The following is a 70,324-nucleotide window of genomic DNA, read 5'->3' as shown; positions in this document are numbered from 1 at the left end:
TCCCCATCCTACATTTAAGTGGCTAACTTTTATCTTAGTGTCATGTATTTCTCTTTATTGAAATACATCCACTGTTTTTTTCATTCCTTTATTACACCCATCTGTCAAAATCACTTAGAACTCTATTTACAGCATGTTTTCAGCTACTTTGTCTTCAGGACCATCTGAAAATGTGATGTGCATCCTCTATCCCATCCCTACTGTCACTAGTCATGATAATATACAGACCTGAGCCTGCGGCAAATCTTTGGAGAACCTTATGAGTTGCATTGGTCTAACTGTTTGGTCTAACAACCATTGTGAATCACCTCGTAAGTGTGTTTTTATGTCTGGCTTTGCACCCATTCTATTGCATTTTCACTAGCTTGTGTTTCCTGGGCTTGCTCATAACAACGTCATTCAAAATTGTGCCGAAAATGTTGGTAAAATCTTATTGTGTCTCCTCTATCCTTGAAATGAAGATTCAACTTTTCTAGTGATGAACAAAGCAAAAAAGCTACCCAATGTTATGTCCCTCTCAGCACTAACAGTTTATAACTTTTCCCTTCCATTCCCTTTATTAGGAAATTCTCATTTAATGGACTCTCTGACCTAACTGCCCTTCAGCTTTCTTGCTGCCAACTGCTTATCGGGCAAAATGTCACTCACAGGCACGTGACCTCAAGTTGTTTTCTGCCCTTTCCATACTGACAGACCATCCTCAGACTTAGTAGGAACTTAGCAAGCATTCTACGCTGTGTTTGCTTCCCTTTCCAAAAAGTCTGTGTTTTTAAAGTATCCCATCCCCTCTCCTACACACAAAACCACAGGCTTTGCTTGGGGTGGTTTTGCAAGCTCAGAACCCAACTACCACCACAAAACCTATAAATCAATTAATCTGCCTGGCTAGGGAGTGCTCTGTATACACTTTGATGTGGTTTCTCATTGAGACTGTGTTTTTGCTCTTCTTCCTTTTTATCATTACTTTCCAGAGGCTTTCCAGGTATTTACCTACCACCTTCTGGATTTGAGGGCAAGTGGTTAATTCTTGACAGACAAGACAGCTCATCACTGCCTGCCCTTCTTTCCAGTCATCTTCTATATCTGTGTTGCAGATGTATGAATTATCCCACAAAATCTGTGTTTACCAGTTAAACCATACTTTTGGTTAAGACTTCCCATTTATTCTCTGTCTCACGGTAGTATGCAGAAGAGTTCGACAGAGCATCTTACTACCATCGCCAGGCTTCCTAGGACTGAGGTTAGGCCAGTTCAGTTGGTGCAGTTCAACCACAAGAAAGGATACGTGACAGTAGTCTCTTAGACAGTTCAAAGAGAAGTAGGACACTGGACATTGTCCATCTCCTCAAAAACACCCCAGGCATGCTCAGGCTCTCTCTGGCAAGCCCTGTCTAGGCTTGGTCAAGAGAAGCGACTGAGCAGTAATTGGCAATTCACGCGGCAGAGCTGTTAGGACAGAGAAGCTATTGCTCAGCAATAATCTCCACCATAAAAGACCTCAAATCCTTGAATTCCACTCACATCTACTGCTGCCAGAGATTGCAAACAGATCAATAACACTTTGCAGTCTGAGACGTATGAGACAGAGAGGGATTTAACACTGCTGCCACGGGTCAAGGGATAAAGAAAATCACTGGTCATTCACACACAAGCATTCGTCAGGCTGTAACTAGGAAAATGGAGATATCAGGATTGTAGGTATTGTGGTTCCTAAACCATGTAATATGCTTTTTCTTTTTTCTTTTTTTTTTTTTGTTTCCCTAGCTTACCCATTTATGTGCTACGTGTGCCAAGAACAAGAGTCCAACAAGAACTGTTTGACCATTTCCATGTGTGCAAACGAAGACAAATACTGCGTGACTGTTCGTAACAACATTGGAACAAGTACGTTTCTGAACAACACCTTGTTTCTGCTGTAGAAGAGTAGTCCTGGAAACAGGCTTTCATCCTGGTCATGGTCACATATGGAAACAATAGCCCCCAGACACTGTTAGGAAATACTGACCTTGTTTCTTGCTATTGCATTCACTGTGATGTCGATCACAGTCACTGAGGTGTCAATACATACTTGACATTGGTACTAGGAGCTGGGCAAATGCTGAAAATACATCTACCAAACCAGAAAGCGAACTCAAGCCTGGGGCTGTATGCACTGCTTCACGGTTAGGTCCTTCCAGCTTTCTGCTGACCACTCCAGCCAGCTTCTGCTACAGCAATATTCACTCCCAGGGTTGTTTTCAAAAATGTTAGGGGAAAACTGGACCAGGGCTGAGTCCCTTTGCCGTGCCTGAAGCCCAGAGCTTCAGGTCTGTCCTTGGGGCTCTGCACCCTCAAACACCTCCATGTGCCCTCAGACCAAATCTCAGGTCATTTAACACATTCCACCTGCTCTTATACTGTAGGAAAACCACCCTGGTGGGCAGCGACCCAGCCTGAGCATCGCTTGAACTGAAAGGCACCTAAAAACTAATTCTACTTTAGAGACAGATGAGAGTCCAGAGAAGACCAGCATCATGTTGCAGCACTGCAGACACGTCCAGACTGTTGCTAGTCCTGAGCAGAGGACAAATTTGCCTTGAGGACTAGCAGCTGGCCTTCTTTTATTCACCAATGCAGATTTAGCCAAGGAAACACATTAACAATAATTCTTACTTTTTCTTTTTTTTCCCCTCTTTCTCTTCTGCATTAGAGCCTGACAAGCCTAAATATGTCATCTCTAAGATGTGCTCTCCAACGTGCCCAGCAACAAGCCAGCAACAAAACCAAACCTATCAGAGGGTTTCTTGCTGTGAGAAACCATTATGCAATGTGAATGGAGTCAGCAGCAAGCAAAGCAGCTCTGGAGTGATGTCCCTGGGTGTCCTGGCCAGTATCACTTACATCTTTGCCTGTGGACTGTGATGGGTTAGGAAAAGCTCCCCATGATGGTATTGTTGGCTGAAATAAAAAGTGCGTTACTCTGGGATAATTACTGCTGTCAAAGAGTCGTGCTTTGCGGCTGAGCTTCCCCTGGGATTTTTGAGAGCGTCTAAACAAGTTAGGTGCTGAACTCCCATTGATTTCCTAAGCCTGCTTGAATCCTGAGTATCCACAGACATTCAAGTCACCTACGAAAACACACAAAAGACAGCCTTTTTGACATGTTTGGGCTTCAAATCATTACAGCTCTGAAGAGATCCTTGAAGACATATTTTTATCTCCTTGAGTTTCAAAGCACTGTGAGGAATAACAAGCCACCCTGCCTGAAAACACAGGTAAATAGCTCAATAGTTATGTCAGCACAGAGGGGATGTTCAGTACCTTCTGTTCACAGCAAGTTGGTTATCACACATCAGTCAAGCAGTTCACAAACGAGTAAGTAGAGGTAAAGTTCATTTCTGGCAGTATTTTGAACATTCCTCCAGCCTCAGCGAGCAACAATTTTTGGTTCTTCTGTCTTGTTGCTCTCCTAGGGGTGTCACATTTTGAAAAGAGCATCTTTTATTGCCCAGCTCCGATGTGTTGGCTGAGTTCGGGGAAAAGGCAAATGTGGCTGAGAAAGGCAGCAGCAGAGAACCAGTGGGGAGATGGGAGGGAGAAGGGAAGGGTGAGGAGCAGCATCATGAGCACTGAGCTTGGAATTGCCCGCACGCTGCCTCCTCATGGACCTGGTCCAGCTGGAAAAGGCGATGTCCCCATATCCATTTCCTTCTTTTTATGCCGTGCCAAACCAACCTGACAGCTGTTGCCAACCCCGGTCATTTAGAGATTGTGAGATGGTTTCTACAAAACCATATTCCTGGCAGAGAAACGACTGATTGTGCTGGGCTTTGTTTGGTTTTGCACTCCAGGCTCTCTGCTCCCTCCTCTCCCTGTGAGAGCTGCAGTGGAGAGGAGACAGAAAAGCTCTTTAGGAGGCCTGGGAGTGCCTACAGAGAAGAAGGGCAGGCAGCCAGAGACTAACACAAACAGCCCAGAGCTTCTTGGTCATAGCCCCTGCTGCAAGATCATTTTTCTGGAAAAAAAAATGAAAATAAAAAAGGAAAATTTGGCAGCATCACTTGCCCAGCTGTGTTCTGGGGGAAACCAGAGCTTGTCCAAGCAATTAAAGTGTTTGGGCTTGTTTTTGGATGAGACGTTGTATTTGATGGCTAAATGAGATCTCTGGTTTATCTGAAGGATTGCCTTGGAAACCCGCTGTATTTTGGTTGCACATGTGGAAGGATGTGCATTTTTAAGATGTTTCATACTACTTGGATTACAAAGCAACCGGTTTCCCAAGAGGACAATCAGCCAAAGATGCCCCATCAACTTCATGCTTTGTATCAAGAACTTTGAAGCCTGGGGCCTGGTTTTAAACATTTTGTTTAATGGACAGGAGGGAAACAAAGCAAGTGAATGAGGCGACAACACAGTGCTGGGCAGAGACAAGAAGATCCTGATGTCCATTGGTCTGTGAGCCATGCCAGGGATGACAGATGTCAATGCTGCCAGTTCAGAGGCTCCTTCCCAGACACAGATCATGTTTTCTGCCTGGACCAGGTTTCCCACAGAAGTGGTGGATGCCCCATCCCTGGAAACATCCCAGGCCACGCTGGATGAGGCTCTGAGCAATCTGATCCAGTTGAAGATGTCCCTGCTTATTTCAGGGGAGTTGGACTAGATGATCTTTGAAGGTCCCTTCCAACCCAAATCATTCCATGATTCTACAGTTCCATGATTCCACGTCAAAAAGGCCAAAAGCGAACTTGCCAGCAGAACGCGCTGTGAATTTTCTCTCACCAAATACAACCACAAGAGGGAAGGAAAGCTATGATGGTGAAGGGGAAGAGAAAGACTTTTCAAATTAAAAGGAAGGAAGAGATGTTCAGCTGCTAAGGGCAGGGGCTGGCAGCCGTGGTATCAGCTGTAGTGTCCGTGCTGCATCCTGATGCCATGAGCACTTGCTCCACAAATACCCTGCACAGAAGGAAGACACTTCTTCCATGAAATACATCAGGTGTTTTCAAAAAACTCCAGGAAAGTTGGGCTCCGGGCCAAAACTGTCCCCTACTGTCTTCACCACCAGGCAAGCTGGTGCAGGAAAGCAGAAGGAGCAATTTATATCTCAACCACTTTCATTGGATGTGAGAAGGTGAACACCTGGTCATCGTGACCAGCTGGTGGGGAGGGAACGAGTCAAGGGTTGAGACAAGTCCACGAAGACTGGTGGCATGTGGGGTGCTGAGATAGGCAGAGTGAGGAGAAAGAGCAAACGTCATTCAGATATTTCCTATAAAGCAGCAGCGTGGGAGTTGCTGTAGGGTCTGGAGGGAGAGCTGGTCTGTTCAGAGCACAGATGAGCCCAGAAACCACTACCGAGGGCTCCCTTTTGTGGGCTTTCACTTCTGCACTGGGAACCCCAGCTATTGGACACTCTTTAAAAAAGCTTCTTGGTTCTGCTTACAGGGACTTTCTCCTGCTGGCAGATTTCTGCATGCATTGTTCCCCCGTACAGGCCCTATTTGCCCTCCTAACTCTTCCCGTTATCTTCACCACAACAGTTTAAGTGCTGCCTGCTGATAGCACCCAAACAGACATTGCCTTCAACAAGATAAAATGTACAGAGGGGTTCCTAATTCTTCTACAAATTTAGAGGAACTCTTTCCTTTCTCGAAATTTCCAGAAGCCATAGCACCTAACCACACCAGGATTATGCTGACTGATCCTTTGCAGATGAAGTGCCTTAGGGTTTTCACTGTGTTTAAAAGGATTATAGCAGGGCCTGTTGTGATGGGACAAGGGGTGATGGTTTTAAACTAAAGGACAGGAGATTCAGGCTGGACATGAGGAAGAAATTTTTTACACTGAGGGTGGTGAGAGCCTGGCCCAGGTTGGCCAGAGAGGTGGTGGATGAACCATCCCTGGAGACAACCCAGGCCAGGCTGGATGGGGCTCTGAGCAACCTGAGCTGGTGACGATGTCCCTGCTCTTGGCAGGGGGGGCACTGGATGAGCTTGGAAGGTCCCTTCCAGCCCAAACTATTCTATGATTCTATGATTTACTGGTTGCATTGCCAGTCATACCATCACCCACCTGGTTCCTGGACTGAAAGCCCAGAGTCATGAATGAGGAGCTAAAGGTCTCCGAAAAGTGAGTGTGTGAGTAGGATTTATGAATGGACTTTGACAGAGCTGATGCTCTGAGTGGGAAATCACTGAAACTCTTTCAAATATATAAAGAAGGAAGTGGGACAGTTGAAATCTGTCTGAAATCTTCTTGGTTGGGGGTAAGAAGTGGGATACATGGTGGTCTGGTTAATGACAAGGTCACAGCTCCCTTTCCACACTGGCACCTGCCTTCCCTGGGCTGAAGGAAGGTGCAGGGGCTGGATGAAGATGAGGGTTCCTGTGGCTCAGGAGTCTAAATACAGACAAGTCTCCTCTTCCTCCTCACATCATCTTCATCGATCACATTTGCCTTCTCAAATGAAGCTGCAGTATGACATTTTGTTGATGGTGCTCTCCAGGCTTAGCTGAGCTTGCTGGGAGAAGACATCCAGGTGACGGCTGGAGGTGCCACTTCGGTGTAGAACTTGTTTTGCAATCTCACAACAACTTTGAATTGCAAACCCAGAATCAGGAGATGTGTTCTTGCTTCCAGCCTGCAGTACGTGCAGAGTAGAAGGGAAGGCAGGTGTGGAAACACTGACCACATCTAACACAAGAGTAACAGAGCCATTTTGCTGCCGTAGACGTTCAGGGGATTAACATGTATTAGCCAACTAGCACATCAAAAGAACATTAAAACGAAGCGAGGCACAGGTCTAAGCAAATAAAATGTGGTGTTTTCAATATGAATATGCACATCAGCAAGGGATATCAGCCAAATTAAGTGACGTCTAGGCACACTGGGAAAAGAAATCTCTGGCATCCATCGCAGCTACCAAACCCATCCTGTTTCACATGCTCCTGTTTCCTCACAATAGGGGAATCTGGGTATTTCAGAAGACTGGATACCACCAAATGCAGTATCCACCATTATAAAGAGGATGGGGAAGACTCTGGAGACATATAGAACGTCAACCCAGACACAGTCTTGGAAAAAAACTCTGAAATAAATCATCAGACAATTTGCAGTGGTGTAAGGGCTATCAAGGAAATAGGGATGAGCAGTAAGAGCTTTGTGACAGATGGACGTTATTCCCACCTGTGACAAGATGGCAAAACGTGTAGTTAGGGTAAAAGTGGTACCTGTCACATAGCCCAGTGTTCATAAATCTTTTGGCACCGTATCACACGACAGCCTCATAAGCTAAACTAAGAAAACACAGTCCAGCTAAAATCATGAGCAAATAACTGTCAACAGTTTGCTGTCAAACAGGAATGATCTATCAAACAGGGTTCTTTGTGGGTTGCCTTGGCTCTGGTATGATGCAATGTTTTAATTACTAGTTTTAATGACGGATTAGAGAATAAATTGATTGAGCTTGCAGGTGACAAACTGAGAGAATCTGCAAATTGGGGAATTCTGGGTGACTTGGATAAATCTAAGCAATAGTCTGAGAAAGAGGATGTAATTTAGGAAGGACAAGAACAAAGCTGCACAGTTAGTGTGGACCCATCATCTGCATAAATACACAATGAGGAAATCTCCCTTGCAGAAAAATAAGTTGCAGTGGGTGTTGTATCAGATCACAAGTTTAACATGCATCAAACGTAGGGAAAAAATTATGACAAAGAAGGCCTTGTTGGAACTCTGCAATTCATTGAAAAGTCTTACCCATTGTGCTGGGAAGTATAAACTGGTGTGTTATGGGATGAGATCTTCCCAGTCTCTTCTCCAAAGGGAAGGTCTGGGCTGCTCCATTCTCCCCACCTTTTGCTTTAGGGTTCACACAGCAGCAAAGGAGCTTTTAGATAGGATCAGAAAGGTTTCCTGGCATCTAATGTATAGTGAAGGGCAAGAGAACCGCCTCTAGCATCAGCAGCTTGAGCACCATTACCAAGATGCATCAAAGCATGATAGAAAAATACCATCTTCAGTATCTTGTTGGTGTCTCCACTGGGGCTGGAGAATGAACTCTGTTGCCTCTCTTGATTCTCTCTGTCCCCTTTCTGTCATTCTTGGACATCCATTCTTGCTCCCTTCACTAAAGCAGAATTGTGGTGTTCAGGCTTGACTTCGCTTTATCATAGAATCAAGGAATGATCTGGGTTGGAAGAGACCTTAAAGATCATCCAGTTCCAACCCTCCTGCCATGGGCACGGTCACCTTCCACTAGATCAGGTTGCTCAAAGCCAAATATATAGCACTGTCTAGCAGCAAAGGTAAGCCAAAGATGCTCTTCCACTGACATCATTTAGGAACTTTACTCCAAAGTATGTCCAACTCTCAGAACACCTCCAGGTTTCCCAGGATCTCAGTCAACAGTAAAAGCAAAAGAGGTGCTGAGGTAGTGAGTGGAGGGAAAGCTCTGCATGATATGAATGACATATGGTTTTTTTTCTTCTTTCATCTGGTTTCTCACCTACGTAAATCCCTAAGCACCACACAAAGTGTTGTCATCATGCATGGGGGTGATGGGAGTTCAATCTTCCTTGGTCCAGGAGGGCCAGGACACAGTCACTGGCTCCTTGCCTGGTTCTCACAAAAGCTCATCTGGGACCTGCATCCAGCTCCAGGGCCTGCTCCAGCATTAGATGTTAATCAGCAATTAGATAAAGTGCAGACACTGCTCCTGGGAACAAGAAACTCCCTTCTGCAGTGTACAGGAAATGAATGTAATAAAACTTACTGCAAGATCTTCCAGGAGGGGAGAAGAAAGCAATTTTTATCATACAAAAATCTCTAACAAAGTTGATTTTGCCGTCTCACACTCATCCTTACAGATTTCATTTGATCAGTGTCTCACAAGCACCAACACGTGTGTGCCCAGTTCATCTGGCCAGCGTCACTTCTCCGCCACAGGCAGCCAAGAGATGACAGCTATGCCATTGTCATCATGCCTCTGAGGTTCTTGGCAGAGCACTACATAACCGACTTTGGACTTGCCTTCTACAGCTTTTAAAAAGATGTTTTGGTTCGCTTTCCCCTTTATTTTGCCCCTTTTAGGTGACATTCCTGTGTTTCCCAGTTCTTTTGTTTCCTCTGTCTGGCTGCTTTATGCCTCCCACCCTGTTCTTTGACATCTGGACACTCTTATCTAAGGTCAGTTTGTTCCTCCTCTTTGTTTGAATGAAGTCAGACACAGGGCGCTCCAGAGCAGTTAACACATGCCTTTCCTTTCAACCCTTGCTCTGGTGTTTCTCCCGGGTGCTTTCACACACTTGCACATTCCCACTCCTCTGTCTTTCATACCAAACTTTACATTTCTACTACAAATCTCCACAAGCCCAGCACCTTGCCTACAGCTTCATCACGGTTTGTGCAGCTTCCCTGGAGCCTGGTAAATGTCTTTTTTACAGAGAAGCATATTTTTGGTGGAAGGGATGGGGAAGGGCTTGAAATGCTTCTTCTCTCCCCAAAACAACCAGGTGATGAGGTTCTTGCTGTGAGAGAGGAGGTGCCCCCAGGCAGAGGAACCTTTGCAGGTCACTGCAGAACCTCAGTGATGGTTCAGAAGAGGCCAGGGCTGGAAACAAGGCTACAACGTGGGTCCAAAGTTCACCCAGGAGATGGAGATAGGACTAGAGACAGGTATAGCTGCTACATATGTCAAGGGCCATCCAGCAGACAGGGTTGGAGACAAGGTCACAACCTGAGTCCGGTGGCCATCATGAGGCCAGAAGCAGAGCTGGAGACAAACTACCCACAGCACAGGTCCATCCAGGAGATGGCTGGAGATAGGCACGCTTACAGCGTAACCCTGGCAAGGTCAAAAGGCTCAGGATGGAGCCTAAATTGGGCTCCTGGATCCATGCGCACAGTCTGAAGAGAGGTCCTTGGCGAGACTGTCCAGGACGATTAAGGCCTGTGCATGCACTCAGGGCATGACAACATGAGCCCATGTGTAGAGGAGTCAGTTTATAATGCTGGAGCACCCTACAGCAACCTTTCTTCAAAGGCAGTCTGGTTGCTCCAGACATGGACGTATCTTCCAGCATACTTCCAGCAGCCTGGAGACACCACAGCAGCAATTAGAGTTTAACTTTTTGCCTGAGTGATGACCCCTGCTTAAAGATTCACAATTGTTTTCCTGTCAAAAGCCCAGAATAAACAAGACAGAGGGTGAGTCATGCAGACTCGGAAAGGAGGAGGGGTGAAAATACTGATTTCTCCCGTATGGACTGAGCATGCACCTGCCAGCGAACCACCTTCACCTTAACCGCTCTGGGAGAGAAGGAAGACGGAAACATTGACGTCTACGGCCAGAAATGAAAGTTCGTAAATCTGACAGCCTGATTACATCTGCAGGCTGTGGTTTAAGTGGGCAGATGAAGGTCCTATTCCGGTAGGCACTGCAGCCCAAAGATGTACCTGGTTATGCATCCATGTTTTCAGGAACCTCAGTAGCCAACTGAGAGCTACCTCTGGTCTGTCCCCACAGCCTGTCAGGGTGATGGAGGACAGTGAGATGTTTGGCACTGCAGACAGACAGAAGTCTCAAAGAAGCACCTACAGCTGTGTCTGGAGCATCCTTGGATGATCCAAGAATGTTCCTGAAGGTTTTCTGGGCAACTACGAAACAGAGCAACCAGAGGAGCTTCAGGAGGAGAAACACCCAGGGGTGATGGGGATGATGGGGAAGGTCTAGCAGACCTCTTTTTCATCCACGTGGAGCAGGACAGTGTGAGCAGGACTCCTGGGCATGGTTCATCATGGCTCTGGTGTTCTTTGCAGAGCCTATGGAAGCCCCTGGGGCAGTGAGGACCTTTATACCATGACCACATTGCAGCAGACTGGTCTGGGCAAACAGACTTGTCTGTCTGAGAGGAAACATACCTTGCAGCAAGGATGGAGATCCTGGGCTCCTGCTCTTTCAGGCTACAGAATAGATCACGTCCTCCCAGTTCTCTGCTCTGCTGAACTGATACTCCACGTTTTACTATGAAATAGGTTGGACAGGACTTTTCTAAAAAGCAATACCTATCCTGTCTGGCAGAAGAGAACTCTGAACGCCTCTCATTTCCAGAGAATGATGTATTTGTCGAAAGCAAAGGACTTTGTCCCTTTCCTGTGGCATCTATGCAGGGCAGTTTCAGCAGGTTTGCTCCACAAACCAACTCTGCTCCACTATCTGGGGAAACACCTCATTTGCAAACTTGACTGGGGGTTTAGGTTCCTCACAGAGACCCACGTGCACAACCCTGGCCAGGCTCAGGAAGTCTCATCCAAGCCTTGAAACAGAAACGTGGTGGTGAAGGAAACTCTGCATGCCACCTGGGTCCACGGAAGCTTAGTTAAGCTTTTAGCAGGCCCGCATTTCAAGCTCAAATTCCTAAAGTGCCAGTTCAGCACCAAAACCTATCACACCTGGTAATTCCAGTTTTAATTGCTGCATCCACCTCCACTACCCTGCTCCCTTGACTCATGAAGGGAGCAGCCATACTCTTCATTTCCTGATTTTAAAACCAGCCATTCCCCCTCATCGTGCGAGCAAACCTTGAGGTATTTAGTTCAGCTGCTTTATGATCCAGCTGCTTCCTTATCTGCTTTTCTCTTAAGCATGTGTTTGTACCTATCTCCACCTTTCCCCAGCACAGCTCACATTCCTGTTGCTGGACTCTACCCCTGCTGCCTTTCTTACCACCTCCCCCTTCTTGCAAAGAGACATTTTCTTGCCTTGCATTCACAATACAAAGCAAATGGTTCAATGAAGCCCTCCAACAACCTACAAACTTGCAAGAAGAGCATTCAGTGCACTGTTTTGCTGCGTGTTGGTCTGGAACAGAAAGCCCCGACATCAGAGTCACTGTGTTGAACTTTGCAGTCTGTTGTCCCCCAGCACATCCTTGGCAAGGAGGTGGCAGAGATAGGCTTAGACTAACAAGCTTTCAGAAGAGCTTCCTTACCTGGCGCATCTTCCACCATAGCGAATCGGTTCCTGGTTTCTTTGCCTACCTCTTCCATTTGCAGCATCCTGTAATTAATTCTGTCCCCACCCAAACGTTTCAGTAGTATTGGGATGACTCCAGATCCCGTGGTGAGTTGTGCCCCGTGTGACTCTTAGGTCCTCTTTCTTCCTTTCTACCAGCAGGCAGGTCCTCTCCAGGAAACAGCAGAACTGATAATGATAAATTTGTGTGTGGGGGAGAAAACCAGAAAGCTGTAGGCCCTTGTACACTTCTTACGGGGAAGACATCTAAGGAAAATGAGAGCTGAGGGGACATGCTATGCCTTCCTGATACCCAGAAATTAAATCTCAGGTGCTGCACCTCAAAGCTGAAATAAATGCTATGATTGCTCATATGTAGGCTACAAAAAGCCAGACTGACTCTTATGGACACAACCTGAACTTGTTCTGTACGAGACAGAGGTCTTCTGAGTGTAGCGCAATTAAGGTTGCTCAGGCTACTGCAAAGCTAAAACTTCCCATTTTTTTTAGTATGCAGTTGTAAACCAGAGAATGAAACAGTCCCAGCAGCCCATTCCAGTGCAAGATATTAGACCACAGAAACACATTGCTCGCAGTCAGTTCCTGCTAGAATAACTGGCAATGACAACTAAAAATGAGCTGTACAAGAGAAAAGGGAAATGAGGGTTTGCAGGCATGGATTTGTTTTTCAAGTAGAGTACTCTTAATGCATCCTGACAAGACAGGAGCTGGAATTTCTTCTGGCAGATGCATTTGTCAGGAAACGCTGGTTCTGCAGAATTAAACCCATCTGTGCCATACAGAGTTTGTCAAACCCGCCTGTTTCTTGAACTCCTCCATTCCCAGGCTTCCTTGACAGCCAGCTTCACAGGGTCCCTCCCCCAGTGCCCTCCCTGCAGCTCATTTCCTAGAGGATTTAGCTCTTTCCGTGGGACCTACTGAACACGGGCCACTCCAATAAATCTTCCTGGTGGTCTATCCTGTGCTCTGACGACCCATCCTGCCAAGCAGCACAGACTGTCCTGTGCCATCCCAACTGCTGGGCCTTTGTACCTTAAAGTTTCCCAGCCCTGTATTGTCTAATTCCATTTAGGCTTTGGTAAGTTGGTTCTCTATGTACTTGGGTTTTGCATCAGGGCTGTGTATGCAGAGAGGTTATACATGAAGAGGGGATGTCCTGCATGCAGGGGGCTTGCCTTGCATGCAGGAGATCCATGAGTGAAGGGAATCCTGCCCACAGGAGGTTTGCATGTGCATGGCATGTGTGCATACAGGGTGGTTCTGAATGTACAGGGGGTGTGTGTGACCAGGGGATCTGTGAATGAAGATGCTCAGGAGAGGAAGGCATGAATGCAGCCGGTCCTTGTGGGTGAGGGAAGTCATGGATGCAGGCAGTTGCACTTGAAAAGGGCTGTGCACGAGTGGGGTCTGGCGTGCAGGGAGCCACCCTACTCCTTTCTCTTCCTTCAGGGAAATGGAGGGGAACTGAAAGGGCGATGGAAAAAGCCTTTGGGGCAGGGCCAGGGAAGAGGTGGCTTTGCTCCCGCGAGGCTCCCAGCCCACTCGGCGGGTCTGGCCCTGGCAAGCCGAGGCGCTATGTGGACTATCGCTTTCCCCGAAGTCGGCTCTGCGGAGCGGGTAAACGAAACCAGGCGGACCCGGGGAGGGGGTGGGGGAAGGCGGCGCGGGGCGCGGGCCGGCCCGGGGGGCGGGGCCGCTGGCCTTTCCCCACCCCCGGCGCCCGGCCCTATCGCCAGCCCTGCGCGCAACCACCCGTCCTGCGCATCTCGCTGGCCCCACAGCCGCACCATGAAGGCGCTTCTGCTCGCCGTGCTGGCTGCGGTGCTGTGCGTGGAGAGAGGTAAGGGCGGGGGGGGGGGGGGTTTCCCCATCACCCAACCATCACCCAACCATCACCCAACCATCACCCAACCATCACCACCCAGCCACCACCATCTCTTCCCGAGGTTCCCCAGTCCCTCCCCAGCCCCGGGTTTGGGAGCAAACTGGGGAGGGGGGAGGTGTGCTCTGCGTCTTGCAGGGTGAGCCCTGGAAGTTGGACGTTTGCAAAGGGGCATGAGGTTTGCGAAGGGGAGGGGGGCAGACAGAGCTGAGCCCTGCCGAGGTTTGCTGGGGGGGGTGAGGGGGTGTCTTTCCAAGCCCTGCCTCGCAGCAGTGTCCCTCTTAAAGCGGGAACTTCGGGGCTTCCGTGCCTCTGTGTGTAGGTGTGCATCTCCAGCTGTGCGTGCAGATATTTCGGAGCTTTTTCCCAGTTGCAGCTCAAACAAAGACCAGGGCTGACTCCGCTCCCCCCTTTGCGGTGCAGCCAGCCGGGATAACGGCACCGAAATGGGCTGAGATGCAGCCCCAGGGGAGGGAGGGTGGAGGGGAGATGGAGCCCGGCAATGGCTGCTGGAGCAAAGTCTGGGGCAGAGCCACTCGCGATCCTGACTCCAGCATCCTTGGGGCCAGGCTGCGGTGGCCAACGCGTGGGGTGGTGGCCCCCAAGGGACCGTGCCCTGCGAAGCACATCTTGGGGCTGCCACCAAAGCCTGGGGAGAACGTGCTTCCTGTTGCTGGGGCACTGAGCTTCAAGTTGTCCAAGTCGCAGGGTCTGCAATCCCTGCCTTCCCGTCGACTCCCATTTCTGACCATCCAAACTCCACGGGGCCGTGCAAAAAACCCCATATTGCTTCCATATGTCGATGCTTGGAGAAGCCAAACAAAGAGCAAACAGGAGAGTTCTGGGCCCTCTGAGCCCCCAGCTCAGGAAACATGCGCCCTTCTTGTTTCCTGAGGACATGGGTGAGAAGAAACTGGTTGTTTGCTGCCCTTCCCCGTGGGGTTCGGGAAACAACTGGCAATTCAAGCGTTGGGTCTTGGTCAGAGCCCAGCTGGCATGCGCTCAGTTCCAGCTGGGAGGATGGGGTGTCCAGGCCAAGGCAGTTGAATGTTTCACTCCCCCCGTCTAATGCCTTCAAAAAACCTTTCCGCTTCAAAGTAAGTTCTTAGCCAGGCAGAAGGGTCTGTTGCAGGTCGCTTTATCCCCAAACATATCATGAAGTCTTTTACAGAAAAGCTTTGCCCCCCTGCTCAAAGTGCACTGAAGATCTTGCATATGGTATATTCTTGTATATGATATATAAGAACCTTGTCTAAGAGCAATGGAAAAGGCACTTGGCATAGGGACCGAATGGAAGAGCTGCCGAAGCAAGAGCATTTTTCACTAGTGCTGCTGAGCTTCAGAGCGGGCTTTTAAATGCTTTTTTTTCCTTTCTTTTTTTCCTACATTGCTCTTTGCAAGAATGAATTCAACCTCTCATCTGAGGAATTCCCCTAAATGATCTGCTCTGTTTTGGGAGCTCTTTGTTCCTCCGAGAAGCCAAGCAGCAAACAAATAAACACATAAATTCTTCCCGTGGAAGAACGCTGCATTTTTCTAGTTTATGAAAACGAGGCTTCCCTTTTGCATTGTTCAGTCTTGGGCACTTTTTTTTTTTTTTCCTTTCCTTTTTTTGTAGCCTTGAGCTCCAACTCTTTGCTTTGTCTCCAGCTGCGTATAATAATTCTGCCACCCGTCTTCTGCCTTTTGTCTTAAACACTCAGCCTGCTTGTTCGCTTAACTCTGCAGTGGGTTATTTAGTTATCATCTATTTTGCTGGGGCAGAAAGTGGCACTAGTTATGACTCTGTATTTCCTCTCTTAAACTATGTTGAAAGACTCGCCTCTCTTGGAAAGATTTTGTCTGTATTAACGCAAGGGGTAATAGGTAGGTGTGACAAAGAAAAACATGGGGACAGGTAGGAGATGCTATGGTAGGAGCATATATTTAGTCACGTGGTGGAGAATTTCATGCCTAAAGGCACTTTTATGTGCATGTACAAATATTTCCAATGTGTTTGTATCTGGAACCTTTAAAGACTTAATGAATAGCACTGCACCACTTGACTTCTGTGGTCGGCCTAGTGCGCAAATACACATAAGGACATATGTTCCACCATAATGTCCACGGAAAGCCTATAATCCACTTCATTCCTGCTCACAGATGGTTCCTGTGAAATAAGATGAGTCAATTTGCCCTCCTTGCTTTGCCCTCGGGGTGGTTGCAAAGAGAAGGGTTTGGGACAGGTCACCTGAGATTTGGGACCAAGAGAGCGCTGGGCTTCACCTTTGAGGTCCCACGCTGGGTTTTGGCCAACGTGGTCAAAAATACCACCGATGGAAACGCTCTGAGGGTTCAGCAAGGGACAATGTTGGCCTGTAGGCTCCATGGCTGGCTCCATCCTTCCATCTCCTAGATCCAGAGGCAACGTCCACTGACGTATCTCTCCTTTTGACTCGGGTGGTGGCCCTGTAATCCTGGGTGCTATGTGTAGGTTGTGGTTGCTATGTTGACATGCTCAGGTAACTTGGTTTTGTCGCAAGGGTCATTTGGAAACTGATGATCGTTGGAGGATGGATGAGACAGTCCAGGAATTCTTGCTTAGGGGGTTCTGGTGTTGGCCTTGTCACCAAAGCAGAATTATCCGGCTGCCTCGATGTGACATTCAGGATCTCCCGCTAACCTGCTTTAACCCAATTCCCTGAGATGATGTTTTTGTTTTCTTTCCCTGCCTTGGCAGTCACTGCTCAAAAGTCATTCCTCAGAGCAGAATTGTTATTTTTATCTCGATTGCCCTGTAAAAAGCTTTTATTTTCTTGTATGACCTAAAGACTCCATGACAGGGACTACTGAAGTGAGCCCTCCCAGGGCTTCACCACCTTCACCTCCTTAGGATAAGCTGTTTGTGGTGGGGCTGAAAGAGGTAGGAGCAGGAATGACACTGCCTTGCACTTCCCATCCTGAATCAGCCCCGTGCTCCGTTTTGCATCCCGTAAATGCAGAAGAGAAAGGCAGTGCCTCGTGTAAGGACTTGCCCATCCGAGCGCTCAAAAATCAGAGCCCTTGGAGCATCGGGAGCAGACCTGATCTGTCTGCCTATGTAGGTCAACGATTGCAGTGTGGAGGTGATGTTCTTTCATGTAAAATACAGAGAAGATCGTCCGTCCCCTGTAAAGTGTGTATGTCCCTGCTGAGTCACCGGTCCAGGCTGTTTCTGCAACCATTGCCCACCACCGAATGCTGTTTTCCAATCTTTTGTGCTTCTTGGGTAGGTCTAAAGGATGAGGAGTGGGAGCCAGCTGGGGTGGTCCATCCTGCTCGTGTAGGATAAATCATTTTAGGGGACCTGCTGTGGAGGAAGGCATGCTTTTTTTGCTTTTCCCCAAATTAAAAAGCTTGGTTTCATGTGCTACCTTCATAATTCTGTGACTCCCTAGGTAGTGGGACAGTGCATGTCCTTGCAGGTCTTGCTGCAATGCTGGGCTTGGTCTAGCTGAGAAGGCATTTCCACTATGTGTGCTAGATCAAGCGTAGCCTAAGCTTCGTGACCTGCCTTTGGCAGCAGGGCACAGAAATGCTCCAGGCCACACCTGGAGCATTTTCCATCAGTGTTCATGGCTGAATAAGCCCAAATATCAGGCTACAGGTTGCAGGCTCGGACTTGTCTCCGTTGCTTGGTTTCAAGTTGGCAACTGCAGCTTGAACCCCCTCTTGGTGCAAACAGAAGCATGCCATAAAGTACCAGCCTGACCTGTGGTTGTGTTGAGGCTTTAGCTGACAGTTGATCCTTCCAAGAGCTTGAAATAGATCCCTATGTTTCAACCCTTCACTTGGCCATTTTTTTGGGGAGAATACCTATTGCAGATTGATACAGCCGAAATAGCAAGGGTGGCTGTGGCCAGATGCAGCGGGTGCCGTGTGTCAGAGGTGGGAACCACCAAGCGAGGAGGTGTTCCCACCAACCCCTAACCGAGGTGTGTCCTTCCCTTGCAGCCCACACGCTCGTCTGCTTTTCGTGCTCGGATGCCTCCTCCAACTGGGCCTGCCTGACGCCTGTCAAGTGTGACGACAATGACAAACACTGTGTGACGACGTACGTCGGAGTGGGATTCGGTGAGTGGTGACAGGACCTTCTCCTGCCCCTCTTGGCTGCTCTCCCAGGCCACCTGCTGAGCTGCTGAAAGCCATTCCTTCCTTTGGCTGGAAAAAGGGGAAAGTTCTGCTTAGCAGCCGAGTGTCAGGCCATCCCAAGGGAATTTTTACAAGGGACGTGCTGCCAGACAGAGCCACGTTGAAGCCCACGTGCTTGTACTGGTGGCAGGAGTCCGAGGGGAATTTCAGGATGGGGAGGTTGCTGAAGAATAAGTGAAAGGGTGGAGGATGCTCCAGGCTTCCTCTGGAGGATGCTCCAGGGTTGCCCTTCCTGCCTTTGCCCTGTGTTCGGGTTGCTCATCCCTCAGTCCCACCTTTTGCTTCTTCGTTCTCCTTGGATGAAGTTACAAGGAAGGGGGATTTGCAGATTTTCCTCCCTAAGGAGCTGGCTCTGTCTTTCCTGGATGCTGCTCCTAGGGAAGCAGGTCTGGCACCATTGCAGAGCCCAGAGCCCAGCCTGGTTTGCATTGCAGGTGGGAGGGGTGTTGCATGCCCGAGCTGCACGGTCTGCAACGTGGGCGAGTCGTGCCTGCACAAACGGAGGCTGGGAGCTTTTATAAGCCTGTCGTCTTAGTGCAGTGCTAATGGTTTCCTGTTTCCTGCTGCTAAATGTGTGCTGTGCCTCTCTCGCAGCTGATGCTCGAAACGCAGCCTTCGCTCGTGAGTGCCTCCCCCGGTGGTCTGTACGCCCCGTGCTCCCCGTCTCGCTCGAGGAGTCCCAGGGTCACGCTCGAGTGGGATTTTTGAGATTCTTCAGTGGAGCCGTAGCGGCCAGACTTGGGCCGACAGCCTGGAAGGGGTGTCCCTGGGGTGTTGCACGGTCTCTGGGGGCCGTGTGGGAGGTTATCGTGGGTGTTCCTTGAAACGTGTGGGCTGGCTGAAATGACTGCCGTAGCCTGACGCCGAGAAGCACTTCATCCTCTCCGTGCCGCCTGCGATGCTTCGGCTATTTCAGTACTGTTATTTCCTTTGCGGAACAGGTGATCAGAAAGCTGAGAAACATTCTAAACCCGTCTCCTTTTGCTTTTCCTCCTTTCCCACCCCCCCTAACCTAAATTCAGGCAGCAAATCTGGCCAGTCCATCTCCAAAGGATGCTCTCCCATTTGCCCCAGCGCCGGGATTAACATCGGCATAGCGGCTGCCTCCGTTTACTGCTGCGACTCCTTCCTCTGCAACATCAGCGGTTCCAGCAGCGTGAAAGCCAGCTACGCTGTCCTGGCCTTGGGAGTCCTCGTTAGCTTCATCTACGTCCTCAGGGCTCGCGAGTGATGGGGCTGGCCGAGGAGGACCCACCTTCCACGGGCCGTCGCAGGTCTGATTAGCCAATATCTTCTCTGTTGCTGTCTGCAAGGAGATCTTCTACTTCTCAGCAGGCTTCCAAGGTGGTTATCTCCCAGACTTTATGCTCTTCCAGCATCGGGGACCTGGGCGGTTTGGCCAAGCTGTTCTCCTCCTTCTGTGGACATACCCCACCGCACCCTTACACCTCCTTGGCAAAGGTGGATCATTTTGAAAGGGTTTCTGCTTTTGTACCTAATACTCCCCCCTCTCGTTTCTAAAGTTGGTTAAAACAAGACTGGGACTTTCCAAGAACCAATTAATTAACTCGAGATACCACCCGGTCAAGCGTTCAGACGTTCCTTTCTCTCACCGCCATGGAGGTGCCTGGCACCGGCGTGTTTTGGCACATGGGTGTTCCAGGCACCGGGAATGCATGACCCGAAGGGAGACACATTCCCAACCCCTTGCAGCTGCAGTCTCTTTTTATAAAATAGTTTCGTTTCTTCTGATCCTGGGCTGACTTGTTCTGGAAAACGAATGCCGCGTACCTTGTCCTTCCAAGATCTGTAAGTGCCCGACCTCTGAATAAACATGCTCCTGTTGTTAGCTGAGATGGGAAGTGTGCTGTTTGTGTTTCCTTGCTCCAGACAGAGAGATTAGAAAAGATCTTAGAAGAAACTCAAATATTATGCCCAGCACGAGGGCTTGTTACCCTCTCAAGCGGCTTTTGAGTGCTCCATATCAGCATTCCTTCTGGTTCACTTCTGAGCAGCAAGTCCATCTTCTCCTTGTCCTTTCTGATAAACACCCCTGGGCCAGCTCGTTTCACCTCTCTTGGGAATCGCCTTTTCCGGGTGCGTTTTAGTGAAAAATGCCAGTTATTGGGGTCTGAGTCAACCCCCTTGCTCCTAATGGGCCAAGCACACTGGGAACAGGACCTCTAAAAATAAGTCTGCATGTTACAAAGACTTGGTGCCTCAATTTCCCCACTTTGGACCTGTGATGGTGATAGACAATAACATGAATACCCAAATGATCCAGGGCAACAGGTCTGTTTGCAAAATGTAGTGAAGTCAGAGGCAAAGATATCAATACTCAGATCTTTAGGTTCAACCTGCAATCACTGGCTGATGGTGCACGTGGACTGCAGAAGGTGACTTCAACACCAAACCTGCCACTCCTGCTGTTCCTCGGATTCCAGGATCTTCCCAGGTGTTTCACCAGCGTTGCTCCTGGAAGTTCTTGGCCGTCCCATGGGAGATGTGCCCTCCTACCATCTCTGCGTCATGTTGGTTTCCTACCTATGGACCTGCTAGACACAAAACAAGCCAAAATTGAGCCTTAAACTGTCAGGTGAAAAATTGCTGTTACTTCTACTGATTGATCAAAGGTGCACTGGGCTTTTTTTCCTCTTCTAGCAGCAGAAATCAAGAGTAGCCTTGGCACTCTTTAGCCATGCCCTCCTTGTCTCCTTTGGACATGGTTCTCCTGTTTTGTATCAAAAAACAAAACAAGAGCCTCTCAAGCTGCACGTGGTTTAATTATACCTCTGTCCCCACTTAAATGAGTGATAAACAGCTTCTTTTGAAAGATGCGTGCAGATGTATAGAAATATTTGCAACAAAAGGAGTTGCATGTTTTTTTGTCCTCCTTCTCCCTCTCTTTTAATTAAAATGACACAGATGCTAATGACAGCTTTTACAACAGGAGGGACTGTGACATGACCTGCAATTAGGTGATGAGTTTGGTAAGAACGCGTTGCTTGTCTCGTTGTTCCTCAGATGTGCCTTCCTCTGGTTAATGCATTCTCCCTTGCCTGCTGGGACCACTGCAAACCTCTGCTATGCACACAGAGCACAGGGAAAATTGGGGAAAAAATTACGAGAAATGGGGTAAATATTCCCTGTGCCTGAGCCTTCCTCCCAAGAGGGTTAGAGACCTTGTTTGAAGGGTTGATTTGTTCCTCACCACTTGCTGTGAGTAGTGACACCAAGGCAGCAACCAGAGTATTCTACCTTGCAAGTAATGGGGCTGTGAGTATTTTTTAGCCACCTGGTAAAGGTATATTGATTTTGGACTCAATTACCTTCACAACGTCTCTGCTGTGAGCAAAGAGCTAAACTTAAAAGCCATCAGCGTAGCTGTGTCCTGATCCCTGCTCATGCTTTTGCGAGGGTCTTGAGGATGCTACAATGGACAACCCCATGGGCTAAAAGCTACGAGCAGGGTTATGAGACCTGGCTGCCCCCTCCAATCACAGAATCATAGAATAGTTTGGGTTGGAAGGGACCTTCAAAGCTCATCCAGTCCAACCCCTGCCATGAGCAGGGACATCTGCACCAGCTCAGGTTGCTCAGAGCCCCGTCCAGCCTGGCCTGGGATGTCTCCAGGGATGGTTCAGCCACCACCTCTCTGGGCAACCTGGGCCAGTGTTTCACCAGCCTCATCATAAAAAATTTCTTCCTCGTATCTAGCCTGAATCTCCCCTCCTTTAGTTTAAAACCATCACCCCTTGTCCTATCACAACAGGCCCTGCTAAAAAGTCTGTCCCCATCTTTCTTATCGGCCCCTGAAAGGCCGCAATAAGGTCTCCCCGGAGCCTTCTCCAGGCTGAACACCCCAGCTCTATCAGCCTGTCCTCTCAGCAGAGCTGTTCCAGCCTCAGGTCATTGCTGGGGCTCCTCTGGCCCCTCTCCAGCAGGTCCATGTGTGTCCTGTGCTGAGGACCCAGAGCTGGACCAGCACTGCAGGGGGGTCTCAGCAGAGCGGAGCAGAGGGGCAGAATCACCTCCCTCCATATGCTGGTCATGCTCCTTTCGATGCATTGGCCTTCTGGACCATCTCCTTTCTATCTTGACTTTCTGTCTTGACTATCTTGAGTTTGCTCGTGCCAAGTACTCAGTTATGCAAGGGAACAAGGGCTGATGGGAAGAGCGTTCAGGAGGCTACTTACCCTATACAAATAGCAAGTTATATTAATGGTATTGCCAGGGGACATATCTGAAGGTCAGTTTGCACATGTTCTCAAGCCTATAGATGAGGAATAGATTACATATGGAGATTTTTTTTTTTCCTCTTCATCCTCTTTTTGTCTTTCTCTCCTACTCGTGGGCTATATTCCTGTACGCTTAGGATATGGTAGAAGAGATATTGGCAGTTTTTCTTTTCGAACACATGTGGCAAAGATCTCTTTGATAGATATATGTATATTTGAGAGAGAGGGAGGGTATGACAGCTTGTCAAATGCAAGAGATGTTATTCAACAGTTTTAATCCCAAGCATGATATGATCAGCTCTGCAAAGTCTCACAACTTCTGGTCCTACTATACATATTTTTTTTTAATGCCCAAGACCCCAGCACCAGAAATTATGAGAACCTCAGCTGCTCTAAAGCCCAGGAGTGAAAGGCCTGAAAATGTGCAGCTCTAATAATTAAAGACATAAATAATAAGAAGAAAATAAATAACAAGAACCCAGCATTTATAGAGCATTAAAACTAGTGGCTCGTTAAACCAAACGCCTGATTTGGAACTTGAGGGCCATGGTGGGACGGCCCTTAAGTGCTTTGAATGTGTTTACTTGGACTGTGGAAGTAGAGATTGAAATCTCAGCAGAAAATTCAGTTCCTTATCTTTTCTGACAAGACGAGAGGTTACGAGGGGAGGCAGCTTTGCTCCGTACAAGCATAAAATATCCCCAACAGTTTTCACTGGAAAATAAGAGCTTAAGTCAAAACCTGCCCATTTTGGAGCATGCTCATGAGAAAATGGTTTCTGTGCTTCCGCCCTGGAAATCGCTGTATTTCAGCAGCAGCTGCTGCCATCTACCACTATGCCAATGTCGCAAGGGTTCTTATTTTTGTGTATAGTCCGTACAAAGCTTACTGCGACACCAGCCCTTTCCACTCAGGTTCGCTGTTTGCTGAAAAGGAGGATTTAAAAATGAACAACAAAGTTCTTCCAACTGTTTTTGAGTTTGTTTTTTTTTTTTTTTGCAAAAGGGAATTTTTTTTTTCTTTTGGAAAACACAAACCTGATGTGACTTCCTTGCACAAAACAGCCAGAACAGATAAGGCCAGTTGCTTAATGATTACTCAAATGGTCCACCTCATTACTCAAAAAATGTCCTTGCTTGGTGTTAAGTTACTCAAGTTACAGATTATTTGAGGTTACTTGCCTCCCAGGGGCCCTATTTGCCATGAAGGAGGTTGTGGTCCCACCACACCTGTGGGAAGCTTGGTAGCTCTGGTCCAGGTGGCTATTTGTCCACGCTGGAGTGAGATATAGGCATCGATGCTCCTCTGTCTCTGGAAAAGCAGATGTGGTGCACATCTGGATGCTGGGAGGTTTAGAGCCCTATCACAAGCCCGTTACTCCTGTGATCCCAACGCTTTTGCACCTTGAAGCTGGGCTGTGTTTTCACTGTCATCCTCGGCAGCGAGGTGCTCTGGGTCTCAGCTGTTAGGGGTGAAGATGGCTCTGAATCCTTCCTTGATCCTAGAGGAGTTATTTCACCCCTGGAAAGCTTCTGTCTGAGGCTAGAGAACTGGAATGGGGACAGATACACTCAATTTTGCATTTTGGGATCGTCCATGGAAGCGAAGTCCTGGGTTGGTCCTGCCATCTACTGGCTTTTGCCAGACTTGGTAGAGATGCTTTGAAGCCCAGATCTCACAAGTCAGGGAGGAACCATCAACACATGAAATCAGGAGTAGGGACCCAAGGGCGAGTTATCTTTAACCAGATAATTGCATGCAAAGCAGGGAATCGGAAACCTTAGAGACAGATTGAATGTTTTAATTTGTCCACCTTTGCTCTGATAGTGTAAACTGAGAAATTAAAGGCTTAACAGGCTTCCCAGGTCCAATGCTTTCCAAGGGAACACTTTTTCCAGCTCAAAATCTGCCATTTCATCAAAACTGAAACACTTAATGAAAATATAATAAGGTAAATAAATTTTTGCAGAAAAAATATTGACACATTTTATTTCAGCTTTGTTGGATGATCTTGCTTCACTGAGATGGTTACACTCAAATGTTGATTTGACTAATACATATATGTGAGATTTGTAATTGTGTAATACCTTTATTGTAACAGAATGAGCAGAATAAAGTAAAATAGATTCCTTTAAATATATTAATGTAAGTGTAGTGTATGTTACATATCATTTCTTATACTCTAATAAAAATATATAGAATTAATAAAAAGGTGCACTTGGAACAAAATTTTTTGATGGTTCTGCAGATATTATAGATACTGCCTCTTGCTTTGTGTGAAAAGAAAGTCCTTGGGTTGGATTCAAAACCCAGAGCTGGGGCTGGCAGGCCAGTCAAAAGGACAGACATGAAACTGAGCCTGTAGACTATAGGGACAGATAAATCCATACATGCCATCTCAAGGCCATTGGAGTCTCTTCCTGGTGATGGATAAAGAACAGGGATTGTCTTTGCCTTCAATAGTCATGCTCATAAATATCATTGACTTGCCCATGACCCTACTGGGAACGGAGATGGGATTTGTTCTTTGAGCCTGCGCTTTTTTTCGTTGGAGATGGTGGCTATTTTGGGCACATAATGGTCCCTGTGTGGGTGTCTGTGGGCAGCTGCTCCTATTCCTGAGCTCTCCAAGGCTTCAGGGGCTGTTCTGGCGTCTCTCAGATGAACACATGGACACATGGACACACAGACACACAGACATGGGGCTGCTTGCTCTGGAGATTGCCCCCTGCTCTCCTGAACCAAGGAGCACTCATGCTGCTGTGCAAAGACGTTTTATTCTAATTTTTGTTTATAAGCTTTATTATTTTTCTGGGAGCCCAGCTGGAACCTGTGGGAGAAGGAGATCATGTTCTCTGGGGAATGTAAGATAAATGCAGAATAACCATGGGCTCTCAGGAGATTCTCAGAAGCAGCCATGAGCTGTTTGAAACAAAGACATAAAAATATATTTATTTTTCTCTAGAAAAACCCAGCCTGGACTATCTCCTTCCTGGGAAAGGGTCTTCTCCTCTGCTCTCCATCCTTGCAATCCTAATTTTTCAGCCTTCCTTACAAGTGTTTTTGGAGATGGCAGGGCACCAGTGGTGACAGGGAGTGTTCTAGGGACTGAAGGGCATTGCACAGCATGTGGTGACAGAAGAAACTTGTCCCCAGGAGGCTACACCTCCCTCCTGCTTGGCATCCCCACCTTTTCTTCAAGAATTGCCACCCATGTCCCTGCTCCTACTGCTCCATGGGGACCTCTCGGTCTCTAGACAGGACCAGGATTGGCTGTCCCGCATGTCAGGTATTCAGAAAGTTCAGGGAAATTGTGCCTTTTCTCAAAATCAAAAAGGAGACGCCATTAATGTTTTGACATAGAGGTAACAGAGCTGCTTGCTTCATTGTGGTCTGTATTTCCGGGTGAGCCTCGTTAGGGGATGCACTGATACCAAATGCCCAAAAGTATTTCTTGAAACTAAACAACACGGGCTGTTGCCAGTGTTTCAGTTGGCTCTGTGGGTGTTTCTCACTGGCATTCCAAGGTTGTGATGATTATCTCGGGGTATGAGACACCACGTGCCAGCAAATGGGTCTGAAAGCAGGAGAATTTCTGCATCCCCATCCCTGCCCTTTTCTGTCTCTCTGGACATGTCTCCTCTCCAGCTGTGGCAGACACAGGTTTTAGAGGAAGGAATAACTCTGGGGCTGGTCTCCAGAAAATGGGTTCATTTCCTATTTTTTGAGGTGGAGGAGTCAAGAAAAGTGTGGAGGTAGATAGTTTGCAAGTGAAAATTTGAGTGGTGCTGAACGAAGGAAAAAAAATAGACTGAATCAAGAGCTCCACCTTCTGTCAGTGCTAAACCTCTCCACTTTCTTTCCCCCCCTGTTCCTTTTCTGCCCAGTTCCTGCGTATTGAGGTCCACATGAGAAGCCATAAGGAGCAAGTGAGAAGATGGCACCTCCGGGTCACAATGCTGACTTGGGCAGGAACCGAGATGGGAGGAGGCTGGAAAGATGGGAGGTGCTTTGTGTGGCTGTGGGAACACATTCCTGCTTATCATCTCCCAAGAAAAAGAGTTTTAAAACAACGCACAACGTACTTCGGTCTCCTTGGGTTTGGCGATCTGGCCCTTCCTGTGACACCCGAGTTACCATTAAGTTAATAACTCTTGCGTAGAAACAGTTGAGCTAGTGTGAGTAAAATTTAACACATACAGCATCAAACCCATGGGGGAAGAGGGGTGAGTAGTGTGCCTTGTTCTCCTTCTCCGTGCCAATTAACACAAACAACGACTGGGTGCACTGTATTTCACACAGATTCTTGTCACGCCCGCATCACCGAGAGCGATGTCACGTTGTCGTCCCCGAGCGCCAGGTGCTCCTGGCTCCGATTCTGTCTTATTGCTAAAATTGTGGGATGTGGTGACCCATTCTCGGATGAGAGTCCTGAGTTTCACATGAGGTTCCCTTCCTGAGCCCAGACCAGTTAAACCTGCTGGTTTAAGGAACGGCACCCATTTATTATCATAGAATCATAGAATAGTTTGGGTTGGAAGTGACCTTTAAAGGTCATCTAGTCCAACTCACCTGCAATGAGCAAATTATTAGAGGAAAGGTGACAAAAACCAAACACAAGCACTCAGTAGAATAGATGTGGGATGGTGGCACCTTGTGACAGCTTTGCAGTACTCAGGTTCTTTATAAGGGCAAGATGTATCTACTCACATTGGAGTTTAACTTATGGTTTGTACAAAGCAATTTAGATAGACTGGCTTGAGTTTCTCTCTTTTTTTTTTTTTTTAATTTTCACATGGATGTTTCTCATCCTAAATCTGGTTGGAACCAAATAAATAGGAAAACTGAATATTGGAACAGCGAAAATGGAAAACTACAAAAATAATCCTAAAAATGCTTCCCTCGCTTTCTTGGGAAATGAGCTGAGCCCAGAAATTTGCATTTTCTTCTCTTGTCGGAAGGTGGCAGTGGCAAGCCCCAGATCTGCCAGTGCAGGCTCAGTAGGATGTCCTGGGATGGGTGTGTTGACATACCAGGACAACATGCCCATTTGCTAAGGGACATGATGGGCAGACTGAACTTGGGGACACACTCCTGCCAGTCCTCAGCCAAAGACACGTGGATCTTTCCAGCTCCAATGCCAAGTACTGAAGTATTAGATGGAGAAGAAAAAGGCCTGGAGGCAAAGCTGCTTCTTTTCAGTCAGGACATTTACTGTTTTACATGTGTTGTCCTTGTTCCTCCCTTCCAGGTCAATGAGAAGTGACTCAGATAGGAAAGTATCTCTTGTTCATCAGATGAAGGAACATAGGGGATAATTAAAACAGGTGACACCTAAACTGAGCAAGGACATAGACGGGCGACTGAGTGCACCCTTAGCAAGTTTGCTGATGACACCAAGCTGTGTGGTGTGATTGACACTCTGGAGGGATGGGGTGCCATCCAGAGGGACATTGACAGGCTTGAGATGTGGGCCTGTGTGAACCTCATGAAGTTCGACAAGGCCCAGTGCAAGGTACTGCACATGGGTCAGGGTAATCCCAAGCAGAAATACAGGCTGGGCAGAGAATGCATTGGGAGCAGCCCTGAGGAGAAGGACTTGAGGTTGTTGGTTGATGAGAAGCCCAACATGACCTGGCTATCTGCACTTACAGCCCAGAAAGCCAACCGTGTCCTGGGCTTCATCAAAAGAAGCGTGACCAGCAGGTCAGGGGAGGATTCTCCCCCTCTACTCCACTCATGTGAGACCCCACCTGGAGCTCTGTGTCCAGCTCTGGGACCCCCAACATAAGAAGGACACAGACCTGTTGGAGTAAGTCCAGAGGAGGCCACTAAGATGATCAGAGGAGTGGAACACCTCTCCTATGAAGGCAGGCTGAGAAAGTTGGGGTTGCTCAGCCTGAAGGACCTTATAGCAGCCTTTCAGTACCTAAAGGGGACCTACAAGAAAGCTGGAGAGGGACTTTTTACAAGGGCAGCTAGTGCTAGGAGGAGGGATAATAGCTTTATACTGAAAAAGTGTGGATCCAGATTAGATATGAGGAAAAAGTAACACCTCATTGGCTAAGTTGCTATCATCAATGTTACTTTTCTACTCCCTCCTCTCTCACGGGTACATCCCTTCTCTCTCACGGGTACACTTCAATATCTCCGGATACTCCTTTACTCCCATGTCTCTCATGGGCAAACCTTAACATCTTCAAGGCTGATGTCTGTTCCCATACCTTCTGTCAGGGAATCCATGGACCCACCGTAGTTTCCCACACCACGAGGGTGGTGAAACACTGAAACAGGTTGCTCAGAGAAGCTGTGGATGCCCCATCACTGGAAGTGTTCAAGGCCAGTTTGGATGGGGCTTTGAGCAACCTGGTCTAGTGGAAGGTGTCCCTGCCCATGGCAGGAGGGCTGGAACTAGATTATCTTTAAGGTCCCTCCCGACTCAAACCACTGTATGATTCATAGGATTCTATGAAGTGCTTTATGTTCCTGTATCATTAATAATACCTTGGAAAACTGGATGGAGTGAATAATCTTGAAACAAGTGATTAATGCCCCAGTCTGTCAGGGTTGATGGGAAGGAAAAAGATACCAGCTTGAAAACAAAAAGAAAAAAACCAAACCAAACCAAACCAAAAGAAAAATTTGATAGAGAAGGAAGAAAAATTCCCAGTAGTCATAAATATATGATCGATCCTTTTAATGCACATTATGAACACAGAGGGAGAACACGTTTTAGTAGTTAGTAACTCCGGTAAGATTCTCCTATAGGATCACTGTGTCCATGTGCTGGCCACTGGCCAGGCAAGTGATGAATATGAAGGTCCCACCGAGAAAGCGTTAAGTGCTGCACAGAGGTTAGTCTAGATAACAACCTGGAGGTAAGAGGTACCTGCACTGAATTCAACAGAGAAGAAAAAAAACAGGTTGAAAAAAAAATAAGGCAGGTGAATCATTAAATACAGGGAATAGGACTCCTTATAAAAATAAATTATCTTGTCCCCTACCTTCCTGTTGTGGTGAATATACAAAGTATCACTAATTCTCAGGCACAACACACGCCTGGGGTAGACGTAATAGCTATAGCGCGATCTGGTGGGAATATGGGAAGAGCAGCAGAGTTAACGAAACCCTTTGTACTTGTGGTCTGGTCTGATCTGTGTGCCCCAGGTCCTGCACTAACCAGCATCCCTCATGTCCCAGTCTAATACCAAGGTGGAAAGCAGTGTGGAGAGGTCTGCCAAGCTTTCTGTACCCACCTACAGCTCCAATCTGTAGCAGACTGACCTACTACCAGGTGTGAAAGTCACAACTTTTTGCACAGGAGTGTTTTGAGCCTACGACTTGTCAGATTGAGGGGACACGTGTCCTTTCCCCAAGGGTACCTTTCAACAACTTGGTTCCAGGAATCACCCAACCTTTACATGCTCAGTAGGGTTGAGGGAGGGCTGATGTGTCTTGCAAAGATGCATATAATGGAGACATGCTGGATATTGGCCACACGTAGTAGGGAACTGTAGTAAAATTGATCAGTAAGAATCAGGCTGCTGTGACTAATGAGCTAATGAGTGATGCCTGTGTGGAAATGGCTGTAAGAGAGCTGCAAGGTTGGATTCCTGACACATTATTCATAGGGATAGGTGAGATTCAGGCTCGGCACTGTTTATTTTTCACTTTGCTTTCCCAGGTTTCTCTTTAACTTTTAAGGACATTCCTCATCTGCGGAAGAAATGTAGGAGGGCAAAGATACCTGTTTAATTCCTCCCTTTTCAGCGCAAAGTAGCTCTCATCTCTGGAGAATTGTGGGTTCTAGACGGTTAATGGGGAACATGATGCATCAGAGATGAAGTTCATGATAATTTAATCTCTGGCACACTGCACAACAGCAGATTTACTGGTTAGACTAACCCACCCTTGCTGCTGGCTTCCTTAAGTGATTTCCATCATTGACACTGTTTTGAAGCTACTGGGAGAAAACTGTGAATTATTTAAACAAATCTCCTCTTTAGCCTTTCCAATACATAGTTTATACTGCAGTTATGATCAACCCTATAACATGCACCAACTTAATATCTAGAATGGGGAAACTGAATTTTATTTTCCAAAGTCAGCTAGCAAATATTTGACAGAACTTAAAATAAGCCTCTAAGTATGTGGCTTTCAGGCCAGCACTCACTCCTGTTGCTTCTAGTAACTCATAAACCTCCTATCAGGGTTGCACAAAAATAGCAGAAGAACATTGATGAAAAAGGAGCATTAACCAGTCTTTAAACCATGTGGAATATAATGCTGGCTCTATTTCTGGAGTAGCTACTACCATGCTGCATGAGCCTAATTAATCTCTCTGCATCTCAGCTTCCTTATGTATATTGAGATAATATTTACTCATCTTACAGGAGTGATTTTGGGTTTAACCTACTTGTAGGTGTGCAGCAGAAGCTTAGCACCAGTGTTATGACATTGTCATGTCAACACCTCTCCACATTTACCTTCGAATCTAATCATAGCTTTTGCTCATGCATCTGTTTGCTCTGGAAAGTTGTAGGATTCCTGGGAGATATAGAAAGAGCTGATTAGAATAAAGAAAATGGAGGGTTTAAAATGATCAAATCAAGAAGGGTCTCGGTTGTAACATGTGCCTGCACTTCTCTAAGCACACGTGCAGCCCATGGTCCCTGAAAATGTCCTGCAAGTGGATGGAGATATCTTAGGACTTCCCAGTGTGACCTTCTCAGTCTGGTAATTAGGCAGCATGAGCAAGTGTGTTGGGAGGTTTTGGGATTTGGAGACTATTTGCAGCGTGGATGCAACTGTTGCAGGACTGCTCATCTCAGGTGAAGATGCCTCCACTCAGAGACTGTCTCATCTGGCCAGGTGGACAGCAAAGGTGTTTGGCATGGCTTTCTCAGGCTGGAAGTGAAAATTCAACTGAACTTTTATTGATGATAGCAAATCCCTCAGAAACACAAAGAATTCTTTTACTAGTTTGCCTTTGACCACGTACACCAGAAAATATATATTTTTTTTTTTTTCAAATCCATTTTGTGGATTGTTGAGGCAGATTTATACAGGTTGTGTCTTTTTTTTTTTTTTCTCCCCTGTAGTTAATGGAAAACTCCCAACACAACAGGCCCTAATTACCCACAAAAGAAGAAAAAGAGTTCAACAAAAGGCTGTTTGGATGTTGCTATTAATTCTTGTGGTCTCTTTGGTGACTTGCCAACACTGCAAGGCAATTGCTTAGAGTGCGCATAAAAGAGGAAACATTTCAGGCAATGCTTAAAGACTCAGACAAGATCAGCTGGAACTATAAACAAGTGAAGCATGTTGTCACCCCCAACAAACAACCCTCCAAACTCCAGGAGGGCATAGGATTTAAGCAGGGTGCTGGCATGTATTCTTCCATCCAAAAACTTATAACGTAATGAAGATCACATTTCAGACGTACATGTGAAACCAATCATCTAGCACACATTATTTGAGGCCACTTAATACCAGAAACTAGAAACCACACCCCTTTCCAAGTTTTGTTTTGTTTTCTTTTTCCTAAGAACAAACACACACCATCGATCAACGTATTTCCCCATTCTTAGTAGGATTATGAATTTCTCTGCTGAACATGAGCAATGCTAAACCAGGAATATAGGAAAATGCCTTTCCCTAGATAATTTTGTGCTGGAAATAACTGCTACATTTTCATAATCAATGTAGTGACTGTATTATGGAGGCCACGTGAAAATATTGAGTCTGAATTCCTGAGAGTGTAGATCACCCAGAACGGGTGTTCGTAAAGGAGGCAGGGCTTGCTAAAATGATGACACTGTCACTGGAGCTTTAGGTTTGGAGAGATAAGGACTGGATTGTTTATCTGGGAATAACAGAAGACCTTTCAACATTTCAAGTATTCAGTGATACTAACCCTGAATAAAGTTCCTCCAACAGCACGACAGATAACAAAGGTGGTGGGAATATCTCCAAGAACGTCTTTATTTCAGTCTTCCCTCCTTTCTTTCCTTATTAAAAGTGTGAGTTGGGTGGGCACCTGGCATCACCACATAAAGGCTCTTCCTTATCAGTTTTTGCAATTCCACTATCAACCTTGCCCATCAGGCATTTTGGGAGGATTTCCAAGCACAAGGCTGGCCTGAGGCACAGGAAAAGCATTCAGATGCCTGGGGCAGCAGGGTTTGGGGGTGGGAAAGCCAAGGTGTTTGGCAAGCAAAGAAGTCATGGGCTTGCCAAACACTTGGAGAGGTTTGGCTCAGAGCAGATTGGCTTCTCCAGGCATTATCCTCCCTGGATGGCTCAGGGTAGCAAGCCTGAGACGCTCCTTTGGCTCAGACTTTCATGGTCTGGTCCTGTTGTCTTCCCAGTGCTCCCACTACCTCTGTCCATAGAGGACAGGGAGAACAGAATCATGTAATAATTTATTGCATATATATTATTAATACATATTACTATATGAATAATAAATATTATTCATATATATTATTAGATATATTTATGTCAGGCTGGATGGGTCTCTGTGCAACCTGATCTGAGTGAAGATGTTCCTGCTCATTGCGGGAGGTTGGACAAGATGATCTTTGAAGGTCCCTTACCACCCAAACTGTTCTACGCTTCTATGATTTCAGTTGGAAAAGACCTTTAAGATCATTGAGTTCAACCATTAACCTAACATGAGGAGGTTAACACTGAAGAGAGAGTGAGACAGCGTGGTCCCACCCTCAGCCCCCTGAAACCCTGCTCACAGCCTGGAGAGAGGTTTTACAATACCAAAAACCCAACCATGCGGTTTCCAATGAGTACGGGATTGCAAGTCAGCTTTCCACTTCTCTTCCTCGTGCTCGCCAGTGGAGGTTTAGATTGGACCTTAGGAACAACTTCTTCCCAGAAAGGGCTGTTTGGCATTGGAACAGGTTGCCCAGGGCAGTGGTGGAGTCACCATCCATGGAGGGGTTGAATAGACACAGAGATGAGGTTCTCAGGGACATGGGTTAGTACCCCAGGTGGGGTAATGGTTGGACTCGATGATCTTGAGGGTCTTTTCCAACCAAAATGATTCTGTGATTCTATGAGCAGCTCTGGATCTTGCTGATGGAAAAACACAGAGGAGAAAAGCACATGAGATTCAACGCCTTGCTGTTCACAGCTACACATGCTTTTTTTCCAGGGTTCATGGAAACAACCCAAGTCTCTCTAACCACTACAAAAAAAAAAAAAGAAATATCACCAAGCTGCAAAGCAAGGTGTAGGCACTAAGTTTATTTGATACCCCTGGGTTTATGCATCATGCCCAGATAAAAACAACCCGGCTTAATCCAGCTATTGTCCACCATGCAAACCCTCATTTTCTTCTCCAAGGAATATGAAAAGACATGACAGTGTGGCAGGAGGTGGGGACTGCTTCTTAGCACTTTCTATTCATTTGTAGCTCAATCAGACTTGTTTTTCCAGTAGAATTGGATCTTGGGTCGGAAACGGTTCATGGCAAGCCAACAGAAGGTGTGCCATTAAAGCTGGTGGTGAAGAGCGGTGGGAGCCCAGTGACCAGGTGTCAAGGGTACATGCAAGATGAAGGTGTTTCTGTCTCTTCTGTTGGTTGCCATCGCTTGCGTGGAGTTCGGTAAGTTCCTGCTCTGACTTATCTAAACTCCTACAGGAGATGTAACATGACAGGGTGATGTGTGTCCTGTTCCCTTTGAAGTCCATGCCTCCCACTTTGAGTAGGTTTCAGCAAAAAAAAAAAATCTGTCTTTGGAATATTTCCAGACTGTCAGATGCTCAGGAACATCATGGTCTCACTGGGATTGCTAGGTTCAGGATCTTTAGGAAGTGTTACAAGAAAGACACTGGCTATATCATGTAATTTCTTGAATGCAAAATTCAGTTTTCACTTTTTGCTGTTCTTGTTCAATCTGACCTTCAACTCTGGGTTTTTTTGGTTGGGTTTTTTAAAAATTTCTTCTCCTCTTTTGATACTTAACCCTTAAGCCAACTAGCCAGTTTAATGCAGTGTGTATAGTGGCTCTCTCTAGGCATAATGTTGCATGTGTGGTTTATTAAACTTCAGCCACTAGAAATGGGAAAGATGTTCTGGGACACAAAGCTGGTGGCACAGGTACCACAGGGCTGATGTTTCCATATCTGTTTAGTAACACACCGTGGTCTGCGTGAAGTCAAAGACAATTTAGGCAGACCAGCTTGGAGAACAACCAAATATGAAGTGTTCTGGGGACTTTCCCCATTTGCAGGAGGATGTGAGAGTTTGTCATCACAGGGAGTGACCCCAACCATCTTCCGTCAATTCTTTCTGTCCGCATTAGGCTACTGTGGTCCACAGCTTCCTCACAAGGGGAGGAGGAAAGGTAGGCACTGATCTCTTCTCTCTGGTGATAGGATGATAGGACCCAAGGGAATGGCAGGAAGATGTGACGGGGAGGTTCAGGTTGGACATTAGGAAAAGTTTCTTCACCCAGAGGGTGCTGGACACTGAAACAGGCTCCCCAGGGAGGTGTCACAGCCCGATGCCTGACAGTGTTCAAGAAGAGACTGGACAATGCCCTCAGACACACGGTGTGAATTTTGGGGTTGTCCTGTGCAGGGACAGGACTTGGACTCAATGGTCCTTGAGAGTCCCTTCCAACTCAGGACATTCTGTCATTCTATGACCTGCCACCTCGCTGGATGGTGTAGGCTTGAAGCACACAGTCCAGATGGGAAGACAATAGCAGCCTGATTTTGGGGGTGACCCATCTGGGATGTGGAGGTAGGGAACCAGCCCCATGAGTCCAGTCTGTACAGGGATGCAATGCAAACCTTACTCCTCGGTTTCCATCAGTGAGATTCAGTTTTTTCTCCTCAAGCACCAACTCCAAGAAGCCAAGTTACCCTGTATGGGCAAGGTAAGTCCTGTGCATTGTCACTGCAGGAGCTGTGACTTTTAAATTGGCATGCTCTGCACAACTCCTCCAGATCTAGGCAGTTTAGAGTCTGATTTTATCTGTACCTGGCTGGGAGATGGAGCTATGCTAGGGTTTTTTTATAGAATTATAGAGTCATAGAATCACAGAATGGCTTGGGTTGGAGGGGATCTTAAAGACCATCTAGTTCCAACCCCTCTGCCATGGGAAGGGATATTTTCCACTAGATCAGGTTCCTCAAAGCCCTGTCCAACCTGGCCTTTCCTTTGGTTTTGTTTCCTTCTTACGTAAGGATGTTTTCTTCTTACGTAAGGATGTTTTCCTTTCTCCACTTTGGGATCTGCAGAACAGGTTCTGCAAGGGAGGGAGAAGCGTGTGGAGAAAGAAAGGGCTTTTGTAGGACTTTTTTGGGAAAACACAGCTGTTGGTTGGAGAGGAAGATCCAGAGCTGCAACAGTAGCCCTCTCTTTTTTATGTAATGCACTCACTATCCTGTTATCTCTAAGACATGTGGCCTGGCTCTGCTCAGTGGTAGTTCAAAGTCTTGGGGTGTCTGTGCTGTACCAAGATCTTCATATGCTCACCACAACTGCTACAGTAGAGACCAGTCACCATTGGTCTCCAGACCAGGCAATATTTTCTTTCACCATTGTACCCTGTTCATTCTGGGTATTCGTGTCTGCCTGTCAACGGAGAGACAGCAGTTCAGAGAAGAACACGATTAATAGAGGATGGCTTGGAGAGAAGGGGACTCTATAGTCGGATCTTCTTAAGGCAAGGGCAAGAGTCTGAAAGTCAGAATGGAGCAGAAAGAAAATTGGGTGGGATACAAATTTGCTCTAGAGTTGATTCACCAACTTAATTTTGCCATCTTACTTAGTAAGACGTTTTCAAGAGTTGGGCAGATGGGGAGCAGAAGCTCCTGCTGTGACCCAGTGTTACCACATTTCTTCCTTCTGGTCCTTTCCCACTTCCCTGGCCCACTCAGGTAGGTATAGTCAGGGTGGATGCTTTGTTTTGGCAGGCAAACATTGACAGAATTTGGAAGATTCATGGTGGATTTGGCAAGCAGAATTTTCTTCTGCACGCTGTCTCCTCTGCAAAGCTGGGATAAAACCATGACATATCAGCAGTTCGTCCAAGCTTTCTTCTGAGCATGAGTGGAATCTGTGTAATTTTGGCATTTCCTAGAAAGACAGTCAGAGCTGAAGGAGATAGAAGATCTGCCAATATCCAAGTGAAGCTACTGAAATCTGTTCTAAGAAATTCCAAGCTTTTCTCCTCTTTTATCTCATCTTTTGCTTTTAGCTCACCAAAAGGAATGTGCTATAACTACATTGAATTATTTTAGCAGTTGATATTTACCTCTGATTTTAAAGAAGGCTTCTAATATGTCTCTATTCATTTTTATAGTGTAATTTCATTTTTATGCTACTACATACCTGCTTGTCTGTGTGTAAGTTCATAAGCTTGCAAAAAAAAAGGGACCACTACAGTTCTGTTATGTTCACAAATATCTACCCTTCGCAAATAGGCTGGATAGATATCCCAAAGCCTTCCTAAAACAGGGCTTTTAGACAGCAGATCTTTAAGTCATTGTGTTTTCTCCCTGCTCTGTGAGACGCCAGCTGAGTATTGCTGCTAAAGAGCTGCCTCATTTGCAAAAGTAAAGTTGTTTCATCCCAGCTTTCAGTTATTTTACTGTGTTAAAAACTTCCTGAACTTCTATCCTTTCCATCTTTAAAAAAAAGAAAAAAAAAAAAAAAGAAAGATACGATCATAACTATAGCTGCTCTTTAACATACTTAGCCATGTTTGAACATGTTAGTTTGGATAAGGTTAATGAAAATACCTGGTTTGCACATGTTTGGGACAATGCTTACTTTATTTTTTTTCCAAAGAGGAACACAAATTCCGTAGCTTTGTCTTGTCTAGTGATGATTATCATGATCTAATGATGAAGATCCTCCCTAAAGATGTATTTGACAGCTGTCAGAATTGATGCAAACAAAACATCAGTTCGAATTGAGGGAACCAGAATAATGCCTTGAATAAATGCAGGATAAACGCTGAGTTTGTTTATAAAAGGGCTCTTTCTGGCTTAGTAGTTAGGGTGAAGTTGCATTATTTGTTATCATTAGGTGGCTTACTTGCCTGAGCCTGCTGTTATGACACCCCATCTTAGGTGTGCTCAGATGAGCTGAATTGTTTTTCTTTTTTAGTGGGATTTAAAGGGATTTCACCAGGGTTGTCACACAGATGGGGTAGAACTGTTTACCAGATTGACCAAGGAGGGGCTGCTGGTCTGTGATGGTACCAAAATGCATTGCTATGCCTGTAAGGCACACAAATTCTGGTGTCTGGATGGAGAGTGGAAAAGACGACCTAGATGAGGTGTTGGGTTCCTCAGAAAGCCCTGCAGAGAGCAAAGTGCCCTGGAAATCTTGTCCAAAAATGGTTTCCTTGGTAATGGGAAGTACCAGACACTATTTTGACTTGATACATTTGGCTTGGAGTGGTCTGGAAGTACCGCATCACAACAATCTCGGCTCTTTAGTGTCTCTGTAAAACCTGTCTATCTCGAAAGTCTTTAGACACAGGTTTAAAGAAGTTGGACTGTTGTTATTCTGCATGTCTAAGAGCCAAGTGGAACCTGCAGGCTTGCACAAGCCTTTGCAGCTCAACAGGGAGGTGATGAAGAGCATCTAGGAACTGGTGAGTGAGGAGGCAGGGACTTGGGTACCAAAGTCTGTTTGTTATGGTGTGTACCTGAAGTGGTACATGTCCCAAGGAGTCTATTATTACGGCCATTGTCAACTTTTTGAAATAACTTTTTACACGTTCTTCTGGCAAAATCAGAATCTCAGCACAGGGGAGAGTTCTGCTTAATTTCTTAGAATCATAGAATAGTTTGAGTTGGAAGGGACCTTTAAAGCTCATCTAGTCCAACCCCTGCCATGAGCAGGGACATCTTCACCCAGATCAGGTTGCTCAGAGCCCTGTCCAGCCTGGTCTGGGATGTCTCCAGGGTTGGGGCATCCACCACCTCTCTGGGCAACCTGGGTCAATGTTTCACCACTCTCATTGTAAAAATTTTTCCCTCGTGTCTAACCTGAATTAGATGATCTTTCGAGGTCTCTTCCAATCACATTCTGTGATTCTGTGATGGGACTTGCCCGCATCATGGGATCTTTCATGTGTGTGGCTCTGTCTTGCTCGACTTGTTCCAAGTGGTCTGAACCCACATCCGAGGCTGTGCTTTGACCACCAGACTGCTGTGTTTCTCACTCCCATTGGTACAAACACCTTTTACTTTTCCATTCCTGTTCTCAGTAGGAGTATTTTGAAAAGATACCCTCTCCAAAGGTACCTGGAGGGGCACAGACAAAATCTGGTGGTCCACACTGAGGTTAACCTCATGTTTTTCCTCCTTGCAGTGCAAACCTTACAGTGTTACTCTTGCCCTGAACTTACTGCTGTTGAGAACTGTGTGACGATCCGGAACTGCACGGAGAATGAAACCATGTGCAAGACAACCATGTATTCCCTGGAGGATGGTAAGAATAATTACTTTTTTATCCATATTTTTAACATAAGTCAGTGTTTCTACAGTGAAGACTTCTGATGTGGGGAGTAATACCTTTTCTCACTTAAATATTTAAGTCTGGAAGAGAGCTCCTGCAGGGCAGAGAGCATTCTCCTGCTGTTGTGGAAAGCAATCTTCATGTGAGTGAATACTTACTGAACGCAAGCTCATAGTTAATGCTCGGTGTTGAGCATGGTTAGAAAAAACACACTGAATAGAGCTTGAGATATGGAGATAAAGAGTTCTGTCTCTCCAGACCAGTTGCATGACGTGATGAGGTTTAAATAATGCTCTCCTGACCCAATAACTGTTTATGAAAGCTGGGTGGAGTAGAGAGACCAGTAGAGGTGAACCAAGATTAGTAAGGTGGGGACACCAACTTCTGGTCATTTGGGGGCAAAACGGAAATTCCCTCAAGTTCTCTGGAGCTATTAGGAAGGAATCATCAATCTGATCGTATGACTGGTAACCTGGTCATAACCTGCCCAAATAACCAAATGCACTGTGAAGATCGAGGCTCACTTTTTTGCATGGTTCTGCTGATAAAACTCTGGTTCACATGGGAGAGGAAGAAGATAGAATCATAGAATCATTTTGGTTGGAAGGCACCCTGAAGATCACCAAGTTCAACTGTTAACCTCACACTGTCACTAAACCGTCAACAAGAACCTCATCTACACATCTTTTAAACCCCTCCAGGGATGGTAACTCCACCATTTCCCTGGACAGCCTGTTCCAATGCCCAACAACCCTTTCCAGGAATAAATTTTTCCTCATATCCAATCTAAACCTCTCCTGGTGCAACTTGAGGCCATTTCCTCTTATCCTATCACTTGTTACTTGAGAGAAGAGACCGACCGCCTCCACACTCCAAGCTCCTTTCAGGCAGTTCAGAGATCAGAAGGTCTCCCCTCAGCTCCTGTTCTCCAGCTGAACCCCCAGCTCCCTCAGCTGCTCCCATCACACTTGTGCTCCAGCCCCTTCCCCAGCTCCGTTCCCTTCTCTCAATTCGCTCCAGCACCTCAAGGTTTTCCTTGTCATGAGGGGCCTAAAACTGACCCCAGGATCCAAGGTTTGGCCTCACCAGTGCCCAGTACAGGGGACAGTCACTGCCCTGGTCCTCCTGGCCACACTAGTGCTGACACAAACCAGGATGCTGGTGGCCACCTGGGGACACTGCTGGCTCATATTCAGCCACTATCAACCAACACCCCCAGGTCCTTTTCTGCTGGGCATCTTTCCAGCCACTCTTCCCTGAGCCTGTAGTGCTGCCTGGGGTTGTTTTGACCCAAGTGCAGGACCTGGCACTTGGCCTTGTTGAACCTCAGACAATTAGCCTCAGTGCATTGATAGTGAATGGTGTCAAAGCAAAGGCAGCAAAAGTGCCTAATTGACCTTTTGCAAGGTAAAGGTGATCCAGGCAGGATGCAGAGGATGCAAGATGCCGTTCAGATTGCAGCCGTTCCCTGGGAATTTTTTCCTATATTCCTGGAAGAAGGTAGACCAATTGTGTTTGAACTGGAGCTAAGACTTTGGAGGTGAAGGCATCTAATGTTTCAGTAAGGAGTTCTCTATTCCTCCTATTCCTAACTGTTCTTTCTTTAATGATTTGTTGTAGTTTATCCCTTCACGGGAGTCTTGACTCTCACCAAGATGTGCGCATCCGAATGCATCCCATCCGATGTGGATGGGATTGGCCTGACGCGCCCCGTCTCCTGTTGCTACACTGACTTGTGCAACTCTAATGGTGCAGCTGGTTTGAGGATCAGCTTTGTGCCAGTTGGGGTGCTGGCAAGTTCCCTTTGTGCCTTCTTATGGACTAGACCTTGAGGAACTGATGGGGAGGTCTCTCGTGCTGAAGAACCCAATCAAGAAGAGAATTAATCCCTGCCAGCCCACTTTTCTGTTTGGATGCCTCATGGACAACCCTCAACATCCCTCAGAAATTGCTTTTTTTAGTACCTACCCTTTTCCCAGGACCAAGAAAGAAGGAAGACTCGGGAAGTCCTGACACAAAATTTTGAATTCACTCTTCAACAGCTCCCACAAAACTGGATTTTCTTTGCTCTGTTGGTCTGGCTCATTCTGAGCCAAAAAAATTCTATGGTATGAGGTACATTTAAAACAAAAAACCTTGTACTAAGAGGCTTCCATACCTCCTTAGAGCATTTTTCCCCAGGTGTTAGCCAGCAGAATAGTTGAATTGGGCAGTCTCCTCAGATAAAATTCAGTTATGGGCTCTTTGTGCTGTCTAGATCTCTTTCTTTGTACACAAGAAATTAAGGAAACACTTCTGTGTCCAAAATATGAGGCAGGAGACTAAACTTCTCATGCCAGTGGTGTGATCCAAAGAAGGTAAAATCTCTTGTTTCCTGTATCCTTTTGAGCAGAATAAAAAGAATGTTGTGTTAAAAATGTGGTGATCACTAAAGTTATTTACAGTGAAGTTTTTATTTTATTTTATTTTATTTTATTTTATTTTATTTTATTTTATATTTTATTTATTTTATTTCATTTTAATTTCCAAACTCCAGTTCCACCTTTCATTATTGTTCATACAGTGATACAAGCTGGGTTTGGTGGTATGTCTTACATTAGATGTGTAAGACATTTCCCATTATTCCCCACTGGCAGTGGCCTTCCATCCACGTTTCTTCCACCAGCTCCACTGGTATGAAACTGCCTTTACCGGCAAGAGTGGATGGTTTATATAATGGTTCTAGCCTGAACTGGGTATTCCGTGGAATGACTTTCTCCCTTGCTTCAGTCCTCCAGAGCATCACCTGCAATTGCTTGTGTGTTGGTCAGGGCTACTACATTTTGATGTTACCCATCCTGGTCTGGTTCTGCATTTTCCTATAATCCTCTTTTTGAGATTCAGCAAAAACTTCCTCCTCCAGTTATCACTCTGCTTGTGATGTTTGAAATAATCAATAAAGATGTGATTTAAAGTCTACCATGTAGCATATGCATAAGATCAGGTTTCCAAGAGAGCTGGTACAATTAACATCCTTCCATCCTTCGTCAGCTGAATGAAGTCCTGAGAAACCTGGGCTGACCTCATGATTGAGACCTTTGATCAGGAACTTGTGTTAGACACTCTCTGAGTTCCCCATTCCAGTCGGAGTTTCCTATGATTTTATGATGCACCCACTGAGATTGCCAGAGCACAAAACATTATTTCCAGGTGTTCTGCAAAGTCTGGCAGATGTTCCTGCAATGATTTTCACCTGCCCTGCATTGCTTCCCATTGCCAAAATTAGATCAAATTTGGAACAAACAGCAATTCTGGATTCACACACAGCTCCCAGGTTGTTCCAATATAATTGCTTTGCTGGAACAATGTTATGTAAGTGGTCAGGGTGCTGCATGGGTGTGGAGGTGGCTGGATAAACCACATCCCCAGCTATGGAAGGACTTTGGAAACCAGCTGCAGGCTTGCATTTCCTGCCAGTGTCTGTTTTGCAGTGTCCTCTACCTGTGAACCATGCCCAGAGCTCAGTCCCCAGATGTGTGAGATAAGTTTTTGGCTTTCTGATGCACAAGAGTGGTACACAGAGGTTGTCCCTTTTTACGTACCAGTTCTGGCAGTCAGCGATCTTGGGTTTTGCTGGCCCAGGGGCTGTATCAGGACCACTGTGTATGGTAACCAACAGTGAAACACCACCAATATATCTTATTCTTTTCAGACGTGTCAAATTTTCTCACCAGTCCCAGGACATGCACATGTGCCAAGACATGAAGTGGGAACTTCACGTTCTTGCTATGCCGTTGCTGATACCTAATACAGGTGATTTATCATGCACTGGTAAAATAAGATGGTGACAGGCCACCCCCTGGCCACTGGGTTCCATCATGGTCACCTCTCTTTCTCCAAACAAAGTCGAAGAGAGCCCCATTTATTATTTCGCATTGTTGTAAATGGAGGGTTTATTAGGACATGGTCTAAATACCTGGATACTCACTCACTTGCTAGGGGTAGAAAAACTGTTAGACATTTCTTCTTCACTGTCCAGAAGCATATGTCAGCACTTCCGCACAGGAAACCAACATTAATTATAATGCATACTAGCAAAACTCAGAGAGAAATACAACTTCACACATTTTTTTCACTGCACAGCACTGCTCTTGCTCAGACATGAGTTACTGGACTCAGACTACCCTGTCCTTAGCCTGCCTTGGTTGATAAGCAGTGCAGTCATAGCCCAGAACATCAAGAAATTATCATGCCAAAGAGCATTTAAAAACAAATACATCAAGAGCCAGATTATTGTGTTATATCATCATTTTAGAGAATGACACTAAAAATACCGCTGCAGTCATAGGCATTGATAGTATAAGTCACGGACAGAGATACTGAAAGTTCTTGAAAACAAGCTGGGCTTGGGAAGGTGAGCAGAGCACATCTGGCTGCTGGAGCTAACGTCACGTCACCAGAAAGGTGCATAGAAGAATAACCATTAGCTCCCAATTGCAAGAGATGATGATAGAGGTCTAGTAAACACAATACTGGCATGGCTCATAACAGGCCACGCTCTTTTTATTGAGTTTGCAAGTCCTCAGGGATAAGTCTTGTTGGACTTGTGTTGTCTGAGCTTGCCTTGACCTGCCTGCAGCGTTGGTTTTACTTTGCTCAGCTGTCACAGCAATTTTCCTAATTGACCAGGTAACAACGCCTAATTTGAGTTACTTTTGTTTATCATACTTTTATGGTGCAACTCTAAGTTTACACAGACAGCTGTAATAAGGATTTGTCTTATGTAGAATGAGTTATTTACAACTCTGAGTAATGATGGGGTGTAAAGAAATACAGACCTGGTGTTGTAGCAGAGACCTGGAGAGGTGGAGCTGCAGGACATGGCCCAGAAGAGTGCAGGCATGGGGTGGTAAGAGGTGGGACACTGTCTTGGCATTAAAGACCCCTTGGCTATGAACAATCACCAACAGTCAGTTAAAGAAATGCAGATCCAGAGGTGGTCAAAATTGGCTTTATGGATAACAAGGAGAACAAAGATGAAATATCAAACCAGTGCACCATATATGGTAAAATCAGATGTGAGGTGGACCTGCACCTTCCAGTCAAGGAGAAAAGAGCACAGTATAAAAGTGTTTTGGCAAACATAATCGAAATGACTCCCAGTAGATCCTTGGTTGAGGAATTTCCACCATCATACTCCTCCCAGTGGAGGACTCAGGGTGAAGATAACTCACTACATCTCTGCAAGGTGGGAGGTGGCAACTTCAGTGGAAGAATGAGCATAACACCAGGAAAATGGGTAGAAACTAGTAAGTATGTGTATAACAATTTTAACTGTAATGTTATCAAAACCTTTTCTGTAACAATAATAATTTCATTTTTCTTTTTATATCTGTAATAATTTGATGTTCACTAATCATAATTCTTTGATTAAAATATCAGTGTTTCATACATAGTTATAATAAATTATTGGTTTTACATATAAGATGTGTTTTCTTTTTGCTCACAGCAAGATTTCGAGTGTAACAAAAACACAGAGATTCCCAGCTGGGTATGGAGAGACAGCCTGATGTACAGATGCTTAAGTAGACCTTATTTCAAGTGATGCTTATTTGGCTGTAGTGGACTAGTGTGATTTCCTGTGGCAGGACACAGAGGAGAGGAGTAATGAGCTGCACTTCTCTCCTTCTTTCTTTTGTGCTGTACCGCTGCTTGAAAACACTAATACTATGAGTTTGAGGATGAGCCATGTAAGTATTTCCATGAGAAAAGGAAATGTTGTAAAACAGGACTCTTCACTCCAGCAAGCAATGGCATAACAAGATGCTATAAGCTGAACACAGATAAATTCAGACTGGGAATAAGCTGTGCATTTTTAACCTCAGGAACATTTTACTAAGTGCTTGCATGGATTCTCTCTGAGGGGAAATATTTCTTGTAGAGAGTAGTGTAACTGAGAATGGGGCAGAATTACGATGTAGTCATCTACACTTGAACCGTTCCTTGTGGCTCCCTTGAAAATCAGTGGAAAGACAGAGAATCACAATTAATTTGACCAGGGCACAACTAATTTTATGTGTTGTTAACAAATATCTATTCTAGGATGGAGTGGGATGGAAACAGCTATTGCTCAGTTGTGGCTGTTCAAGGAGCTTGAACGAATAGTTATGATGGAGCCTTCCACATACAAATATTCAAGATTTGGTGAGCTAGGCTCTAATGTCAGTGTCTTTTCATGTTAGTACCAAGACTGCCATCGTAACAAGCCGGAATAAGGAGCACACGCTGGGAAAGAAAGTCAGCTGTGAATGCACAGCAGCCCTTCGTGGGGATTTCTCCAGCTACACCAAAGCCACAGAGACAGACATGTGGCAAATTAGGCTGAGGAAAAATGGTGACAACCAGGAGAAAAAAATCAAAAAATCTCAACAACCTGACTGTCCTGTGACTTCATCAGAGGTGAGCAGTGAGAATTCTTCACACAGCTGTGCGCTTCATCCCTCCCTTTTATGATGCCCTTGAACCAAGGAGATTTGTTTGAGATCCCCACCAGCTAAAAAGCATTAGACACAGCCCATTACTGCCGTTTCTCATGGCTCATGCTCCATGACTTTAACTTATGCATCTATGTAGCTGTCATCACTTTGACAAACTGTATATGGAGGAGGCTAATCTTTCCCTCCCTTTATCGGCCATGAATGCTTCACCTCTTTGATCTCTGGCCAGTTTGTCATCATGTTTCCCGCATTTCAGGGATCACAGCTCCTGGATGAGATTTAGTCTGAAAAGCATAAAATCTGCGTGGGCGAGGAACTGTGCTTTGTAGTTGCACCCCCAGACCAAACAGAGCTCTCAAACCACTGGGCAACTCTATCTGGTTAAACATAAACCTGAACTTCTCTTGCAAGGAGCAGGTAGTGTGGCATGAAAAATAAGTATATATAATAGCTCCATTCCCACTGACCTGGTGTAAAAGCTTTCTGCATGTAGGCTGCTTCTGGAAATGATGTTTCTGCACATTCGTTTCCCCCCAAGAGTCACATAAGGATGGGGGTTTTTTTGTTCATTTTTGCTAAAATATAATTTAATTCCTCATTCGGTTCACCTCCAGGTCCATCTATGTTCTTCTGGTCCTTCTCAGTCCTGGGGACTGTTCAAGGCTGAAGGTTTGCATGCATTTGTTTAGGAATGAGTCTTTTGCTCACTTACGGCCTCTGTCCGTAAGCTCCCCCAATGCCTTGGGTCTATTGCCTCTTATCCTATCACTGTGCATCTTCAAGAAGACTCTGGCTCAGTCTTCGCTATTCCTTCCCGTTGGGTCATTGTAGACAGCAGTAAGGTCTTCCCTTAACCTTCTCTGCTCCAGGGTGAAGAAGACCAATCCCTCAACCTCTCCTCATACCTCCCGGGCTCCAACCCCCTGAAAACATCTGCTGGAGTTGCTCTGGTTTGTCAACATCTTTCTAGTACTGGTGTCCCAAAGCAGACGTATTTGTTATGATTTTTGCAGTATCTCAGCTCCTCAACCAGAAAGCTAAATGACATTTTTCCTTCTCCTTTCCTTTTCTCTCCTTTACTAGGAGAGTACATGGGCATGAACCACGTTGTCCCATCACAGCACGAGCCCTGTCCTCCAGCAGTACCTGCTCCATGTTACACATGACCATGGGATTAACAGCATTTTTACAGTTGCCATGAAACCAGGTGGCAACAACATGGCTCAGGTGGGCTGAGAGAGCAGTCAACCTGGTTTTTGATCTGCCAAAGCACTTGACGCTTGAATTAGGACAGAAACATGGTCAGGGCATGGATGTAATCTCAGGTACTTTGCAGGGATGAGGTATCATCACCCAAAATGAGGCAACAGCAACAGCAGCCTGTTTGCACACTGCTGCTTCACAAGCCCATATGTATCTTCTTGCACAACAGGTTGTAGCTTGAGACAGGTAGGAGGAAGAGGTTTTTTTTAATGTAATTTCCAGTTAGACTTTTTTTTTTTCTCCATTCCCAAAAAGATTCTGAAGCTCCCAATATTTTGGGTAATTTCCTTAGTAATTCCTAGAATTATGTTTGGTCTTTGATTGATGTTTTTTAATAGAAGAGTGGAAGTTTTACAAACTTGCCCAAACTAGTGAAAAATCAAAATTATTAATTTTGTTTAAATTAATTATTAATTTTGTTTTGTAAAAAAATCTGGGAATTTTTGGTTCAACAACAAAGAATAACTTGGCCTATTTCATATCTGAGCTCTCTGTAAACATTTCATGGAGATTCTTTGTCAACTGCTTGCAACAATGACAGAAGTGGGCTGTTTATTTTAAAAATAATAAAAAAACCACCTATGTAAACTATCTCAGGAAGTGTTTTGAAATGCTAGGAGAGGGCAATAGTTCATGTTGCAGGTGCGAGGCAAGGAGAACTTCAGGGAGAGATGGAAAACTTGATGTGACCAAGAGCTGTCTGAGGAAATCAGGCAGGACTTTTCTTGGTCAGTGGAGAAGAGACTGGCTTTGCAGTAGACAACCATCCCTCCATCCATCCATCCATCCATCCCACCCCTTCCTGACACTTGTATGGGGCTGGGATGAGTGGATACCTAATTTTTTGTTAATGTGAGTGTCTCTCAAAGTGATCTGCTTTCTGATCCTATCTCAGCTCAGCAATGAATTTTTGTAGATCAATCTGGCTGTAGCTTGTTGCTTCAGCTACCAGCTTGAAAGCTCTTCCCCTGGGCTTTGCAGCCATCTAAGATGGGTTTCCCTAGGGAGAAGCAGGTATCAGCCAGGACTCTCGATAAACACAACATCACTGTTTGCAGAGCTAAGCTACCTAAAACATATTTCTCTGAATATATTGTGTTTTCTCCCTTTCCCCAGTGGTAAAGGGAGTGAGTTGGGTGAACAGATGAATGCTCTGCTTGGAAGCCCTCCAGGTAAAATCCAGCTTTGTGACTGCACCATTTAGCACAGGCAAGGAAACTAGAAGGCAGCAAACACCCCTGCCAAAATGCTCTATGTTTGAGACTTGGCATGACTGCCTGTGAAAGGCATAGACTCATAGACTCATAGAGTTGTTTGGGTTGGGAGGAACCTTCAAAGCTCATCCAGTCCAAGCCCCTGCCATGAGCAGGGACATGTTCACCCAGATCAGGTTGCTCAGAGTCCCATCCAGCCTGGCCTGGGATGTCTCCAGGGATGGAGCATCCACCACCTCTCTGGGCAACCTGGACCAGGGTCTCACCACCCTCAGTGTAAAAGATTTATTCCTCATGTCTGGCCTGAATCTCCCCTCCTTTAGTTTAAAACCATCACCCCTTATCTGATCACAACAGGCCCTGCTAAAAAGTCTGTCCCCATCCTTCTTGTAGACTTCTTTTTTGTGCAGAAAGGCCACAATAAAGTCTCCTTGGAGCCTTCTCTTCTCCAGGCTGGGCAACTCCAACTCTCTCAGCCTGTCCTCCCAGCAGAGCTGTTCCAGCTCTGAGAAGCACGGACCTGTGTCATGCTTACAGTCCTCAGAGAGTAGTATGAATCTATTGTGTTTACTAATTCTTCCTCAGAAGAAACATTTCAGGAGGCCAAGGCATTTGTGACCTCCTGCTGAGATTGCAGAGCCATTCAGTAATATCTGTAGGAGAAGGCACGGAGGTTTCCTTTCATGTCCCTGTGTAAACGTGCACTTTGCTGCTGCTGACAACGTGAGCTGCAGTCTGAAGTTCAAGGTGTGCTCGTGCTATCCCCTCTGGAAAAGTATCACTAAATCCCTGCTGCCCGCAGAGCTGCACAGCAAGACCTCATCTCATTTACTGCTTATTTATTATTCACGGCTGTTCTCATTTGCTATGTTTCACCATGCACCTTTCTGATCAAGCCTGGAGAGACACACCTTCAGTGACACAAAGCCACATTTCCCTCCTGGAAAAAAAACCTGGATAGTTGTACCTAGAGTGAGTGTCACTGTTTGCTAGTAGAGTTGCATATGTGCATAGACAACAAAGCAGTTATGTACACCTGTAAAATCCAGGAAGCTCTTTTCAAAACTTACTTTTAAAACAAATCGAGGTGACTTATTTCAGTCAGAGAAGAATAGCCATGGTTATATAACAAGATTATCTTTCACATAATGGCTATATAAATATGACTCATGCCCTTAAGAGTAAGGCTGTGTCATCAGTCGATGATAATGCACTTGCAAATCTGTGCTCCCTGTGCAGCTTCCCCTTTGCAAACAAACTCTGAAGGACTCGGTACAGCACAGCCACTGTTTTGTAGTCCTCTGAAGAAGAAGAATACAGACTGTTGCTGTAATATTGAAAGATATCCAGCTCCAAGTGACAGCAACTGGTGTACAGTGAAAGGCATTTTGAGAGTAAAGCACAGAAAAAGGAGTTACCCCCAGTATGGGTCCAGATCTAGAATTATCAAAGAGTTACAGTTGGAAGGGAGATCTCAGATCTGCGTTCTAACCCCCTGAACAAAGAAAGGCTGGTTTGGGGTTCGGTCCAGCTAATTTCCTCACTAGCTGCTGTTATTCCACACATAAGCAGAACCATGTGAGCACAGATCTGTCCTCTCCTTCCCCAGCCCCAAGGCAGTAGCATGAGCCACAGTGTTGCTTTGCACAAACAAATACCTGTGAAACACCTAAATTAAAGTCCTGATCTAAATTTCATGGTGAATTATATAAGTTGAGAGACTTTCCCCACCCTACAGTGGGTTGAGGGTGGGATGGTAACTGAGTCATCATCATAGTTGCTCTGAACCATCAGCTCTCCCTTATTCATGGCTGAACAACATTTCTTGCAAAACACACAGTTTCTGCTCTTTGGGACTTGTTTGCAACCTGCCTCTGATTTACTTTGGAGTAATCAGTCATTTAAAAGTGTTCACAAACCACACAGGTCCTTTGTTTTTTATTTTTGCAAAGGGCTTTAGTTCGGTGTCACGTATAAGGATGCACAGGCTTACAGCATGGCCTCTCAGACTATAAAATGGGAAGAATATTTATCACTCAGCTTTGATGCTGAAATCCTTGTGCCTAAATTCAGACTCTGAGCTCCTCTGAGGGAAAGCTGCTATAGAGCTTCGAAGCCTTGTTTCTATGATTTGTTAGCTTGGCAATGAGTCCTTACCAGTGCTGCCATTTGATTTATACCCAGGGAGTGCAGGACACTTTCCAGATGCAAAGGTACTGGTTTTCCTGAGAGAAGAATCTCACAGAAAGCCTGAAACTTGGCTGGAAATGTTGCAGTCTTCTTTCCCCAAAATCAAGGTCTGGATGCCCAGCGCATCCTTGTCCTAGTTATGAGACTGAATTGGAATATGCAGCTATTTATAATGGAAACCTATATATCGGTACCAAAAATAGAGTGGAATAAAATGTCATGAGGAATTAAAAAAACATTAGAAATAACAGCAGTGCATTTCAAGAGCTGCAGGTATGCCACAGACCTGATTTGCTTTAAAAACTGTTTACTTAGGTGGTCACTAACTCTGCTGCATCTTTCCAGTCCTATAGTCATGGAAGAATTTGGGCCAGGACGTGGGTAGATATTGAGTTTGAATAAGAATATGAAATGAGGAGCAGGAAAGGTTTGGCACTATGCCTGCTCCTGCAATCAGCTGCAAACTTCTGGGAGGTTGTAGGTGGTGTTTGACAGCTAGCTGGTGCTCGACTACAAACAAAGTATCTCCCAAAAACCTCATTAATCTTTGATGCACCTACTTCTACCTAATGAAACAATCAAGTTGTAAGATGTTGTTTCAAGGTTTGCGTGATTACAAAATACCAGAAACACCATTAACTCTCCCTTGGCCTCCAGGACTGTCAAGATTATGCCAAAGTAAACAAGTGAAACTATTGAGCAAATAGAGATAAGCAATAATGTGGGCTGGGTAGGACTTTGAGCAACCTGGTCTAGTGGAATGTGTTGCTGCCCATGGCAGGAGAGTTGGAATGAGATGAACTTTGAGGTTCCTTCTAACCCAAAGTATTGCATTCTATTCTATTCTATTCTATTCTATTCTATTCTATTCTATTCTATTCTATTCTATTCTATTCTATTCTATTCTATTCTATTCTATTCTATTCTATTCTATTCTATTCTATTCTTTCCCTTCCCTTCCCTTCCCTTCCCTTCTTCTACTCTATTCTATCCTACTCTACTCTGCTACCCCTGAGATGTTTCCAGAAAAAAAGAAAAATTGAATGCATGAACATCCATTTACATTTTGCTGCTATTTATCGTGTGACACAGCATTTTCTATATGGGTTAGAGTCACTTGTGTGACCAAGTGATTGTCCCCTGATCAGAAAGTTAGTGCTTGACTGCACACACTTGATATTTCTTTCCCACAGACCTCGTGGCTTGTTGAAGTACCAATGTATCAACAACTGCATTTTATTACATGTGAAAAAAAATGTTACATGTCTTCTAAACTTTTTCTAAGGAGTTCAAGAGGATTTTGACAAGGGGCCCTAAAAGCTGAAGCTCACCCCTGTGCATGCATTCTCGCACTGCCAGTGGTGGGGAATTACTGTGTGCACACGTGTGCTCTGATTAGGTGACAGAAGATCCTGCTCATCCCTCTTTTTCGTTTAGTGAAAAATGTTTGTTTTCCCTGCCCCATTCAGGAGAACTAGCATAACAAGGGGATGCCAGTGAGAGTCTCATCTATGTTCCTCCACTGAATAAGGATTCATGAATTGCTTCCATAAAGGGATAATGTTGTAGCACAGAGACTGCCACAACAAAACACCTCTCAGCTCCTTTATCCAGCCCAGGAGACCACTGCAACAACAGGTTGTCTAAGGATCATTTTTGTGATGGCCTTCTAGCTCACGAAATCTTGCACATAGCTTGGATCTCTCAAGGTAACCATGGCTTGAAGATGACACAGTCACAAATAATGAAGATTATTGTGCTTGGAGAGCTGATCCTACAAGAGTATATCAGAACAAGCTGGCTTGTTTAGCTAAATAAACCATCTGAGACAGGACAAACTGCCCATAGAAATACCATCTCAGAGGAGGGAGAAGCAAGAGCAATATTTTATTGCAAATGTGGTTTTTGATCATCACAGCATTAAGAGTCTGGAACAATCTCCTGCTAGCGGAGCCATAGACATGCATATCCTTCTGGACATTTTTTTTCTTTAAAGGACTGATGAGAAGAATCTTAGACTCATAGAATCATTTCAGTTAGAAGAGACCCTCAGGATCATCGAGTCCAACCATAACCTAACTCTAGCATTAAACCATGTCTCTAAAAACCTCGTGTAAATGTCTTTTAAACCCCTCCAGGGATGGTGACTCCACCACTGCCCTGGGCAGCCTGTTCAAATGCTTCACAACCATTTCCGGGAAGAATTTTTTCCTAATATCCAACCTAAACCTACCCCGGCACAACTTGAGGCCATTTCCTCTTGTAAGGATACGGGTTGAGTGTGATAAGTTTAGGAGAACCTTTAAGTGTGCTCCTTGAGGTTAGCACTAAAACCCCTTGAGATACCTAGACTTGCTTCCTATGCATGAGGAACCCCAACTCTCCTGAGAGATTTTTGCAGGGCTGACACAGCAAAAATGTGCTTGCAGAAGACCCTATCATGATCTGAGGATATCAGAAAGCAAAACCAAACCAAACCAAAAAACACCTCCTAGTTGCATTCCTCAAAGGCAAAGATAAACTAGACCCCTTCACAAGTTGGCCATGGCAGGTGGCCTATAGCAGTTTGGCTAAAATCCTTTCTTTTCTAGGGTAGAATTCAGATATCTTTCTGCTAACTCTCCCCTCCTCACCAGATTGGCTTTCCTCCTCTGCTGTTAGTGCATCAGTCTGTCACCATCTCCTGGGTGTTTGTTTCACTGTCAGATTTGTATGTCATCTCCAAACACAACGACAGCTGTCTTTACACTAAAAACAACTAATTCCCTTGTGTTCTGCCTCCCCAGAGCCAGGAGATGGGCAGCAGCCAGGAAAGCATAAAAACAAATTCTGGCTCGTTTTTAGCCCAGCTTTACAAGGACATGGCTCACGTGATCATGGATTTGTGTGGGTACAGGTAAGAACACACAACTGCTGGTTTGATATGGTTGCATGGCCAGAGTTTGTGAAGTTTCTGGGGGTTTCAGGAAAACAAATATTCAGATGGAAGAGACTCTGCTGAAGCCTTCTGTGAGACTGCAGACAGCTCAGCCCTTTTTAAGGCTTCAGAGGATCCATGACAAAGAGATACATCAAAGCACGTTGTTAACGAGGCTTTGCTGTTCTGCCACTTGCAGCACATGTTGAGTGTTTCCTGGTGTCATGAGAAATCCAGAGCCCACCCTCTGCCTGTGGGTCAGTGATTCTTGCTGAGGGTGGTGGCAAATCCCTCTGCAAGCATCTCCCATCATTCAAGGTGCAGCCTTACCAGTGCCAAGTCCAAAGCAGTGACCGTCCCCCTGTACTGGGCACTGGGGAGGCTACACCTGGAATCTTGGTTCAGTTTTGGGCCCTGCATGACAAGAAAGACCTTGAGGTGCCGGAGTGAGTTCAGAGAAGGGAATAGAGCTGGAGAAGGGGCTGGAGCACAAGTGTGATGGGAGCGGCTGAGGGACCTGGGGCGTTCAGCCTGGAGAACAGGAGCTGAGGGGAGACCTTCTGATCTCTGAACTGCCTGAAAGGAGGTTGCAGCATGGAGAGGGTTGGTCTGTTCTCCCAACTTACAAGCGATGAGAGGAAATGGCCCCAAGTTGCACCAGGGGAGGTTTAGATTAGATATTAGGAAAAACTTCTTCATGGAAGGGTTGTTGGGCATTGAAACTGGCTGTCCAGGGCAGTTGTAGAGTCACCATCCTTGGAGGTGTTTAAAAGACATGTAGATGAGTTTCTTAGGGACATGGTTTGGTGGTGAACTTGGCAATGTTGGCTTAACAATTGGGCTTGATGATCTTCAAGGTCTTTTCCAACAAAAATGATGCTATGATTCTACGCTTATTGGTCAAAAATAATTTATTTTGCAAGGAGATGAAGGGATGTTCATTCCAGTCCCAATTTCAGCTGGAGTGAGCTCTACTTCTCCAAACACCAGGGCAAGGCTGTCATTAAAAGAAGAGTCAGACAATGCTTCAGTGCTGATGTGCCATCGCTGGTGTGACCAAGGGCACAGCAAATTGCCCTTGCAAGGGGTAGGAACAGCATGAAGACACAGAAAATCTATTCACCCCTTGTATTCAGAGACCTGCTGGTCATAGGGAGCACATAGTGGTTTTGTTCAGATGACTGCGTTAGATTTTTGGGACTCTGAGCCACAGATTTCATACACTATGGCTTTCGGTTGCCTTTAATATTATAGGTAGGCATGGATTTCAGCAACATGCCCATGAGGGACTAGTGCAAAATCAGTTGGTCCCAAGGCACAATGTCCTTACCCACGTTTACTAAGTGTATTCACAAGCTTAAATCTCGGTCAGCACTAAAGATGTGTTGCAAGACCGCTCTTGGAGCTAACAATGTGTGACAATTCCCATCTGTTTCATAGGGGTGACTGAAGAAAGGGGATCAGGATCCAGACCAGACTCAGCTAGGGCACAGAGTGGTTAATTGACGTGTCTTGTGTTTTTTAAAATCTCACGGCAAACTGTAGACTGGAGCCTCAGGGAATGGGGATGAAAGATGCTGGGAAGGCACTTGAAGCACACACAGGCCATCTGCACCATCCTTTTACAATACTCTGAGCATCCCTCTTGGGTTCAAGTGACCCTAAATGTCTTCGCCCTCTCAACATATCAATTTCAGACACACTAAAATTTCTGTTCACCTCATTTTTAGGGGATTTGCCTTATTTCCAGACCTGGGGCTGTACTGAATAAAGAGGCTTTGAATTTATGTTCCCCTGGAATTAGGGATGCAAGAGTCGTGCAGGACAGCAATGAAGACATCTGAGAGAGGATGTGCCGGTGTGTCAGAGGCAGCCATTCCAAGTCATCCATAGCCTAATATGGAAAAATAGATCTATTTTAAGAAGAGAAAAAAAAATGTGTACATGATAGATTTTAGGTGAGAAATAATTTGGGACTGATATTGAAAATGATACCACTCCTGCTGCACATCAGTCCTGCCAAGCGCATTCTATAATTAATAACTACTTCAGATGAAGTGACTTTCTTTTGAATGTGCGGTATTAAACATTTAAATCCCTATCTGTAAATATGAGACTGTGGCAGATATCTCCATAAGCCTTGCAGCTACATGCTAATGTATATTTATATTCTAGATAGGTATTTTTAGAAAGAACTACAAGTTCTTTCTGTATTTGATTACATCAGAACTCTGTCTTACATTAAATGTCTGGAATGCAAAAATATCCCCCTTTTTTTTTTTCTTCTCTTGGAGTTCTACAATAACTTCTGCCCTTGTTTTGTCTCTTTTTCTTTCATGCCCACCTGGATTTGCGTGCCTTCCAAGAGGGCTGTATTTTTTTTACCACTTTTCCTCTCAAAGAAGACAAAAATATATAAAATTAAAAGAAACCAAGCAGAAAAACAGCTCCTGGTGTTTCCCACCTTGTAGCTTGAGCCAGCCTGCAATCAGAGCATATCAGGATAACTACCATCATTCATGGCTACACATGATGTGACCAGTGTCCTGCTGTGGAAAGCAACTGCAAATGATCCCTTCTGGAAATCCTGGTCCTCTTAGTCACACTGTTTGATGTTTTGCTTTCCCACAGCACCAGTGATGCTTTTGTGGGAATCAATCAGCAGGATTGAACCTGGGTCCTGATCCAGCCCAAGCCAAGGCTGCATGTGTCTTGTGTTTCCAGAGGAGGAACTATCTTTTGAAATGTCCACATCACCTTCAAGACTCACGGAACTCATGAAGAAAGGTCATGCCAGGCAGATATATCACCCTGATGGTTGGCTGGAAGTGTGACACAGCAGAGGACACCAGTTTGAATATCCTCACCTGTGTGGGTCTGCAAACACCTTGCCAAAAGTTTCGCCTCTCTCGTGCTTTACTCTTTAATTTCTAGATGAATGGAAGCAATTACAGGTTGCCCAGAGAGGTGGTGGATGCCCCATTCCTGGAAACATTCAAGGCCAGGTTGGATGTGGCTCTGAGCATCCTGATCTGGGTGAAGATGTCCCTGCTTATTGCAGGGGGTTGGACCAGATGAGCTTTGAAGGTCCTTTCCAACCCAAACAGTTCTATAATTCTATGATTTGCGACTGAAAGCAGGTGATGCAGATCAGGGCTACATATCTATAGGGCTGCCCCACATTAGCAGAAGGGCTGGAAGATGATGAAAGAGGCAACTTCTTGGCCAGATAAAGCATAAAGCACTGAGGAGTGCCCTAAAGTCTGGAGATAAAGTCTCTGGATGTGCACAGAATGACTTCTGGCAAGAAAAAGCCCCCAGAGGGGCAGGTGAAATCCTTCAACACAGCAACAGCAGTGCTGGATACTGCCTGCTGTGAAGCCTCATTTTGTAGGGCTGAGAGGCTCCAAGACTTTTCATGGCCCTTTGGAGACACATCTCTCTCTGTTCTATTTTATTCAGCCTATATTTAAAGTTCTTCCGCTGTATGTCCACTTGACCCAGTGACGCAAAAGTCTGCCAGCTCCTTTGAATGCCCTGGCAGTATCCTGCATTTGCTGGGGCAGTGGTTCTTGCTGGGTTCAATTCCTAGGGACCAAATAGCAAGAAAAAAATAGAAGCAATAACCAAAGCAGCAGCAAATCAAATTTTGCAAGGACTCGCAGTGACAACTGTTCAGGCTGTGGCTTGTGGCTAACACAGCCTGTACCTGACACTCTGTGTGAAGGGCTTTTCACCTCTCCTAATTTAGGAACATACTGCGAGTGCTTTGAAGCTAAACCCTGCCTTTGACTCTGCTTGGCTACAGTAGATGCTCGCTGCTCTGACGGCGGAGCCACATTAACAGGGATGTCCCAGGAGACGTGCAGTGTGATACAGGATGCTCACAACCAACACCAGTGATGCGAGGAGGGCAGTGCTCCCCACCCACAGCATCTTTGCAGAAAAGAACAGACCCCAAATGCTTGCTCACAACTGTCTGCTTGCCTTGCAGTCTGAGCTCAGATGCTTTATCTTCTTCTGCTGAGAGAAGCTGCACTACGAAAATGCCCAGTTCTTCCCATGCATGCCACTGCTGAGGCTCTTGTAGCCACTGGACAGTACTTTACATTTCTTCTACCCTTCTCCCTCTCCTCTTCCAGTGGGGATAACCTTAAATCCAGCTCTTGCAAGGAGCATTTTGGCACACCCTTGCTTGTCCTTTTCTGTTGCTTTTCCTCTCTCTGGTACACGGCAGTTTGGATCTGCAGGAAACCAGCCAAAGAATTGTCCTCCTTGCAGGCTCTGCTGCCCCATTCCACCTCCCTGGGCAAAGGCTGAGCGCACAAGAAAGATGCTGCAGTCTGAAAACCAGAGGACCCAACTTTATTTACTAGATTGTCATCCAGAAGGGAACCCTCACACTCCCAGTCCCTCTGTATTCCAGCCTTGCCCCCTCTGAGTGTGGAATATCTGGAGGAAAGTTCAGCCTATGTTAGCGTAGGACGGGACCCTGCAGCCAGTATGGAAAGGTCACTGGGGACAGTGACTTACACCAGAGCTGGAATCCGGGATGGAAAAGGTGATTTTGTGATTCTGTGATATGGCGATGATGGTGGTTTGTTTCCGGCCTCACATCAGGCTGGTTTTGGAACAGGGGAATAGAGAATGGACGAATAGGAAGCAGAAGCTGATGCTCTGTGTCTGCAAGGATGGATGCAATATCGGCATTTGAGTAGCTCCCAATCATTATCCTCTCAATGGTATTTTTCCCACCTTAAACCTCAGCAATGAAAGGATGTCTCAGGGAAGCTGTGGCTGTTTTAGTGAAGCACAGCACCAGAGGAAGTTTAGATTAGATATTAGAAAAAATTTCTTCCTGGAAAGGGTTGCTGGGCATTGGAACAGCCTGCCCAGGGCAGTGCTGGAGTCACCATCCCTGGAGATGTTTAAAAGATGCATGGATGAAGTTCTTAGGGATGTGGTTTAGTGACAGTGGTAGGTTAATGGTTGGACTCGATGATCTTGAAGGTTTCTTCCAACCAAAATGATTCTATGATTCTATGATTTCATCTCTAGAAAAAAAAGGGTTTCATCAACCTCCTGAGCCCCAGGCTTGCACAGGGCCCTCCGCCAAGGAGTGCAATGCCTTGTCAATGTTTTCTTGCAAATGGTACTGAGATAGACTTTAAGAAACAATTACCTCTGTGCAATGAAGAAAAACAACCCCGTTGCTTATTCCTTTAGTTTCCTGGCTGATGTCTTGCAGAAACAGAGCAAAAATGGACTTTGGCACAGAGAAGGTTGCAGGGTTAGTATGAACACACAAGAATGGTCCATGGGATGTACCCAAGCTCCCACTCTGCCCTTGCTCTTACAGTTTGTCCCCTGGATGAGCTCTGGCAATAGGAACAGAGCAAATGGGAAGTTTCCTGGATCTCCCCCACCAGAGAGGGCTGAGAGATAGGCACACCTGACTCATTTATATCTATTTTCACTCCAACTGGTTTTACAGCAGGTGGAACATCAAAATCAATCTTACAGATGCTCCAAGGGACAATGCAGCAAATCCCCAGCTGGGACTCAGTAGCGCTGTTAACTGGTGTGAGTGAAGCTGTTGGGTTTTCTCAGAGTTGAAGGTCTGGGATAATCGTTACTTTTCCTTTCCTCCAATCTTGTGAAGCGATTGGAGAAGGCAGAGGAGCGGAAAACGTTGCTTGAAATGTCCTGTAAAACATTTGGGAACGGAAATCCAGGAACTCTGATTAAAACCTGAGCTCAGGAAAAGGGCTGCTGAGGGTTTTGGGTAGCCAAACTCCCAATCCCTGTCTACAACTACCTGAAAGGAGGTTGTAGCATGGAGGGTGTTGGTCTCTTCTCCCAAATAGCAAGTTATAGGACAAAAGAAAATGGCCTAAAGTTGTGCCAGGGGAGGTTTAGATTGGATCTTAGGAAAAAATCTTCCTGGAAAAGGTTGTAAGGCATTTGAACAGGCTGCCCAGGGCAGTGGTGGAGTCACCATCCCTGGAGGGGTTTAAAAGGCGTTTAGATGAGGTTCTTAGGGACATGGTTTAGTGCTAGAGTTAGGTTATGGTTGGACTTGATCCTGAGGGTCTCTTCCAACTGAAATAATTCTATGATTCTATTCTGTATTTTTTCTGTAGTGGGTCTAATCTGCCATGGCCTGGTCCAGCGTGTATTTAGAGCTTTCCAGAAATACATCCCATCGCAACACATGAAGGCTGAGCCCTTCTGAACTCATTCTATAGCTTATTCTAGACAGAACTAAGTGCCAGCTCTCTAAAATTACAAACCGCACTCTTTTGAGCAAGTAGTGAGAGGGGACCAGCATCTATCTGCTGCTCTGACTCAGGAGATAGTACCAAAAGTGGAAAGAAAATAAACCAAACTCCTGATGGAGGGTTACAGGACTTTTCTGGGGGGTTGTACACAGGAATATAATGGAGACCCACAGGCACAGGTTGTGTGGGAGCTTGAGGAGACCTGGGAAAAAAGCACTATCCAAATCCGGTGTGTGTACAGCCCCTGATCTTGCTGGGGGTGAGCCCAGAGCAACAGCCTTGCTGGCCCAACCCAGGCCCTCCCGCTGCGCAGAGCTGTAGTGCTTCATCCACTGCTGCTCCCCACAGAGGAAAGCTGCAGGGGGAGATGTGGGTCCTGAGGACCAGAAACAGCCGAAGGTGAGGAACACCTGCTTAGCAGCTGGAAACTGGAAATTTGAAGGTTTTAGGTCCAGGCGCCCAAACTCTTGGCTTGAATTCCGTTGAATTCACAGCATTGAAGATGGGTGAAGCTACATGTTGGTGAAGAAGGTTATTCCAGAGGTATCTAAGAGTTCACAAGGCAGCTTGGCAGAGAGAGGAGTGGGGATGTTTTGACTGGAGCATAGGTCCTTGTAGTGTTACGGAGCATACTGGTGGAGTGTGCCAACAACCACGGCCATCAGACACAGTGCTGCAGACCTGCTTCCCACCCTACTGATGCTCGAAGCCCCGTTGACCTCCTCCGGCTCTTTTTCATGGGTCCTGTCGTCGTCGGTGCAGAGGTCGGTGTAGCAGCATGACTCGTGTGTCTTTGCCCCTATTGCATTATGAAAGAGGATGCATTCCACGTCACAGCTTCTGGTCACGGTGATGTTGCCAAAAAAGGGATAACCTGAAACAGGTAGATTGGAGAAGGGGAGAAGGAGAAGAGAAAAAAATGATGAAGGAAGGCGCAGACAGCTGTCATTGAGAAACACCGACTGAGGAAAGTTGTCCTCCCCCTCTGCTCTGGTGAGACTGCATCTGGAGTTCTGTGTCTAGTTCTGGGCTTCCTAGCTTAAGAAAGACAAGTAACTTCTGGAGGGAGTCCAGCAGTGGACTACAAAGATGATTAGGGGCCTAGAGCACCTTTCTCATGAGAAGAGACTGAGAGAACTGGGTCTGCTCAGCCTGGAGAAGGTGAAAGGGGATCTCGTCAATGTTTATAAATATCTCCAGGATGGGTGTCAAGAGGATGGACCAGACTCCCTTCAGTGGTACTGAACAACAGGATGAGGGGCAATAGGCACAGACTGAAACACAGGATGTTCCATCTGAATATGAGGAGAAACTTCTTAACTTTGAAGTGCCAGAACCCTGGAACAGGCTTCCCAGAGAGGTTGTGGAGTCTCCTTCTCTGGAGACATTCAAGACCCGTCTGGACACATTCCTGTGTGATCTGCTCTGATGACCCTGCTTTAGCAGGTGGGTTGGACTAGATGATCTCCAGTGGTCCCTTCCAACCCCAACCATTCTGTGATTCTGTGAGGACAAATAACAGTAAAGTTTTTATAGGTAAATAAAGGCAAATAAGGTGTTGAACATCTCTAATCCATGGGTGCCTGTAATCCAGACTGCTCTTTGTATGAACAGGTCAGCTGGTTCTCCCTGTTGCCTCCCTCTCTCCCTACTGCTCTTTCTAAATTTATTCCAGCATGGACAAAAGACTCAAGTCGCTTGTTCAAGTGAGTTGCTCCTGCAAGGGCTCTGTATAAAGGATGGCAGTGCCAAGACGCACTGGTATAACACTGTCATGGTCACTGGTGAGACCATTGGTGTTAGGTGAAAGTGTCTATGAACAAGGAAGAAGCCTCTGGATTTCTGTGGTGTGTTTGCACACATCCATAGGTTCAGGGTCTGTAAGGGCATAGAGGTAAGAAAGGCAAAACAGAACGAGTAAGCAGGATGAGTCCTGCATGTTTCACTATGAAGCTCTGAATCTGATGGATTTTTTTCCTTGGGTGTCTCCACCTGGATTCTTATAGAGACGTTAAAGGATAATCCAAGCTGGGACTAGGAAGGGGAGAAGGAAGTTTGGCCAGCAGGTTGAGGGAGGTAATTCTGCCCCTCTGCTCTGCTCTCATGAGGCTCCCTTGCAGTCCTGCATCCAGCTCTGGGGTCCTCAGTACAGGACAGACATGGACCTGTTGGAGAGAGTCCAGGGGAGGGCCACAAAAATGATCAGAGGGATGGAACACTTCCCCTGTGAGGACAGGCTGAGGTGGGGTTGTTCAGCCTGGAGAAGAGAAGTCTCCAGGAAGACCTTAAAGCAGCCTTCCAGTACTTAAAGGGGCCATACACGAAAGATGGGGAGGGGCCCTTTATCAGGGAGTGTAGTGATAGGACAAGGGGTAACAGTTTTAAACTTAAAGAGGGTAGACTTAGATTAGATATAAGGAATAAATGCTTTGCCATGAAGCTGGTGAGGCCCTGGAACAGACTTCCCAGAGAAGTTGTGGATGCCCCATCCATGGAAGGCCAGGTTGGATGGGGCTTTGAGCAACTTGGTCTAGTGGAACGTGTCCCAGTCCATGGTGGGAGGCTGGAACCAGATGATGTCTAAGATCTTTTCCAGCCCAAACTGTTCTATGGTTCTACGATTTCTCCCTGTGAACACCCACACCAAGCAATGAGACTTACCCGAGTCTACGGAGTGCAGTGTTGTTGTGCATACGGTGGCTTCCGGGGGACACTCAGTGATTGTTCTGCACTGGGCAATGTCCCTTTGGTCTGTGCATGTGTAACATCGTAAGGATTGGGCTGCAGAAGGGAACAGAACCATGTCCAACCTGGTCATAGCAGTGAAGGTAGACATCAAGTTTGCACCTTCTCTGTTCTGTGGTGGGGACTATATGATGGTCAGTCCCCTTCATCCACCCTTGACCAAGAAGCAGAAGCCTCAGAAACTCAGCACAGCTGGAGGCAATGGCAAAGCTTGGATGTGTCAGGGGGGAGAGACCAAATTCCAGCACCAAAGGACAAGGATGGTGGTGTGGGAGTTGAGTGTGATCACTACCTTGGGGGCTCAGCAGCCCCAGAAGGGCAGGGATCTAGAGGAATCTATTTCTTGAGCCACTTTGATAGGATCTTTATATCGTCTGTAAGAAATGCTGTAGCACATAGCAAAATAGCTCCTTCTTTTGAGAGCAGTATTCACCAGCACCGAATGGCTGGCAGTTCCCCAGTCCCTCCACCCAAAGCGACAGCTCCTTCATGCTTGTTTAGAGGAACTTCTGCAGAACTTAGCAACTGGGAGCAGAATTTATATTTCAGAGCTGCATCAGAGATCCAAAAGGCTGAATGTGGCCTAAAAAGCACTTTCATCAGGGGCTACTGCTGCTTTTTAAAAGAGATGATGCTACAAAGCTCTTGCTGGCTGCCTGCTGACACAGGAACACCTTTACATATGCAAGCACTGATCACAGCAGTTGCTCAAAAGTCTCTCTACGAGACTTGTCCATCCACAGCCAGTAGATACCGAGTGTGCATATTTTTTGGAGTCATGCTGGTGTTGCTTGATGACAGAAACCAGCCGGGTCTGATATTTTCTATTCAGCATGCCTTCTACCAACACGGCAGCTAAGAACCACTCAAATGTGTCTACTGCCATCTACTGGTATAATTGAGGAGGGACAATGCTTTCTTGTCAAATTTTTGCAGCGTTTGCTGTTACAGAGAAAATTCTGGGACTTTGTGATAAGGATAAACGTTTTTGAAGGCAGTTGTCTGAATATCTGACTCTAGAAAGAATGTTCAGGGCATCTAATTCTCGCGGCACCTCCTTTGAAAAATTCATCTGTGCAATAAGAGCAGAGGCTTTCTTTGTCCTCTTTGCAGGGATAGGAAGGACTTTTTAGTGTAAGCAGTGGTGGTGCTCTTGTGCCCATATCCTTTATAAGCTGATGTGGTGGAGTGATCACTCTTTACCTGAGCTGAGAAAATCAGTAGATCCCTTCCAAATGACCCATTAAAGGTTTTTTTTAATATTTTAACATATAGTGCCCACTGAGAGAGAAAACATAGCATTGTCAACCTTGCAAGCATGGGGCAGTTCATGAGTGTGTAGAACTGGCTCACGTAGGGATGGAGCCATGCTCGTTTAAAGCATCTGAGAAACTGATTTACAGCTTTTGGTTTGAGATGGTTTCAAAACTTCATAATTTTCATGGGTGAGCAGGGCAATGCCATGGGTTCTGGAGGAGTTAATTCCAGTTAAGAGCAGGTTTAAGGAAGAAAACCTTCAGCCACCTTGTTTTTTGCTGATGCTGATGGAGCACTCAGAGGACACTGGTTTTGTAGGAAGGTTGTAGTGGAAGAGGTAAGCCCAAAACCATAAGGACCAGAACAGAAGAACGGAACACGGAGGACAGTGCTGTGTCCTGATCTAAGGCCAATAATTCACCATTCATCACTGTCCAACAGTATCTTCTACCCCTTAATAGAAAACCTCTGGAAGATTAATGGTCACAGACATGTTCCTCAGCTGCAAGAGCTGTGCCTAGACCAGACGCCTCCCACTGGATCAGCCCAGAAAACCCATTTCTGCCTCCATCTCAACTATAAACAAAAGGCTGGTGATGCATCTCTGTTTCTATAAAACACTCCAAGACCTGTGGGTAGAAACCTGCTCTGTCAGTTCCTCGGCAGTTCCATTACATCCAGGACGGGACTAGACCCAGAAGGAGTAAAGGAAACACAGAATATGCCTCCTGCGAAATATAAGGAAAAAAAGAAGAAGAAAAGAAAATAAGAAAAGAAAATAAGAAAAGAAAGAAAAGAAAAGAAAAGAAAAGAAAAGAAAAAAGAAAAGAAAAGAGAAAAGAAAAGGAAGAAAGGGAGAAAGGGAGAAAGGGAGAAAGGAAAGGAAGAAAGGGAAGGGAAAAAGGAAAGGAAGAAAGGAAAGAAAGGAAGGAAAGGAAGGAAGGAAGGAAGAGAAAGAAAGAAAGAAAGAAAAAGAAAGAAAGAAAGAAAGAAAGAAAGAAAGAAAGAAAGAAAGAAAGAAAGAAAGAAAGAAAGAAAGAAAGAAAGAAAGAAAGAAAGAAAAAGAAAGAAAGAAAAAGAAAGAAAGAGAAAACAAACCCAGCAAATACTGAAAAGTAAAAAATTGCAGAAGCAGTGTAGAAGTAACTGCACCTGTCCTGGTTCAGCTCTGTAGTGGGTTTTGCCCAGAGTATGTCCTTCAGTCAGCAGTTAGGTTTGCTTCAGAGACAGGTGGAAGGAGTAATGAGGGTAGGAGGGATTAAAAAAATCCAGTGCAGCCTGAAGAAGAGACCCAAACTGCTTCCATGCATAAAGAATTGCAAGGTGTCTGCCTTTCAACCTTCTTTCACTTGCAAGCCTTTGAATGATATTCAAATAGCCATTTCCAGGTGGAGATGTTCAACCCCTGCCCAAGCTGCCTTTCCTCTGAGATCTTTTGGAATCCCATGAAAGCAGCCTGAGGACCTCTGGGGCCCATGGGCTGTAGGTTAAAATATTCTGGGTTAGTGTCACCCCAAGGATGACTCTGTTCCAGGCCAAGGATGTATTTGCAGTGGGTCACAAATAGATGGAGTAAGAACGCAGTAATGACCAGACACTGCTACCAGCTTGCCCCAGACCTGTCAGACACCAAACCTAAACAGACCCAGCAGAATTGCTCATCTCCACATATATGCTAGTGCCTAGAAATGAGTGATTGCTTTTCCAAAATTCTTGGAGTTATTTCTCATATCCTCACTCATATCTATACTGAAGCTTCACCCTCTGGTTTTCAGAGTTTCCAGCCAACCGTGAGGTTTTAAAGATGGCAGGAGCTCAGTATGAACATACCCCATCCCATCCCTGAGGGGACAAGTTGGCATCTTAAGATCTTCTACTGCCCTGTGCCATGTGGCCAACATTCACACCTGAGCCTTACAAAGTGGTGTGTCGGTCCCCTTCATCCCAGGGTACGATATGAGCAGGGTTGGGTGACAGGCGACCACCTACATATCCGAACAATGTGCCTTGCTCTCCATCATGTGCCGTGTCTCATCCTACCAAGAATGCATAACTCCTTTCTCCATTCACGCTCTCCATTGACCTTCTTAAATACATAAAGGTGTTATTTCCCCTACCTGGGGATTACCAGATCTTTCTGCACTGATGTTTTTTCCCCTTCCCACCCAGGTATTCCCCAGAGGGTCCCTGCAGCAATGGGAAGGCAGTGGTCTTACCCAAGTCCACGTACATCAGGCCAAGCAGCAGCCCAAGCAGAAGTGTCTTCATGCTGAGAGCAGATCTGTGCAGTCAGGGCAGTAAAGGAGAGCTGCTTCCAGGGAGCTTTATATGTTTTCCCACCCTCCACCTCCTGTTGATCCTGTGGGCGGACTCCCTTGGGGTGGTCGGGACAGAGCTCAGCTCCCGACTGGAATTGGATTTGTAGAGCAACAAGTTCCCCGAGGTGACATCACCGCGATGAGCAGACTCCTGCCATACGTCATCCCTTCTTCACGTTTATGTCCTGGGGCCGGTCCTGCGAAAAAGGAAAAACACAGTGTGCACTGCAAGGGGTGGTCCCACACCAGTGCTTGGATGGGAAATGTGACAAGGAATGTCTGTTCCTTGGAGTCTGGCCCCGCGAGCAGAGAGCTGGGTTGTGTCACTCGTGTTGCATTGGGCAACAAGAGTCAAGATGCAAACGGCAGCAGGTTGGGCTTCCACGTGCATTGGCTCAGCCTCACAAAAACCTGTGCCATGTTTTCATACCTGCTGCTCTCAGGGCTGGCAGATGGGAAGCTGGTGTGTCTGGGTTTGCCCAAAGCATGTCTATTGTCCCAAATCCAATGCAAAAACAAGCTGAGTTTCTGGATGCCTGGGGTTTAGTTATTAAGTAAGTCCTGGTGCTGAGCTGCTGGGTGTGGGAGTCACTGAAGGGCCAGGGCAGTGTCTCCAAGTCTGAGATTTGGATATATCATCTTGTTTCAGGTCCCAGGTCATGCTGGCAGAGCAAGGCAATGTGCCATCTTTTATAAAAATATCAACTATTTGCCAATTTTTATTCTGAATGTGGGAAATAAACCCAACATGGAGAAATGTATCATTTTCCCCACTGATACAAAATTTCACTTAATGCATTTCGAGGTTACATTTTCAAACATAAGATTTTTTAAAAAAATCTTTACAATATATGTGAAAACAGCTTAAAAAGCTTGCAGTTAGAAATGCTTTGCTTCTGCCTTTTGAATGTGCCAATGGCATTTTGGATTTCGTAGGAAAAGCCCATAGACTTTTTGTTGGTTTTGTTGTGACCCAGGGTGGAAAAACCCCAACATTACACAATTCCCCATAAAACAGCTGAATAAGCCACAGAATAAAAGTTTGTGAGTCACTGTGAAGCACTCGGAGGCTCCAGGAATGGAGACAAGGTGAGTGTACAAACTGACTTAACGACAGAGGGTTTCCTTGTCACGGGCTCATTGTGGTGATGCCTATTCTTTCTCCTAGTTTGAAATTTTTTTTTTTTTTTTTGAAAGTACTGCTCCCTAAAGGGTTCTCAGTAACTTGAGAAGTATTACTAATGAAAATTTCCACAGTCACGGATGACACAAAGCCGATTGAGCTGGGACAGAGGGATCAGTACTGTGCCATGGGAAAGGGTAGGAAAGACATGTACCTTAATGCTCACTTGGCTGTGAGAGTGAAAACCATAATTTATTTTTATTTTGTATTTTTGTGCAGTCAGAAACCAGGTACATAAAGAAAAACAGCACAAACACACTTCTCTGGGTATTCAGGAAAAACTCTGCTCTGTAAAACTCACCAGACCTGATTACATCTAGATCCTTTCTTGTAACTGGGCAGTTCAAGGCACAGTTGAGCAACAACTTAAATAACACCCATGAAACTGGAAAAGATCCAGCACTTCAAGCATTCAAGGTGGTTATGCCTCGATAGGTAAGCATGGTGGGGTCAGCATTCCAATGTTCACAACACTAAAACATCGCTTGGCAAATTGTGTGCAGGTTGCTGAAATGGAGATGTCCACGCAGGCATGTTGTAATGGTCTGTCTGTACCTGAAAGGCATTGTGTATATATATACTAAGTGTATATATATATGTATATATATATGTACACTCAGAAATCCTTAGAATAAATCAGTGTCGTTTAAGGAAGAGTGATATAAATAGGAAACTAAATGAGTCTGTCCGGCTTGGTGGAGGCTGTCCATCACTGCAGTGTCTGGACATGGGATGCTTCAGCACGGTAGAATTGTTTGCCTCTGGCCAGTGCAAAGCCAGTTAATTCTGTATAATGCTATGAAAAGGTTTGAGATCTGGCTGTAAGGCAAAGCATCAGGAAACCACCAGAGCTGGGATTGTTAAAGCTCCTGCAGACAGGCTGAGTGTGCAGGAGTGCTGCCAGACTTCAGGGAGAGAAGCTGGGAGCATGCCAGTAAAAATGTGGAGGGAAGGGAAGACCTGCAAGATCTGAAGATAACTAGGAGCCTCTGATGTTACAGAACCCTGAAAACAAAACCAAAACCAAACACAAACAAACGCAGGTGATGTCAAGTTGTCTGCTGGGGTGTAAGGGAGGCTGTTAGCAGAGAGATTTGGGAAGTGCCACCAGTCCTGGTGGCTTCTCAGCTGGAATTTCATTGTCCCCATCAATAAAGATAGGGGTCCTGGTGGAAAAAAAATATGCAGATGGAAACTAATGGGAAGACTGGGAGAACAGGATCTACCCTACAAGATGTCTCTGGAAAACTTTGTTCCCTTTTAGCTTGGCAGAACAAAGACTGAATGGAAATACATTTTTTTTTTCCCCATAAATACCTTGCAAGCTTTGAAAACAGACCTACAAAAATAAAAACTCTGTAAGCTAAAAGATCACACTGGATTAGAGCTTAGTTAAGGCTAGCATGAGTTAAATGGGACTGGCAATCAGAGTTAGAGTCTTAAATGCTAGGAAAAAATGTGTCCCTTCTAAAATCAAAGGCAGAGTAGAAATCCCACCTGCTTTAGGATAGAGCTTGATAAATATGTGAAAAGAACCATGGTTTGATATAGCAGTTAGGACAGCCCTAGACAGCTTCCGTAACTCAAGAGGACCTAAATCCCCATCTGTCTTTGCCAGTAGTGGAATGAACTCTGAGCAAGGTTTTGAACACTGACTGACAGGACCCATAAGGGACTCTGCTTGAAATGTTGTTTCAGGTCTGAAGATGTTAGAATATAAATGAGGTATGGTGTGTAGGGAGAAAGACTTTTGTGCCAAAAGCCTCTCTGAATTATCAGTGGTATCAATTCAAAACCACCACCAGCCTGTCCCTGTGAGACTGTCCTTATTTATAAGGTAATCTAGGTAGATATAATCTCTCTCTGCTTATCACATATGCAAGGAGAGACAGATGATGTAAATTCAGTGTCCACAGGCAAGAAGGCTGTGTGCTTTCTAACTGTCTGATCTAACTTCCATTACAGTTAATTCCTGTTTGAATGAAAAAGAACCCAAATTTTGTAAAGATGTCCCGAGACAGGGAGCGTACACCAAACTTTGATAAGCTGTTCCAGTGGTCAGTTATCAGCCACATGTAAAATAATCCATGTAAAATATTTCTACTCTGATTTATAGAGCTTGTACAGCCAGTGGCTCTCGTTGCAACCCTCTACGAAACTTAATTGTTCCCTGTTGCAATTTTCCTCTCCTCCACGGAGATACATTTTGTTTAGGATAACCCTTTGATAGACTTTGATGGGCTCTTTTACTTTTTCCCTGCAAGGTCTGTCCCCAAGTCTTTAATCCTTCCAGTGGTCCTTCTCTGAACCACCTCTCGTTCACCACCTTCTCTCCTGCATTGCCCAACCCAGAACTAGATGTTGTCGTGTATCAACAGCCACTCCAGCCCCAGGTGTAAACAGAACGGATCCTTCTGTCATGAGATGAGCATCAAACAACCGTATTTGACACTGTGGCCATGGCCATCAGTCTACCTGATGTCAATGTCTTGGGAGCTCATTCTCAGGATAGAGTCTGCCATCAAGTTTCTGGATACCGTGGTGATGGCTGGAGTATAGAGTCTACTAATCAACGTATGGGGCTATAAAGATGACAAGAGCTCTGGAACATCTTTCTTGCTAGGCAGGACTGAGAAAGCTGGATCTGTTCAACCTGGAGAAGAGAAGAATGAGAGGGGATCTAATAAATGCTTATAAATATCTCAACAGTGGGTGTCAAGAGGATGGGACGAGACTCTTTTCAGTGGTGAGGGGCATGAGGGGCAACAGGCACAGACAGAAACACAGCGGGTTCCACCTAAACATGAGGAGAAACTTCTTTCCTTTGAGGTGCCAGAGCCCTGGAACAGGCTGCCCAGAGAGGTTGTGGAGTCTCCTTCTCTGGAGACATTCAAGACCCGCCTGGACATACTTCTGTGCGGTCTCCTCTGGGTGAACCTACTTTATCAGGTGGGTTGGACTGGATGATCTCCAGAGGTCCCTTCCAACCACAACCATTCTGTGATTCTGTGATTCTGTATTAAGCCAACTTGAGTTTGGCTCCTGTGATTCAGGGACGGTGGATTTTTGCTGGGGACCATTTGAATGACTGTGTCTGTGGGCTCTACTGTCTTCGTCTGTGACTCAGCAGTGGGGAACCATGATGCCCGTGACCATGGCTGCAGTCAAGCCTGATGATGTGTTCAGCTAATCGAAGCTCCCACCTCTCACGAGTGTGCGCTAATAACAAGACTACAGGCTTGTTCGGGTGGAGTTGCTCTCCACCCTCCCGATGAAACTGCCACTGAGCAGAAAGGAATGCAGGTTTCATTGGGGTAGAGAAGTGTGGAAGTTTGAGTATGACTCTGTGTGCACTCATCCCCTAGGAGATCTTTAGGTCTTTCTTCCAGGGGCTTTTTGATACAAAACATACACGTCTCCATATAGGGCAGTATCAAAGAGAAATCCAGGGTCTGAGCACTGACTCAGTTAATCTGTAAAGAGCCCCTTTCTTCCTGTGCTTGTACTTCAGTTTAGTTGTTCACACACCCTATCTGAAGATGTGATTTCTCATCTGATGATGAGAAATTAAACCTCTCCAAGCAGAGAAGGAAATTATATACACATTTCCCAAATTCTGGCTTATGCACACTGACCTCTAGACTAAAAAGCAGGTGCACCTCTGCAGATG

General features: G+C 45.8%; 4 protein-coding genes across 4 annotated transcripts in view; 3 read left to right on the top strand and 1 right to left on the bottom strand.

Moving 5' to 3' along the window:
- Positions 1 to 2,931, top strand: part of LOC135986137 (lymphocyte antigen 6E-like) — a 5,202-nt gene extending 2,271 nt beyond the window's left edge. Inside the window, exons 2-3 of the mRNA XM_065629957.1 lie at positions 1,765 to 1,884; positions 2,690 to 2,931. Coding sequence (XP_065486029.1) covers positions 1,765 to 1,884; positions 2,690 to 2,901 — 332 coding nt within the window. The 3' untranslated portion in view covers positions 2,902 to 2,931. The remainder of the gene's footprint in view (positions 1 to 1,764; positions 1,885 to 2,689) is intronic.
- Positions 2,932 to 13,743: 10,812 nt separating this feature from the next.
- LOC135985707 (lymphocyte antigen 6E) lies at positions 13,744 to 19,922 on the top strand. Its single transcript, XM_065629269.1, has 3 exons — positions 13,744 to 13,856; positions 17,871 to 17,990; positions 19,091 to 19,922. The coding sequence occupies exons 1-3, from the start codon at positions 13,805 to 13,807 to the stop codon at positions 19,297 to 19,299; spliced, it is 381 nt and encodes a 126-aa protein (XP_065485341.1). The 5' UTR covers positions 13,744 to 13,804; the 3' UTR covers positions 19,300 to 19,922.
- A 13,955-nt stretch (positions 19,923 to 33,877) lies between these two features.
- Positions 33,878 to 40,642, top strand: LOC135986128 (ly6/PLAUR domain-containing protein 2-like). Its single transcript, XM_065629946.1, has 3 exons — positions 33,878 to 33,929; positions 38,664 to 38,783; positions 40,431 to 40,642. Exons 1-3 carry the CDS (start codon positions 33,878 to 33,880, stop codon positions 40,640 to 40,642), a joined length of 384 nt encoding a protein of 127 aa, XP_065486018.1.
- A 19,129-nt stretch (positions 40,643 to 59,771) lies between these two features.
- LOC135985041 (secreted Ly-6/uPAR-related protein 1-like) lies at positions 59,772 to 65,421 on the bottom strand. Its single transcript, XM_065627957.1, has 3 exons — positions 65,370 to 65,421; positions 61,813 to 61,932; positions 59,772 to 60,025 (listed from the first exon to the last, which is right to left on the bottom strand). The coding sequence occupies exons 1-3, from the start codon at positions 65,419 to 65,421 to the stop codon at positions 59,772 to 59,774; spliced, it is 426 nt and encodes a 141-aa protein (XP_065484029.1).
- Between the last annotated feature and the right edge of the window lie 4,903 nt (positions 65,422 to 70,324).

This window comes from Caloenas nicobarica, chromosome 2, assembly GCF_036013445.1.
Source record: "Caloenas nicobarica isolate bCalNic1 chromosome 2, bCalNic1.hap1, whole genome shotgun sequence".
In the NCBI taxonomy this organism is placed as follows: Eukaryota; Metazoa; Chordata; class Aves; order Columbiformes; family Columbidae; genus Caloenas; species Caloenas nicobarica.
The sequence above is the reverse complement of the archived record's forward strand: the minus strand, read 5'-3'. Positions and strand labels throughout refer to the sequence as shown.

Bases quoted from the DNA above. Each gene is read 5' to 3' on its own strand.
- LOC135985707 (XM_065629269.1), top strand. From the start codon at position 13,805: ATGAAGGCGCTTCTGCTCGCCGTGCTGGCTGCGGTGCTGTGCGTGGAG. The intron at 13,857-17,870 runs GTAAGGGCGGGG...CTTCCCTTGCAG, and splicing joins GGTGCTGTGCGTGGAGAGAG to CCCACACGCTCGTCTGCTTT. The intron at 17,991-19,090 runs GTGAGTGGTGAC...ACCTAAATTCAG, and splicing joins GTACGTCGGAGTGGGATTCG to GCAGCAAATCTGGCCAGTCC.
- LOC135986128 (XM_065629946.1), top strand. From the start codon at position 33,878: ATGAAGGTGTTTCTGTCTCTTCTGTTGGTTGCCATCGCTTGCGTGGAG. The intron at 33,930-38,663 runs GTAAGTTCCTGC...TCCTCCTTGCAG, and splicing joins CATCGCTTGCGTGGAGTTCG to TGCAAACCTTACAGTGTTAC. The intron at 38,784-40,430 runs GTAAGAATAATT...GATTTGTTGTAG, and splicing joins CATGTATTCCCTGGAGGATG to TTTATCCCTTCACGGGAGTC.
- LOC135985041 (XM_065627957.1), bottom strand. From the start codon at position 65,421: ATGAAGACACTTCTGCTTGGGCTGCTGCTTGGCCTGATGTACGTGGAC. The intron at 61,933-65,369 runs GTAAGACCACTG...TCCCTTCTGCAG, and splicing joins CCTGATGTACGTGGACTTGG to CCCAATCCTTACGATGTTAC. The intron at 60,026-61,812 runs GTAAGTCTCATT...TACCTGTTTCAG, and splicing joins ACTGCACTCCGTAGACTCGG to GTTATCCCTTTTTTGGCAAC.